Source organism: Rosa rugosa, chromosome 7 (assembly GCF_958449725.1).
Source record: "Rosa rugosa chromosome 7, drRosRugo1.1, whole genome shotgun sequence".
Lineage (NCBI taxonomy): Eukaryota > Viridiplantae > Streptophyta > Magnoliopsida > Rosales > Rosaceae > Rosa > Rosa rugosa.
Window position 1 is genome coordinate 19,457,695 of NC_084826.1, and position 72,089 is coordinate 19,529,783.

The 72,089-nt window shown below is 38.2% G+C and overlaps 4 protein-coding genes and 2 pseudogenes across 6 annotated transcripts; 3 read left to right on the forward strand and 3 right to left on the reverse strand.

Moving 5' to 3' along the window:
* Positions 1-16,615: 16,615 nt before the first annotated feature.
* LOC133722985 (wall-associated receptor kinase 5-like) lies at positions 16,616-18,726 on the reverse strand (annotated as a pseudogene).
* Positions 18,727-21,605: 2,879 nt separating this feature from the next.
* Positions 21,606-23,644, reverse strand: LOC133723806 (uncharacterized). Of its 2 annotated transcripts, none has more exons than XM_062150672.1 (2): positions 22,252-23,644; positions 21,606-21,931 (listed from the first exon to the last, which is right to left on the reverse strand). In XM_062150672.1, exons 1-2 carry the CDS (start codon positions 23,276-23,278, stop codon positions 21,807-21,809), a joined length of 1,152 nt encoding a protein of 383 aa, XP_062006656.1. In that variant the 5' UTR covers positions 23,279-23,644; the 3' UTR covers positions 21,606-21,806. The 2 variants fall into 2 exon arrangements, with proteins under 2 accessions (XP_062006656.1, XP_062006655.1); XM_062150671.1 differs by having other exon boundaries at positions 22,243-23,644.
* An 808-nt stretch (positions 23,645-24,452) lies between these two features.
* On the reverse strand, positions 24,453-25,418 carry LOC133722986 (wall-associated receptor kinase 5-like). Its single transcript, XM_062149824.1, has one exon. The coding sequence runs from the start codon at positions 25,416-25,418 to the stop codon at positions 24,453-24,455; it is 966 nt and encodes a 321-aa protein (XP_062005808.1).
* Positions 25,419-34,602: 9,184 nt separating this feature from the next.
* Positions 34,603-38,719, forward strand: LOC133721209 (iron-sulfur cluster co-chaperone protein HscB homolog). 2 transcript variants are annotated; one of them, XM_062147757.1, is made up of 8 exons: positions 34,603-35,050; positions 35,323-35,419; positions 35,536-35,625; positions 36,667-36,732; positions 37,336-37,404; positions 37,748-37,887; positions 38,219-38,263; positions 38,368-38,719. In XM_062147757.1, the coding sequence occupies exons 1-6, from the start codon at positions 34,722-34,724 to the stop codon at positions 37,883-37,885; spliced, it is 789 nt and encodes a 262-aa protein (XP_062003741.1). In that variant the 5' UTR covers positions 34,603-34,721; the 3' UTR covers positions 37,886-37,887; positions 38,219-38,263; positions 38,368-38,719. The 2 variants fall into 2 exon arrangements, 1 of the variants encoding a protein (XP_062003741.1); XR_009852105.1 differs by having other exon boundaries at positions 34,605-35,050; positions 38,179-38,263.
* Positions 38,720-40,892: 2,173 nt separating this feature from the next.
* Positions 40,893-49,763, forward strand: LOC133722987 (uncharacterized; annotated as a pseudogene).
* Positions 49,764-60,752: 10,989 nt separating this feature from the next.
* On the forward strand, positions 60,753-63,866 carry LOC133723541 (protein STRUBBELIG-RECEPTOR FAMILY 2-like). Its single transcript, XM_062150388.1, has 11 exons — positions 60,753-60,903; positions 61,015-61,141; positions 62,077-62,215; positions 62,309-62,380; positions 62,473-62,538; positions 62,619-62,690; positions 62,794-62,865; positions 63,088-63,159; positions 63,246-63,311; positions 63,397-63,462; positions 63,545-63,866. The coding sequence occupies exons 2-11, from the start codon at positions 61,045-61,047 to the stop codon at positions 63,618-63,620; spliced, it is 798 nt and encodes a 265-aa protein (XP_062006372.1). The 5' UTR covers positions 60,753-60,903; positions 61,015-61,044; the 3' UTR covers positions 63,621-63,866.
* The last annotated feature ends 8,223 nt before the right edge of the window (positions 63,867-72,089 follow it).

A 72,089-nucleotide genomic window follows, 5' to 3' on the forward strand; every position in this document is an offset into this window, starting at 1 on the left:
TGGTACCTTAACTCCTCTTTGTGGAAGTTACAACTCATCTTGTGTTTGTGTTAGGCATTGCATCACTAAAATGTCTTAACAAAATATTGGTACTTATACAAACTATGCAACCAAAGATACTTGAGTTGAGTTCATTGTATACTTAATTAAGATACCTGAGTGCAATCCCTTAGTGGTAACATTAAGTAATCAGTCATATTAAGTAGCTACAAACTTAGTTTCTACAGAGTTTCCTCAAACTATAAATTGAAGTCTTTAGGGAATTAATTTTAAGTCCTTATAAATAATAAATTTAAGTTTGCAGATTCACAGGTTCCTCAACCGATTCTGCACATTAGGCAGTGAATTGCAAAATGGTACCAAATTGATTACCACCAAATTGACCCATAAACAAAACTCAATAAGGAAATCTATCGTTCAAGGGGGAAATCCCGCTAAGGAGCAAGTATCTCATCGAGGAGCGGAAATCTCGCTAAGGAGCAAATTTCTCTTCGAGGAGGAGAAATCTTCTTGTTCCAACTTAACCCTAAAGGAAAAAAAAGGAAAAAAAAAAAAATAGAAAGGCTAAGGGCTAAACAAGTTACCAATTTGTTAAATATTTTGAACCATTGGATATATTACTAATCCAATGGTCCAAAATATTTAACAAAATGAGGGTATGGCAAACACCAAGGTATCCAAGAATTCTCCGTTTGGGCGACTGGGTAAAGAGCACTGAATTAAAAGAGGAGTTCCTAATTCTTTTAGTCAATTTGGCAAATATCTAAACCACTTATATATGTGTTATTGGAAATTTGTAGGATTGATGTTTCAAGTGTGGAGGTAAAACTTTTATTCTATATAATACATGCTCCCGTTTAGATGTAGTCGTACACAAGGTTTTAAATATCTGCGATATTTCCGATATCTCTTTTTTTCGACGGATCGATATATCTAGGGGGATAAATATCTTATCTTTTACCGTTTATGTGAAATTTCTCCGACATCGTCAAATATCCCCGATATATTAGATATTTGCGATATATCCGCGATAAAGTGAAGAAATATCTGTAAAATTTGAGGTAAAAATAAAAAAAAAAACTCAGTAATTCTCTAAATGAAAATTTGTGTGAAGAGAGATCTCCTAAAGGCAAATCTGAGTGAGGAGAAATCCCCTCAAGGTGAATCTAGGTGAGTAGAAAATCTCATCAAGGCGAATCTAGGTGAGGAAAAAAATCTCCTCAAGGCGAATCTAGGTGAGGAGAAATACCCTCAAGGCGATTTTGGGTGAGAAGTAATTCTCTAAAAGTCTAAATGCAAATCTGTGTGAGGACAGATTTGGTACTGTGTAGTCTGTGACTATGTCTGTAACTCTGTATGTAGTTTGTAACTCTGTAGTTGAATAATAGAAAGAAGATAAAGCCATAAAGGTTCAATTATTCATGAATGGATGTGTAACTATCATGTTCATCACTACAATTCGCACTATATGGGTCATATGTTTTGGCCTGATTATTGCATTTTCGTAGACCAGCGAGCAGCTTTTCAACCGTCTAGAGTCTCTTTTTGGATGTAGATGAAGTTGGCATTCATATGTATTTATATGTAGTTCTAAATTTCAAATAAATTGATTTTTTTTCAAAAACGACATTTTGTTACCCTGTATCCCCCCGATATATCTCCGATATCTCCATTTTTCAAAGTACCGATACATATGAAAATACCGATATTTAAAACCTTCGTCGTACATCTGTTTTCAATGCCTTGGTTGGGTAGATTCAATGAAAACAGATGCTCAAATCTAGAAGGAAGCAAGGAAGTGGTGATTAGAAAAAATATCCCTGATTCTCTGATTTGTTTCAACATGTGAATTATGGTGCCAAAGTCCCAACAGGTTCTGATGAGCGAGAGTATTTTTTTTATTTATTATTATTATTATTTATTTTATTTTTTTTGAGAAAATGAGCGGGAGTAATTTAGTTTTATGGCCTGGTGGAATGGTATCATGGATTTGGAAAATTAGGAATCTCATAGTTCATGGAGAATCCTATCATCAACCTTATTCATCTAGCTAGAGAAGGGCATAATCAAGAAATTCTCAGTGAGACCTAAGACTCGTCATGCAAGTGTTTCGAGCCTTCCATCTGGAAGGCCAGTTGATAACTAACTCTACTGAAAATGAAATATTGATGGGGCTTGTGACATGAAGAATGATGTAAGGGGGCTGTTGTACGACAGAGATTCACGAAGGACTTCTCATGGGATGAGCAATGATGAAACCAGTTTTGGTTTTGATTTCGGCAAAGGCTACTGAAGCTATAGTCTTGATGAATGGACGTCAATATGCAGTTAGTGGCAGCTTTATTCATCGTAGTCAGAGCAAGTTCACCCGTTGAGGTCAGTGAGTCAATACTATTCACTGCTTTTTGCCTTTTATTTCCACCATCTAGATCACCGGGACAGATACTGTTCACAAAATGTCACCGAATGTCAGTTGGCAGGTCACGGAATTGACCTAGAAAGTGACCCATAGTGACCTAGTGACCTAGATGGTGAAAATGAAAGGCAAAAATCAGTGAATAGTATTGACCCACTGACCTCAACGGATAAACTTGCAGTGAATAGTATTGACCCACTAATGAATCTGTCAAAAGTTCTGCTGCCTATAATTGTAGTGAGATTGGAAATCTTGTTGTTGCCGAGTCAAATCTACGTGTCTATCTGTTGGTCGATGAGTCCTAATTAAAGTCCAATGAACTTCGAAGAACTTAATTACAAACCCCAAAAATTTATTGGGGCCTCATTATTACAATTTGTCCAATAACAAGCAAAAGTTCCATACCTCAATCACAAAATTTAGGACTCATCAACTAGAACCGGTTTGAGTCACAACAGATCAATTACTCATAAATCCCTGTCTTTTGAATTTAAGCTCCAGCGTGTGTGGACTCTGCTTTCTCTGCTGTGGGCCTGTGGCACTTATCGGAAAGGCTCTTGCCTCTTTGAATTTAAGCTCCTGTTAGTCGTGTGGACTCTTCTTTCTTTGCTGTGGGCCTGTGGCACTTATAGAGAAGGCTCTTGTCTCCAGCTAGCTGTCTCACTATTGTTGGCAAATATCAGAAGGAGTAGTCTGCAAATCTTAAACAGAAATGTGTTTTCCATGTGAATACTGTACAAGATTTTTGTATATATCTGATGTTGCACCAATTATTTGAACTCATAAGTTGCACTTAAATTTTTTCGTTGGAAAATAGCAGTTGGATATATATCAAAACGAAATCTGAGGCGTTAGGATAATTGCTTACGTAAGGATTTAATCTGTTGGATTTGCGCGGGGCCCAGTTCAATGGTGAGAGCAGTCTAAGCTTTAAGCTTTATCACCTCTCCAAAAAATAAAATTAAAATTAAAATTAAAATTAAAATTAAATAAATAAAAATAACAATAAGATCTTTTAGCTCTCTCCCTATTTCTCTTCCACGTGTCAGTTTAAATATAATTATCTATTATTTTCAAATGAGAGATATACTTGTCCATGTTCGAAAAGTCGTACGCTGGCCGGTGGGTGGGAAGTCTTTCTTAATTTCTCTTCCACGTGGTCGATTGGATCTATTCTTCAAAAAGGAGAGAATCAATAGATATACTTGTCATGTTCTAAAAGTCGCGCACTAGACTATAGGGATGGGCCTAGCACGGAATTAAGTGGGCACTTAGATTTTTTTTTTTAATAATTTTATTATATATGTGGTGAACCACATTTAGACTTTATAAGTCACAAAATATCAAACAAGAATGTTATCTCAAACATTGCAAGCAAACCATAAATCAACCACCAATCACTTCAGATAAGGGTGAATGTGTGATTATATGAAGTTGGGAATTTGAATAGGACTGTGCTTTATTATCTATTTAGTATCGGGTCCGAATCATGGGACACTATATTTTACACATCTTGTGAGCCATTAGATCTGAAAACATTCAATGGTTTGGATTTGTTGTTTGAATGATGTCAACACAACATCAAGAGATGTGAAAAATAACATGGCATTATATATTTTCAATCAAAATATTTATAATTAGATTAAACTTTTCTTTATTAAAAAATCAAAATTTGAGGAATTCCATTTCTTATCAGAATTGTACAAGATTAAAAGAAGGTAAAAAAAATAAAAAATAAAAAATAACTTGACCTAATAAAAAAGAGGGCGCTCCACGCGCTAAAAACCTAGAGAACGCCGCTATCTGCCTCTGTTCCTGTTCGGCTGCGCCGCGGCGTTGGTGATGGCTTCTGGCCTAGCCGGCGCACGATGTGTGCAGCCGGACGGGTCTCATGTTTCGAGGGCGTGTCTCAAGCCCGAGAGCTAAGATCGGGAGGTGGTTTTCTTCTTCGTTTTCGGTTGAAGGGAGTGACGGCATCGTGGCGGTGGGCTGGGATTGGAGTGAGATCGGAGTGTGAACGGGTCAGATTGGCGTTTGGTGGCTGTCAGTGGTTGGCAAGTTGGGTCCCATGGTCGGCTAGAGTAGATCGACGGCTTGTTGGGCTGTTTGGTGGTGGTGGTTGGACGCCGAATTCAGAGACAGATGGCGAGCTTCCCTTTTCCGGTTGGTGTTGGGTGGTGATTGTAATGTTTGGCGCGGCCCTCCGATGGTCGGAGGACGACGGTGACATGACGGTGGCCCGGTGCCAGTGGAGGGGAGGCAGGTTTGGTGGCGGCGCGATGCAGCAGCTTTCTTGGGTTGGGAGGAGTGGAAACGATCCACTTGCTGATTTGGTTATTTGGGTTTGGATTCTGCCTTTGGGCACGATTTGGGCTAGAGTTATGGGTTGGGTTCACATTGTGGGCCTTATCTCAGATTTTATTTTATTTATTGTTATTTATTTTGTTTGCTTAGTTTATTTTCGCTTATTGCGAGTAATAAGTACCTACACTTTTTGTGTAGAACTAGTCAGGCTTTGTGCCTGTGTATGCACTCAAAGTGCCTTGTCTGCTCTGGGTAGGAGACGAATTCCCTGCTTCGTCAAGTGGTCGCTACCGCCTAGTGGCAGGGTGAGACTAAGTGTCGCCGGATCTATTCTCTGGCGGCAACATAGGAGGAAAGCTGTGCTAAAGCTGGTACTTATGCTATGTTGTAATCGGGTTACATATCGAGTTATCTTTCCGCTGTGTCACTGCTATGTTAAAGCAAATGGAGTAGCTATTTGTGCACTCTTTGCTAGTTGGTGCTTGTTAGAATACAAGTCTCCTGTAGAGATTTCTGATATTATTTCGGAAAATACTCTAGATGCTTATTGTAATCAGGGGTTTAGGCTCAATGTCCCCCCCCTTGTATTCGACAGTTTCATTAATCAAGGCTTGAGGGCAGCCGCACCAGCCCTTTATTCAAAAAAAGAAGGTAAAAAAACAAAAAAATCTCATCCAACATCAACACTAACACTTAGATTGTATTCTATTGGACTTTGTCCTGGACTTATCAGGTTAAACTTCTCCATTAATTTTTCTACGACTCGTAGGCTAACAAATCACATCATCATTATCTACTGGAGCAATAATTGATGCAATAAGTGCTGATCACAAACTGTTGGCTCATATTCATGTAAATTGACATTTCTATGTAAATAACAGGAAAATATGTATGCATTAATTATATCTCTTCTTTTTCAAATCACATGTAAATTAACATTTCTATGTGAATCACAAGAAAATTTGTATGCATCATATCTCTTCTTTTTCAAATCATTAATCACCTTTGAATTGTTGTGCATCTGAGATTTGCAAATGTACAGACTATGGTAAACGAATTTGCACAGTTTTGATCATATGTACACTCAGAAAGGCCGGAAAACGTTCTTATAAAAAAGGCATCCTTTGGGGATCCTCTTCCTAGATTCTTTCTTTTTCACATTACACCATGAAAACAAGGATAATAGATTATTAGTATCTGTGCTACTAATTCGTAGTTCTGTAGTTATTTTCTTATATTCTCTCTCTCTCTCTCTCTCTCTCTCTCTATATATATATATATATATATATATATATATATATATATTAGTTTTTGATCTTACATGCTTTCCGTTCAAGCTTAATTAAGGTTGGGCTCACAACATTTCACTAAAGAATGGAGGACTATGCCACTAGACCAAGTGGTAATAGGCGAATTCCTCAAATTTTGATTTTTTTAATAAAGAAAAATTTAATCTAATTATAATATTTTGATTGAAAATATGTAATGCCATGTCATTTTTCACATCACTTGGTGTTGTATTGACATAATTAAACAATAAATCCAAACCATTGAATGTTTTTAAATCTAATGGCTCACATTCTCACAAGAGGTGTAAAAAACTGTATAAAATATAGTGTCGACCCATGATCCAGACCCTTTTGTATCAGTATAAATTTATCGACAACAGCATTTTTATAAAATTTTATTTAGTTAATTATAAGAGTTTTTAGACCCGTAACAATGCTTAGATTTAGTTAATTATAAGAATTTTTAGACCCGTAACAATGCTTAGATTTAATAAGATTTTTGAACCGGGGTTGTTTAACAGAACCGGCCCTGAATTTCACCCTGAAATCCGAAATTGCCCTATAGAGCCCAATTAATGTAAAATTCTACCGAAAATTCGGTAGAACTTCCCGCCGTGATGGACTACCCAAACATGCAAGAACAAACTAAACACTTCTAACAACACAAGTCTAACCTTAAACTTCTAGAGCCTACCTGCTCCCCATAATAAAAACCACATTCCAACTAAAATACCTATGGGTTACAGCACTTAAATCTCGATCATTAGAACACTAAATTGCGATACGAACTAAAAACGTTGAATATAAATATTTAAATCTAAATAAAAATCGATAAGATAGAAATATACACACAATCGTCAACCATAAAGATCTCAAATCATAATATACTAATCTCAAATCAATAACCATCACGGCCACTAGATCATCCCATCTCTCCTCGTGCCACAACAACATCAACCGTCAGTCCATCCCCTCTCTTCTGGTGCCTCAACATCAACAATGACCACCAGTGCATCCTTTCTCTTCTGGTGTCACAATTTTACCACTAGTTCATCCCCTCTCTCCTAGTGTTTCCAATCACATAGCATATCCAATCCAAACAATACCAAATTTATAAACATAATATATCTCAATCAATGTTCCTACCATCCATACTTCAATCCAAGAATCCAATAAATCACAACCAAAATTTAATCCAAGCCATTTATCTAAAATCACACCCAAGCTCAAATTCAAGACATTCTTCTGGAATCATTATTTCAAATAACATCCAAATCTAAAGTATATATAAAAAAAATTGTAAATCAATTATGAAATCACATCCAAAAAATTGCAAACCACAATCAACACTCAAATGGAAATAAATTAATGATTAGTTAAATTTTAGCTCTAACGAAGCTCGAAACCTTCATTTAATAGTTCATTGAAAATCTTGAAAATCCAAATTCACACCGAAATCGACTCAAACTTCTAGGGTTTTATCAACTCAGTGATTCTAACAACATAATGAAAAATCAACACAATTTTACAGTCGGATTAACAAGAATTCATATATGAATTTCCGGAACTTCGATAATCCCATCGATCCAAAAGTTCAACGTATATCTACCAAAATGTTTCCAAACGCTCGCATTAATTAGCTCTACCTAAAGGGTTTAACTAGGAAACCAGAAGAGGCTGCACGCGCCCCTACCCGCCGCCGAAAGTGGCTGTATGTAGACCCTATGCGCCACCACCTCTGACTCCGAATTGGTTCGCAGAACCTATTCCAAACGAATCTTTACAACAACCCTAACCATTCTTAAAACGACCACAAATCCAAATCGGCCAAAATTTACTTTGGAAATATCGGGAATATGAAATTTCAATCGTTCGATTTGTCCACCACAAATCGAATCAGTGAATGAGGTTTATACGGTTAGAATCAGGGCAAAGCCAGCTCCAAAACCCAGGTCATCTCGTTGTCTATGGTGGCGGGAAACTGGATTCCCAATCAGGTCACTTGTGCGGTCTGCTGAAGCCCTTTTTTTGGTCGATTTTCTCCACTCGCAGACTGTTAATGGAAAGGAAGGCTGGGAATGTCACCAACGTGGAGAGTCACTCCAAACGGCATCGATGCGGCGACTTAGAGTGGCCGGACTGCGGTAGACCCACTGGGTCAACGTTTCGGGTTGGGTCAGGGTTCCGAGTCACGAATCTCTATGTGTACAGCCAGAGAATGAAAGGGAAGTGCCTTAAAATGCTTGTGGTCCTTCTTTTTATGCTGATCACAGGGAAATATCAATTTTGCCCCTGTACTCCGAAAAATAATTCAATTTCCATAGACTGTAATTTACTCATACAGACTACGATTTTGGCGTGCTACGTGTCTATGGACTCCATTTAACGTCCTCTACAATTTTCAGGAATAAAATTTCTTCAAAAAGTAAGCCTCATAAAAAGTCAACTTTAGAGCCCCCTAAATTCCAAAATGAAAATAGAACTTACGGGAAATAACGTCATTATATTTAATTACTTCATTATTTTTCAAATTCTTAAATATCAATTAATTTATTTTCATTTTTATGTGATTACATGAGTAAAATACATAATAAAGCGTGTTTAATATGTGTACAAAACATGTATAAAGCGTATTCAAAAGTATATATATTTTTAGGAATACGAAATATGAATTTTTTTTTTTTTAAATATGTACATCAGAGTACTATTCAGGTATTATTCGCAAATTTATGATAGCTAAATTTATAAGCTGTTGATTTTTCTTATTCACACTTAAGATTATCAATTGTAGCAAGGGTAAACATGGGTCTTTCCCACAAAAGACTATGGTTCTAACTACTCAAAACAATGTCACAAAAGTGACCACAGTTCCTAGGGAACAGCAGTCGAAAACCTGATTAAAAACCTAATCTAAAAAACTCAGAAAAATACGAAAGTTTACAAGATGTACTAAACACACAGGGTGTCCAAAACACAAAATTTCAGAATTTTTGGAGTTGATTTACTTTATTAAATAAATGAAGGAAAATAGAGAATAGAAGGTAAAACGAAACTGAAACATATTTTAGAATGTGGAAATTATTCTATGCACCGACGGTGCAAGTGACCCAACCCTTATAAAATAATCTCAACCCTTGATATTTATTATCAACTTTATTTTTAATAAACAAAAAGTGTATTTAATGCAATCTAACCATTCATTTATGTTGGTGCAAGTGCACGGCGGTGCTCTGAATAATCTCTCTTTAGAATGGTTGATATCAAGATAATGAAACTAGCTAGGAAGAAAGTATCCACCCCCAACAATCACACACAACACACCTTGTCCAATTTACCACCAATTAACTTAGTTGAAGACACTCAGGTTGGCTCGGTACGCTTGAACACAACCTATTACCCTTTCTTACTTTGTACGCTAGGCAGGAAGTGCTCTACATCTAGACTATTCCCAAGAAATGCAACGAAAAGGTACGTTTATTAGATTACAAATGCAGAGATCATTAAGTTTGAAAAGAGTTTGAGCAATCACTAGGCATCTCAAATAACTTAGCGCCTTGCTAAGCCTAGGGTTTTGTTTTCTTGCTAGTGAAAACCACCAATTACTTCTCTAGATAATTTGAGGAATCCAACTATTGATCTAGACATCAAACCATCAAAGTATTAGAACCCTAGCATGCATACTAAGTAGGCCTCCAAAACACACAAACATATAATTCATCAATGAGAAACCGGTAAACAAAAGCTCAACTTCATTAATTGGAAAACAAATTGAATGTCAAAGCATGTTATGGATCATGTCTAGGGACTTCAACTGCCCCCTAACTACTGAAAAAAATTAGCTATACACAGTCGGAATCAACAACACAAAATAACGAAAAGGAGGATGAGAGAGAGAGAGAGAGAGAGGTGTTGCCTATTGATCTCCTTTTATATGCTTAGAGGTTGCCTTCATTTTTCTTATTGTGTAGGAAATCCAAAACCTAAAAGTATTAGGGTTCATGTGCTTAGGTGGGGTTTTCCTATTGGCTCTTGAACTTGATGACTCATTCCAACCATTCATATCGTGCCATTTGTCCATATCAAGTTGGAATATGAAGCACAAAATCGTCCTCGGGCTTCCCGGTGTGATTTAGGCTTCGAAACATAAATTTTCGTCCAACCTCAGATTCACGAGCAGCCTGACCTTCTTGTACTAAACATGCCATAACTTCTTCTAGAAAAATGATTTTGACGAGCTATAAAAAGATCTGGAAACTTGACATGAACTGGTCTCAGTGATCCGTCAAAATTGACTGATATGCACATGCAGATTTGCCGATTTTATCTTTCAATCCCTCTTTTGCTTCTTTTCTTCTTCTTTGCTCCAAGATACCTATAAAATAAATAAACAAAGTAAATAACTAGAAAATACACTAAACTAACAAAGAAAATATAGAGATTAATGTTATAAAAATCACATAATTATGCTCCTATCAAATACCCCCATACTTAGACTTTGCTAGTCCATAGCAAACAAAGTGTTTAGCTCCAGTTTTTCTTGAGCTGGTCAACAGTCTCTTTTCTTGAGCGGGCATGCCAGCACCGTTCGGGTGCGGTCGTCGGGGGTGTCCCTTGACCTGACTTCTTTTGAGCGACTGTAGACGAGGAGAGCACCAACCTCGTCGTGGGGGTCTTTTGTGCCTCGTGATGAGGACTTTTGCTTAGTTTCTTCAATATCACACAATCGATACTCGACGTTGTAGATCGAGTAGAGCGAAAATCATTGGGAAGTGGGGAGAACTTGCTAAAGCGTGACTTTAGCTTGGCTGGTTTGCGAGGGCGTTAACCTTGCTTAGCTGGTTCCGTAACCGTTGTGGTCGCGGTACTACAGTCGGCTCCCGAGGAGATTAGGACCGAAGCACGTTGACAGAGGGTTTAGTGGCACTGACAGTCGGCTCTTGAGAAGACTAAGACTGGAGTGTGATCACTGGGAAGAGAAGGAGAGGGGTTGCTCTTAGAGAGGGGTTGCTCTAGAGAGGCTTGGATAATCTTAGAGATTGTTGTTGATTTGTGTTGTGTTTTGTTACTTGTTGTAGCCTCTATATATAGGCTACCAAGCCATAGTGGTTGGCCTTAAACAAATCATGATGGGTTAGGTTTGAGCACTTAAACACTAATAGAATTGTTAGGTTTAAGCACTTAAAACACTAATGGAATGTTAGGTTTAAGCACTTAAACACTAATGGAATGTTAGGTTTAAGCACTTACTGCTCCAATTTTGCTGCAGCTATATCTCCACCAAGAACTCAAAATGGGTCTTCGACTTCTTCATATCAAATGATCCACAATGAGTGTAGATCATTGTGGAAAATTTTCAGAGCTTTCTTCCATGTGGATGGGCCGGAAATGCTGCTGGCCTCCTTACAGGTCCAGTTTTCCAGTTTTGCTTCTGCAGAAAATTGGACTGATTGTTTGAAGGCTTTTCACTCATAACTAGCTCTAGAACTCTTCATAAGAAATGATCCTTGGGATGTCTAGAATTAATATGGAAAGTTTTAGCTCATTTGGATTTCATTTGGTTAGTCTGCCGCCCCTCCTTCCTTGTTTAGCTCGGTTTCTCCTAGCCGAAGTAGGAAAATGTGCTAAAGTTGACTTTTCATTTCCATGCTTCCATCATTTCCTTTTCTTGCAGCTCGCATAATCTTCCATAGTAGGCTTTATTTAGCCTCTAAATAATATATTTCGAACTTGTCGACAATATATAGCTTGAGCCACTGACTTTGGCTCAATTTCTCCAAGACACGCCTTGTCAAGCCAAAATGCTCATTTTGGGTCCAAACACAAAGAATTAACTAGAACAAAAGACACGGACCTAACATCTTCCAAACATCTCAGAGAACTTATAATCTGACATGTATGATCAACAAGATTCAAGCAGTCATGAAATCAAATCCATAATCAGACTTAAGAGCTAATTTACTTTGATAACTATCAAAATATAATGCAAAGATAATCAAAACCAATGCAACAAAAGAAAACCTAACATCTTCATGTTTCAAACAAGCTTCAACTTACTTTCTCACAAAGATGCTCTCAATTTCTTTTCACTCATGATTTTCTGACTTTAGTGCACACAATCCTAAATATTGCTACGTGGGAGAGATGATATATATAAGGCAACAAAACGCTTACGTAGATAGTATGACAAGGAAGCCACGTGGCATTGGGAGGGAGGGGTCTAGGAGCATTGGACCGGAGAGTAGGATGAAGAAGAGGTGGGAGATTCCTGGTGAGGTGGTAGTGTTCCAGGGTGTGGAGGAGGATGGTGCTGCTGAAATGGGTGATGTGAGTGATGTGTTGCAGAAGATTAGGACTTTTCGAAGTGTTAATGACACGCCGAGGGGTCAGGGCTAGCCAAAAGGGTGGCGGATTTGGTTGGGATGAAGAAGTATTTTAGCAACAGTGATGAGTTCTGCCACGAATTGAGTTTTGCAGAAGAGGGAGATGGTGAAGAAGAATAAGTGGGATCATGGAGGATTTGGTAAGTACCAAACCCTGTAATTCAACTGGTAATTTTGGTTCTGAAATTTTAGTATTGGGGAGCCATAACTCTTGTTCTAGAGTAAGTATGCTTTTCTGTTTCTGTTGATGGGTTTTAAGGTGGAGATTTAGACTTGGCTGTGAAATGATGGAGAAGGCTTTTTTTTTCTATTGCTGCCTAGCAAGAATAAGATGTATTTGTTTCATTCTTCAATGAATATTAGTAATGGTCATAAGCATGAAACATTTTAATACTGCAATAAGGTGTTGGCTTCACTACCTAGTCTACTGCAGAAATAGTTTCACACTTATTACCATTGATATGATTAAGATGATTCAGTGGTTATTCATTGCTTGCCTAATCTTTCTGTACATCATTTGCTCATCTTGGATTTTTGATCATAAAAACACTGAATTTAAAGAGGAGTTCCTAATTCTTTTTGTCAATTTGGCCAAATATCTGGCCAAAAGGTTCTCTGAACAGGAGTCATTTAGTTTTGTAGATTGGTGGAACGGCATCATGGATTTGGAAAACTAGGAATCTCATAGTTCATGGAGAGTCCTGTCATCAACCTTATTCATCTAGCTGGAGAATGGCATAAAAAATTCTCGGTCATGCAAGTGTTTCGAGCCCTCCATCTGCTTGAAGCCAATTGATAACTCTACTGAAATTAATATTGATGGCACTTGTGCATGAAGAATGGTGTAAGGGGGCAGTTGTACTAGTGAGATTCACCAAGGATTTCTCATGGGAGCAATGATGAAATCGGTTTTGGTTGAAGTTGTAGCCTTGATGAATCTGTATAAAGTTCTGCTGCTAATTTTAGTGAGATTGGTAATCTTGTTGCTGAGTCAATTCTATGTGCCTATATTGCAGTAGATGAGTCCTAAATTTCAATGAACTTCCAAGAACTTACAAACTCCAAATATTTGTATGGGCCTCATTGCAACTTGTCCAGTAACAAGCAAAAGTTTCAGATCCAATATATAACCTATTCTATATTAATGATTTCTATTTCTTTCTTATTTACATATTTTCAAGTCCAATATAGAAACGATTAAAAAAAATACTTTATTACATCAATATCAATAACATGTGCGTCTATACATATATGTGTGTGTGTGTGTGTATTTTGTCAAGTAATGATTCTCAGCTAATTCTTTTGTGACATTGATATTGATTTTACCAGTTGCGACTGCAAGTGTAGAGAGCATATTTTTTGTTATGAACATTGTGAAGACTCGTTTCCGAAATTGAATGGGAGACGAGTTTATGAATGATAGCTTGATTTCATATATTGAGAAATACATTTTTACTAGTATAGATGATGAGACTATCATGCAACGATTTCAAAAAATGATTTCAATGATATGCTCTGCTACTGTTCAGTGATATGATCTGCAATTTGGTTCAATGATATGATCGGCTACTGTTAATGATATGATCAGCTACTATTCAAATTGAATTGATCTGTCATTCATGGATTGACAGATCTAATTGCTCCTGCTCCTGATGTACTGCTACAGTTACTACTCCTGCTACTGCAAATGAAGCTGCTACTGAACCAAGGACACGTTTAGCAATAAAGAAGAAAAAGAAGTTTGACGAAGAGCTCTGAGATTCTCTATCTTAGCAATGTGTAAAATGAAGAGATTTTTTTTTTTTGAAGTAACATAAAGGGATTATTCTCAAGAAAAGAAAAGGTAACATAAAGGGATTATTCTCAGAAAAAAAAAAGTAACATAAAAAAAAGAAGTCAAAAGAAGTAGTTAAGGATAAAAAAGTAAATTAACTCATAACATGTGGCAAGTGGAGAGCAGATTGTCCTTATTTATAAGATTTAGTCCTTATAAAGGGATAAAAAGTCAAAAGAAGTAGTTAAGGGTAAAAAACTAAATTAACTCATGACATGTGGCAAGTGCAGAGCAGATTGTCCTTATTTGTAAGAATTAGTCCTTATATGTTTAATTCAATCTTTAAAAGATGTATTTGTTAAGTCATCTTTTGTGAATAACTTATATGTAATTTGTTACATTTAATTTGCGGGCTGGGCTTGGCGGGCTTTTACGGGCCTATGGGCCGGGCCGGGTTTCAAACCCCTAAACAGCTAAACCGAGCTTGGCCCTCTACTCACCAAGCTGGGCCTTTTGCGGGCTTTTATGCGGGTAAGGCCGCGCTTTTACCCGTCGGACTTGAGGGCCTCCATCGGCTTATTTGATCCGCGAGCTAAATGATGAGGCATACATACAGATTTGGCGTCCATTGTGGGACTTTCTTTGGAATTGTTGAACCACATTCCGAGATGGAATGCGATGGCTCCAGCCCCTCTTATGGTTGCACAACCGGCGGTGGCTATGGTGTCTGAGGTTGCACCAATTAGTAGAGTGAACCAAATTGCTGAGGCAATCCATACTAGGCCGAGCAAGAAAGCCAAAGTTTATGCGAATTCTTTGAAACTTTCTTGCTTGGAGATTGAGGAGGATTTTGGACTACCTAACAATAATGGGGTGATTAGGGTTTCTCCTAAGAAAAATAGGTAGGGAAGACCTAAAAGCTCGAAGAACAAGACCAAACCAAAGGTCCGAAGGTTCGCAGTAAGAGGGTGCTTTAGAAGCTTGAGTCTGAGAGCACTCTGGCATTGAAGAATGTGGAAGAAACTACTTGATATTTTTGCGTTGGCTGAAACTATTGTTTGCTTCAACATTCGAGGAGGTCAATGGTGAGGTGGTTGTGGATATTGAGGTTCCTCTTCTGTTGGAGATGGGGCCTACCTTGACTCAAGAATGAGATATGTCACTAAGCTAGAGTACCCACAGCATTCGTGCCTTTTGATTGATTCCCGTGGTTGTTTGTAGGGCAGTTTTGGTTGAGCTTCATGATCTTTAAAAATGTTGAATTGTTTAGGTAATGATTCTTTTGTTAGCCCCACTGGGGTGTGTCTATACGTGTAAGTTCGCTGATCAATGGAATGAGTTGACTTTTTCTAAAAGAAAGAAAAAAAAAATCTCTACCAGACTAGTTACTGCATATGTAGATTGGAGCTCTCTTTGATTCAGACAGCGTGCACCAGCTTCATAAATATCTACCTAGCCAATCATCTGTAAACAATATTGTATGAACACTCTCCATATGTTTTTGTTTTAGATTTATTTAAACACCCATGGTATGGTTGCTGCAATCTTTTCAATTGTTTACATATCAAAAATTCAAAATAGGTAGTTCCAACTACTCCGTGGAATGTTGAGGATAATTATTAACCACTTTTTTTTTTGTACCGCCTACATTCCACCCATTCCACTCATTCTATTTTATGGCAGCTGATTTAACAGAAAGCCCAATCTATCACATAATTTCATTAAAGAATTAAATACTGTTTACTCCCTATACTTATAGGGTTTCATCGTTCCAGTCCCTGACCTTCGAATTTTGACCTAAGAAGTCCTTGAACTCTAAATTTCCTCCTAATTGGTCCCTGCCGTCAAAATTTTCTGTTAAAGTTGCTGAAATGTCTATTATACCATCACTTTTTTTTTTAATTTATTTTTTTTCTCTCTTTTATTTCTTTTTTTCATTTCACCTCTTGAAGGTCAGTGGATTGGAACCATCTTGATGAGGAGATGAACAGAAGGAGGCGAGAGAGCCGGAAGAAGAAGAGGTAAAAAGAAAAAAAAATAATAAAAAAAGAGAGGAAGAGAATTTTTTTTTTTTTTTTTTTAAGTAATTGAGGGTATAATAGACTTTTTAGGACAAGATAACGAAGTTTTTGACGGATACTTGACGGCAAGGACCAATTGGGAGGAAATTGGAAGTTCAGGGACTTTTTAGATGAAATTCGAATGTCAGGGACTGAAACGATGAAACCTTATAAGTATAGAGAGTAAGCAGTATTTAACCCTTCATTAAATGATGTGGCTGTACCACATCAGGCATCAGCCGCCACATAAAATGTGATGCATGTGGTATCCAAAAATATGGTTCATTGGATCACCTATTAGTCAATGTTTGACATGCACTATAATAATTACTAAAGAAAAGAAAACTGAAATTACAATTAATCCAGACAAGCATTTTTCAGGAAGAAAAAAAAATAATATATACATTACTTTACCACACATTCTTCTTATCAAATTGAACCAAACAACTGGTTTAGAGCCAAATTACAACACTAGGACTATCAACGTGCATACTCTTAGATATCTTGCAAGGCACTGCAAACACGACAATTGAAAGAAAAAGCCAATTATCAATCAACTATCTTCCAGCATCATCAGGCCTTAACACTTGGGCTTGATTTTGCATGCTCTGGTCGTACTCAATACTGGTTGTAATGGAACCAACATCGCCTTCACCCTTAACATCGACAACATAAGCGTTTGAAGGTGATGCGAGCAAGTAGTCAGTTTCTTTAGGAGAAGAATCAGGCTTTCCACCCCCTGAATGCTTTGGCAAAATTTGCAGTCCTTCTAGCTCCCTTGCTACTTCCCTCATAGTTGGCCTTTCTCTCCCTTTCATGCTTAGACATCTTTTGGCCAGATCGGCAACTTTTTCAACAGTCTCAAAATGTCCGTCCTTAACTACTTCCTCATCAAGTATGTGCTTCAATAGACCATCTTCCACTGCACAAACAAAGACGTTTGCTAGGCTCCGCTCCGCTTCTGGCTTGTCTAAAGAAAGTGCCCTTCTGCTTGTTAGTAGCTCCACAAGTACAACACCAAAACTATAGACGTCACTCTTTTCTGTGAGTGTGTTTGATTGAAGATATTCAGGGTCCAAGTATCCCATTGTTCCTTGCACTAAAGTTGACAGTTGATCTTGATCTTCAGGAACCAATTTTGAAGCTCCAAAGTCCGATACTTTGGCCGTGAATTTCTCGTCCAGTAGTATATTAGTTGCTTTCACATCTCGGTGCACGATTTGCATTGATGTGGAGTAGTGCAAGTACGCAAGTGATTCTGCTGTTTCTGCTGCAATCTTCAATCGCAATCCTAATGAAAGTGGGCCTTTTCCATTTCTTTTATGAACGTGGTCATAAAGAGTGCCATTGCTAACGTACTCATAAACTAGTAAAGGCATTTCTGTCTCTAAACAGCAACCTAAAAGCTTCACCACATTTCTATGGTTTATTTGAGAAAGAACAACCACCTCATTAACAAACTGATCAGTCTGGGACTTGGCCATGATTTTGGACTTCTTTATGGCTACCACTTTATTATCCGCAAGTACTCCTTTGTAAACTGTTCCATAAGCTCCTTCTCCAAGGATATTATCTCTGTGGTAATTGTTTGTGGCCTGCTTGAGTTCTGCCGAGGTAAAGATCCTGGCTGCTGTCTCGACAGATCCCTTGTGACTAGCTAGCCAGTTTTTCTCGTAACTTCTCGCCACCATTTTCTTTGAAGTACATTTCTTTCAGTTGTTTGAACTTCCTTCTCTTCATTCCACAATATAACCAAAAAATTCCAACCAGTAAGACAAACATGCTTATACTTATACCTGCACATATACAGTTGAAAAGTCACAACCAAATTTGATGAGCGTCCGCAATTAAACGAACTTCACGCTCACTGCAGAGGAGCCAAATCCTCTTGTTTTAGTCTACTTTTAGTTTTTTTTGAATATCACATATGATCGAATAGTCTGTTACGCTTATATATCTATGGTCATGTATAACTGAGGATGCATACTAATATACAGTAAATAGCTAAAGCTAGCTAGAGCATACCTAATGAAACTTTCAAGACAGTGCTCTTTCCTTTGCCTCCTTCCACGCAAGTGGTCTTGTTTCCATTTAATCTGTACCCACTATCACATGTACAAGTGTGAGTTCCGGGTAAATTTATGCACTTTCCTTTGTTGCATGGGTTCGGATCTAGCAGGCACTCATTAATATCTGGAAAGAAAGCAACCAATAAATTAGGTGATAAATTGATAGAGTAGGGTTATAAATGTAGCAAAATCCCATTTCTGAGTTTTAATTAATTCAATTAATAATTTAAATTAATATCTCTGCTGCGGACAACTAATATAAATATGGATGTATATATCAATATATGTAAGTGTAGAAATTTATCACCTTGGCAACCATCTGAGAGGTATGGGTTCCCATCGTAGCCTGTCGTGCACCGGCAAGTGTAACAGTCAAAGATAACAAGATTGAGAGAATAATTTGTATTGAGATTTAACAGAAAGATTGAATTCATATCTTTCTCATACAAGCTCTTACTCAGAAGAGGTAAATATATACATGGTGTATACTATTCTAATAGTGGAGGTAATAGACACAGATCCGGAAATTAGGCAGGTAAGTCACTTTTACTTTTCCTTTTACTTTTCCATGTTTTGTGGTTTCCATGTTTCCCTCACGCCAACACTCCCCCTCAAGTTGGTGCATACACGTCAACCATGCCCAACTTGCTTAGTGAGTCATAAAACACCTTCCTGGAAACTCCTTTGGTAAGTATATCTGCAAGTTGCTCTTCAGTTGGAACAAAAGGAAAGCGAATAATTTTGGCATCTAGCTTCTCCTTTATAAAGTGACGATCAACCTCCACATGTTTAGTACGATCATGTTGTACTGGATTCTGTGATATGTCAATGGCTGCCTTGTTGTCACAATACAACTGCATAGTACTTTTGAGTTTGAAACCCATATCATGTAACAGATTTCTCAGCCACAGCAATTCACAGACTCCGTGAGCCATAGCTCTATACTCGGCCTCAGCACTAGATCGTGCCACAACTTTCTGTTTCTTACTCTTCCATGTAACCAAATTACCTCCCACAAAGGTAAAGTAACCTGATGTTGACCTCCTGTCTGTAATATTTCCAGCCCAATCTGCATCTATAAAGCCACAGGCCTCAAGGATGTTGTTGTGTTTAGAGAACAAAACTCCCATTCCTGGAGCTGACTTCAGGTCTTTAAAATTCTCATAACTGCATCCATGTGACTCTCACTTGGGTTATGCATGAACTGACTCACTACACTCACTGCATATGCAACATCTGGTCTAGTATGAGCCAAATAAATCAAGCGGCCAACTAACCTCTGATAGCGAGCTCGATCAGTAGGTACCTTATCTGGATACTCAGCTAAGCAATGATTCTGCTCAATAGGAGTATTAATAGGTCTACAATCCAACAAACCTGTTTCTGTTAGCAAGTCAAGAACGTACTTCCTCTGGCACAGGTAGATCCCTTCTCTCCCCCTGGCTACCTCAATTCCTAAGAAGTACTTAAGTTCACCCAAGTCCTTCATCTCAAACTCAGAGGCTAGCTGTCTCTGCAGTCTATCCATCTCAACAGTATCATTGCCGGTGATTACCATATCATCCACATAAATAATTAGAGCTGTTATCTTCCCTTGTTGATGCTTGAGGAACAAGGTATGATCTGAGTTGCTCTGTTTGTAACCAACCTTCCGCATGAATTGTGAAAATCTCCCAAACCAAGCACGAGGCGATTGTTTGAGACCATACAAAGACTTTCTCAATTTGCATACAAAATCACCAGGAGAAGCAACTACATACCCAGGTGGAAGGCTCATGTACACTTCCTCGGCTAACTCTCCATGAAGAAATGCATTCTTAACATCAAACTGTCGGAGTGGCCAGTTTAAACTAGCAGCAAACGAGAGCAGGACCCGAATAGTGTTCATCTTGGCAACAGGAGCAAACGTTTCATCGTAGTCTATACCATACGTCTGAGTAAACCCCTTTGCTACAAGGCGTGCTTTGTACCGGTTTACTGATCCATCTGCATTATGTTTCACAGTAAACACCCAACGACAACCGACAGCCTTCTTGCTTTCTGGTGACGGCACAAGTTGCCAAGTATTGTTCTTCTGCAATGCCTCCATCTCTTCCTCCATTGCCTTCCTCCACTTTGGATCCCCCAATGCATCCTGCACTCTGTTAGGTACTGATACAGCAGATATTTGATTCACAAATGATTCATATGACTTAGACAACCTCCTAGTGGACATGTAATTAGCTACTGGGTATTTTGATTTGGCAGTAAGAGAAGGTTCATATCTTTTGGCTGATTGACCTCGAGTGGTTCTATTTGGTAACACATATTGCTCAACATTAGACTCACTATTGCTAGTACTAGTGGATGGACATACCTCAAATGGGTGATCTTCAGTACCAGGGAGTTGTGGGTCAGGGGTAGAAGTAATGGTAGGAGCTTCTGCTTCTGGAGGTGGTGATGAGCTGTCGCTTTCAATTGGATTCGTCAAAATACCTCCTGCCTGTGCGACCTCTTCTCCGCTTCCTGATTCCTCCCCCTCTCCATGATACAGCTTTCCGCTTCCTGATTCTTCCCCCTCTCCATGATACAGCTCTTCAAAATATGAATTCTCCCCCTGAAGAGCTGTATCTGAGGAGGAAAAATAACTCATGTCCTCAAAGAAAGTAACATCCATAGTGACATAGTATTTTCTGGTTGGTGGATGATAACACACTTATACCCTTTCTGATAACCTCCGTAGCCCACAAACACACACTTAAGCGCTCGGGCATCCAACTTAGACCGCTGGTTTTTAGGAATATGGACAAACGCAACACAACAGAAGACACGAGCTGGAAGGTTATGAAATGAAGGTAAGGAGACATGAGATGCAAGAGCCTCAAATGGAATTCTTCCCTGAAGGACACTAGATGGGAGACGATTGATAAGATGGGAGGAAGCATGTACAGCATCGCCCCAAAGATACTTAGGCATATGAGCACTAAAGAGAAGGGCACGAGCCATATCAAGTAAATGACGATTTTTCCTTTCAGACACTCCATTTTGTTCTGGTGTTTGTGGACATGTGGTTTGGTGAACAATCCCATGGGTTTTAAAAAACTCTTGGAAAACATGATTAACATATTCCCCCCCATTGTCAGAACGAACGACTTTAATGGTGCTATGGTATTGTGTTTGAACAAGAGTACGAAAAGTTTGAAAAGCTGGAAAGACTTCATCTTTGGTTTTAAGAAGAGCAACCCATGACAATCTCGTACAATCATCAATAAATAACACAAAATATCTCATACCGAACACAGTGGGTTCTCGAGAAGATCCCCAAACATCAGAGTGAATCAACTCAAAAGGAATAACACTTTTATTAGAAACACTAGGAGAATAAGTTGCACGATGACTCTTGGCCAAAACGCATGTTTCACAATGTAAAACAGACTCATCCACACCAATAAACAGAGTAGGCATGGTTTTTCTCATAAGACTAAAAGATGGATGCCCTAAACGGCGATGCCACAACCAAATTTCACTTAGCTTATCAGAATTCGAAGTCAAAGCGGCGCGGGACTGTGCTCCTGGTTTCTCCCCTGCGTATGTCTGATCTAGATGGAACAACCTGCCCCTCAGATACCCCTGACCGATTAACTCCCTGGTGAGAAGATCCTGAAAAATCACATACATAGGATAAAAGGTTACGGAACATTTAGACTCAGTATTCAACTGTGGAACAGATATCAAGTGATGAGACAAGTCAGGCACGTATAACACATTATGAAGTTCTAAAGTGGGAGTAATACGCACTCTCCCTGACCCTAACACAGGAAAAGCCTCACCATTGGCATTTGTGACATAGGACACTGAAGGGGAAGACAATTCAGTAAAATATGATTTATCATAAGTCATATGATCGGAGGCACCAGAATCAATAATCCATGTATCAGAACCAACAAAGTTAGAAACCTTTAAAGCCATACCAATCTTACCCCGACCAGCTATAGAAGCTGTAGGAGTAGCCCCACCTGCTGCATGATGATCCTGTCCAGCCACTCCATAGAAATCTGGTTCTTGGACCAATTGAACAGCAGCTGCTTTTGCCTTAGGATGATAACCTTGCTTTTTAGGTTTGAGGTGCGGGTTCAGTTTCCAGCAAGTCTCTCGAACATGCCCAACATCATTGCAATAAGTGCATTGTGGACGAGGGCGATTAGGAAAGCCTGGTGGAGGTCCTTGCTGATAAAGTGGGACTGATCTCTGTTGTTGGAGAAATGGTGCTGGTGATTTTGCTTGAATGGCTAGGCTAGACACTTCAACCCGTGCATGTTTGATACTGTCCTGTTGAGACTCATCCTTGCGGATGTATGTAAAAGCTGTGTTTAGACTAGGAGGGTCTGTCATTCTGAGCAATTCTCCTTTGGCATTGCTATGCTTATCATCAAGCCCCCTCAAGAATACATGAACTCTTTCAAGTTCTTTCTCCTTCTGGTACCACACAAGATCTTCCTGATTCTTGATCTTGCAAGGACGCTTTTGATCAATTTCAGCCCATACATTCTTCAGCTTGGTGAAATACACAGCTATTGATTGCCTATTCTGTTGCATACCTGCAGCTTTGCACATTAATTCATGAACCTGAATAAAATCAGACTCATTTGTATATAGATCCTCCAATGTCTTCCATATTGCTTCAGCAGTCTCACACCCTTCCACCAATTGTAGCACATCATCAGTCATGGCTTTGAATAAGATTGCCATCACAGATCCATCATCATCCTCCCACTTAGTATAGCCATCCAAATCCTCCTCACTAGGAGGTTTGGTTGTTCCAGTCACATGCCCCATCTTGTGTATACCACGAAGCTGGACAGACATAATCTTCTTCCACGTTCGAAAGTTGGTACCATTGAGTTTCGGACCCCCAAAAGAACCTCCGTCTGAACTTCGGACAGAAACTTCAACTTTCTGGACCTCATTGATCTTAGAACTCTGACCTTCTTTTTCATCACCACCCATTGCAATAATATAGAAGGAATATCACACAATCACTGAGTATGCAGCGGAACAGATCGTGCAATAATAATACTCTTTTTTTTTTTTTTTTTTTTTTGAGAGGGTTAAAAAACTGAACCTCAGAACAGACTCCACAAAGTGGAGTTCTGGTCCACGGGAAAACTGAAGGCCGAGTCTGGTGAGAGGAGAAAGCCGATCTGAAGGAGAAGAAACTGGAAGAGGAGCGACGCCGGACTGAGTCGACTGAAGAGGAGCGACGCCGGACTGAGTCGACTGAAGGGATTCGACGATCTGAGGTAGACGACGGCGGACGAAATCGATCTGATGTCGGAGGCAGACGACGGCGGTCTGGGACACAAGACGAGGCCGGTCTGGACTGAAAGTCTGGGAGAAGAGCGCCGGCGATCTGCGGACCGACCTGGGACGGATCGATCTGTCTGCTGCTGAAGACGAAGTCGAGCGAGCGAACCGGAGAAGATGCCGGGAACTGGGCTGCGACGCCGGGAATCTGGGCTGCGACGCCGGAATCTGGGCTGCCGGAATCAGGAGGTGATGCAGGCGGTGAACGCTGGGCGTAGATGCGTTCAGGTCTGCTGGAGGGCGCAGGGATGAGGCTGGCCGGCTGTGGGCTGCGCGTTAGCAAGCTTCAACAGCGGTTGGTGGTCCGGTGTTGGAATCTGCAAAGGAATCTCGTCTGGTTTGGGTCGAAAAGTCGAAGTTGACGTTGCTGCTGGGATGCAATCGTCGGGCTCGGTACAGTGTGGTGATTGATGAGAACAAGATGTGGGTCTGATGGTTGATGTTTCAACTGTTTTCGCCTGTAGGAAGAACTAGCGCAACTGGAATAGATCTTGATGTCGATTTGATGTGGAATGTAAGTTGATGGGCTGAATTTCAGACCAAACGCTGACTGATAATTGTCGAAGTCTAAGAAGAAGATGGTCAGATCGTTCTTGAACGGACAAGAGACAAAGTCCTCTCGGATCTTAGCTCTGATACCAAGTCAAAGATAACAAGATTGAGAGAATAATTTGTATTGAGATTTAACAGAAAGATTGAATTCATATCTTTCTCATACAAGCTCTTACTCAGAAGAGGTAAATATATACATGGTGTATACTATTCTAATAGTGGAGGTAATAGACACAGATCCGGAAATTAGGCAGGTAAGTCACTTTTACTTTTCCACTTTTACTTTTCCTTTTACTTTTCCATGTTTTGTGGTTTCCATGTTTCCCTCACGCCAACAGTAACCTCCAGATGAAGTACCATTGATCGTATGATCGACACATTCGCTATGTTCCTTGCATGAATAAGTCTCTGTCTTCTTCTTTGCTACATCACATGTCTCATCCCCAATTGCCCAATTAACAACCACCGGAAGCTGCCTCCTTTTGTTGTTCAGTTCTTCAAAACTTATGTTCCCAGAGAATGTGAAGTTGCCATCTTGCACAATGAAGCCATAGCTGCACAGATAGTCTGGCTCTAGGTTCCAGTGGTTCCACCATCTGAAGGCGCTATCAAGTGTATACAATTCCACCGACATGTTTTGCAGTGCACTAGGGATGGCATTTAGGCCACACCCGAAACCATTGCAAGAATTGGTGGGAAGTGCTGTGCCGAGAGCATCTAGACACAGGCTCACGGTGTACCCGCCTTTGTAGCTTTCTTCTGGATCTGGGACTTTGCTTTGGTAACCTTGATACACTGCTACACTGTTACACCCCACTGCGAAGAACTTGTTCTTGTGAGAGATGGTGTATGGAGGTGGCAGCTCGAGCGTGCTGTTGGTGGACATATCCATCTCGTAAAAACCGAGTGTGCTATAACACTCTCTGGCTACGTCTTGTATTACTTGCAACTCACCCTCACCATGGGAAAAGTTCGTAATACGTACGGGAAAGGTGAATGTACTGTTGGAGAACTTTGGTGACGGGGGTGTGGTGAGCTGGTCACAAGTGATGTTGAAGTCTGGTCGGAGGTAACAGTCGGCACCAACGCCAAATGGATATGAAATTGGGACATCACCGCAGCGCTCTGGGCAATTCGGCTTGACTTGAGGAGTCTGGGTTTGAGCTGCTGCTAGTACAACCAAAAAAGAGAGATGCATAATCTGCAACCTCCCAGCTGATAATAAGGCCATTGCACCACTACTATAACTTGTAGTTAGACCAGTTAGTAGTACAAGTATTTGTGTGTGATGTTTTCGATAAGAAAAGCAAGTGTTAGCCTACACTATTTATAGGGCTTCGGCTTCCATCAATCAACGGGTTAAAGCTTATCGTAGAAATTTCGTGAGGGGAAAACTATGTCGTCCTTTATGCTTATCTGTCTCTTCCAATAATGATGTTCCTGTGTCCACATATTGATCGACGTTTTTTTTATTATTTAAGGTTGGTAGCTAGAACAATGGAACATGTTGGGAATGCAGTGATAGTCAATTAGCTCCAGTAATTGTAATTGTAATACTTAATTAGCTCCAGTGATAGTCTTTTTCTATTTTTGTAGCTAAACTAAGTCTTTTTTACTTCTTTGATTCCAGCTGCACACGCCAGCTATATAAGTTAACCACCTGGCGCTTCACAATGGAACACTTTATATTGAACCAATAGTCTTGGGGGAGAAAGATTAATGGGTTTTTTCTTGAGAACTGTTTACACAAACAGCCAAGGGGAAGGTTGTTGCAGTTGGTCCCATTTCCTTTGCCATTATACTTCTAGCTTCTTTGATAATTTGAACCTACGTACGGGGCGGGGCGTACGTACGTATACTAAACTAATTATTATGAGAATGTAGAGGAAAAGCTCTCTCTCTCTCTCTCTCTCTCATTTTTTTTTTCCAACTCATCCAAATTGGCAATGCAGTCCTTAAACTAGCTATTTAAAATAATTGGATTAACTCAAATTATGATCTGCTTTCTTGTGGCATGGGAAAAACTGCTAAAATGCTGGTTCGCGTAAAGCGCCATGCTAGCTTCCCAGCAACTAATTTAGCAAATGGAATTATCTCGGCTGCTGATACCTTAGAAAATTCCCAACCTGGCCGATGCCAATTCGGATTTTTTTTTTCTTTTTGTACCTCGTAGGCAGCGTTAATGGCTTTGCAAAAATGATATATGTGTTAAGATGTAGAACACGTGTCAACCATCTGTAGAGTTGTTAGTGATATTAGTTACATAAGAGTTGGTATATATGAGAGTTGTAATCCAACTCTGTATGGTTGGTTAGTCATTGTACGTAAAATTACCTAGAGAAAAATCAAATATCAGTTCATCGTCTTCTTCCTTGGATTTCTTTCGTTCTTAGATTTCCTGCTAGCTTTCTTCTACCTTTTGCTGTTTAATCATGAATTTTAGCAATATGATATTTACAACGAAAGTGCCATCAGTAAGGGATCGCAGAATGAGAAATATAGTCCTCAAGTACTCTTTGTCTACTGCAAGGCAGTTTTCTTATTCATCAATGATTGGAATGTATAAGAACAACGGTCGACTAATGAGACTGCAATCAAACAGGCAATTACGAATGTCTTATTCCAGAATGAAACTGAAAGAAGTGTTTCTTCCAATTTTTTGTTTTGTTGAAACTGCATCTCGACCTCTCCACGGGGGATCTCGCGGTTGCACCTCACATTGTCGAAATTGTACTTACTTCCCCGTGTGATGCTGACAATAGAAACTAGAATCAAATGGAACTGATGAGAAAGAGAAAATCAAAGACGAGATGGACTCATCATTTCTTTTATGTGATGCTCTACATTTTTATGTTTGTATCGCTAAAGATAAAATAAAATATAAATTAAGTCAATATATAGTATGATTTTAGAGCATTAATTCCTCTTCTCAAAGTATATTTCCTCAATCTTACTAAACTCATGCACGTAGCAAAAATAAAAACCTACTGCCCAGAAAATTTTTATTAGATAAAAACATATCGACAAATTTCTTATCTTAATACACATACTTTTTTGGTTTTGTATGAATGAAGAATAGCAGTTCAAATGATAAAAAATAAAAAATAATAAAAAATAAAAAGCACCAAAACCACGCTTTATACAATCATATCATTATTGATAAAACAATTTAGATATCCAACGAAAAACCAAATAGCATTCGGTAGAGAAGCCGAAACTCTTCTAAACTCTTTTGTATAGCCTCAGATTTCCAATGTACATAGAACAACACTCTACACGTACTCTTAGTATATATACTCACTCTAACATTGTAATTAATGATAATGATAAAAATCCGTAGTTGATAATCATAATTATAAAAGTAAAAATTTGCTTGCAAGTGAAAATCAAATACTACATATCTGGCTCATAAAATTAAACGGAAACAAGGGATACAAAGATTGCAAATCCTTAAAATCATGATACCCAAAAAAATAACGAGTTTAAGAAACTAACCTCATTATAGGGTCATCATCAGGGTACTTGCTCGTTAGACATCTCGTTAAACATGTATGTGCATTCAATATTGATTTTTCATATGTATGACTTGAAAATTCGTCATACATGCGGCGGTATGTGAGACTATGAAGTATATCCACATTAAAAAATCAATAGAGTATATAAAAATTTAGGCCTTTCCGACTATTGTTAATTAATTTTGATTGTAAAGCTTAATTACTTTAGATAAAGAGATGAAACAAATAAAAAAAAGGCCAAAAAAGAAAAAAAGGCAAAAGCTTGAAAAAGACTTTGATAAAATAGACTACAGAAAGTTCCTGGGCCAAAAGGGACTCTATTGACGAAGACCTAACGTTGTACGGCCATAATTGAGTCGTCTTTTCCCATTATATACTCTCTGTTAGGACTTCTTGTACTGGTGACAAACAAGTTATCGTACGTTATCCTACTCTGCTATTTATCTCCCCATAAATTAATTCTTCCAACATTTTCGGGCTCGGGTTTCACCAAGACTTAGCAGCAATGTTTACTTGTAGTCAATTGTTCAGTAATGTACGTACTGGATCCAATAAACTAGTACAGTTGGGAAATTAAGTTGATTAATTACTTAAGCTAAGCTGCGCGCTAACATGCTGTAGGTAACTGAAGGCTTAGCTTCTGGTAATTGAGTCCTGTATAAAACGACATGATCCTTCTTCTGCAATCCCAGTCTTAATTTAGTCAGCATTAATGTCAGAAATATCTCTTTACAGCGTTTTCTCTCTTTTTGCTTCGTCTTCTACCTTGTAAGAAGCATTACTCATAGTTGAAGAAGGCAATACTATGGAAGCTGAGCTAGTTAAAGATGAAAGAGAGTAATTGAACCCACAAAAGCTGTAAAAAGAGACTTGGTTTGAAATAGTGACAATGCTCGAATAATTAAGAAAAAAGTTCTGGGCCAAGAGGGAATCTCCAGCTAGTGCATCGTATTATGGTTGTTAATTTCTTGATGATTGAGGGACATTCATCGACCACCCTTTCCAGAAGTCGTCTTCTAGTTATCGTCTCAGGTCTTGCGCCTTTCGTTCAAGAACTTGCATTAGTGGGTGACGAAGACCTTATCATAATGCAAAACCCTATCATTCATCTTTAGTCACTTACTCAATTATTAGTCGTTCTCCCAATATTTTAATTGTCTGCATGGCTATCGTTTTCCATTAATCAACACATATTAATGACTTTATCAAAGTTGTACGTTTGAATTTTTCTGGTCATCTTTTTCTGTGTATTATTGATTAACTTTATCGTATGTACGTGATATTATTAGCTAGTGAAGTCAGCATTGTTACTCTATCAAAGCTAGCTATCTTGAACGAGATTTTTATTTATTATTTTTTTTTTTTTTGGTGTTCGCGTGGACTCATGAGGACTAAAATGGCAGAAGACAACTGTAGTCTGTAGAGCCGATCTGATTTTTTTTTTCTTCGATTGAAATGGCCGATCTGACTTATATACTCGGATTTTTCTTGCTCTTTGAATATGCTTTTTCTTTCACGTCATTCTCGTTAATTTTGGAGATGTGAAACCGCCGGGTCCCAGCTTTCTCCAACTAATCTGCCCCTCTCCAATCTTTTTATTGATATTTTGAGTGAAATTATTAGAATCTAACTATCCAAAATGTTATCTTGCTAAATTTGTTATAAGACATAAGGTTTTTTTTTTTTTGTTTGCCAAAAGATTCCAAAAATTTAATGGGATTTCTCTCTAGTGTCTGCTTTTAGGAGTTCTATAAGACATAAAGTCATTTTGCTAGGGCTTTACAACATTTGAATGTGGCTAGGGCTGTAAATAGGCTCGATACAGCGCTAGTTTGACTCGTTTTTAATTCGTTCGATTCATGTTTGTAAGATAAATGAGTCAACTTTGAGCTCAACATTAAACCAATAAGAAAAGTTGCATTGAGTTTTTCATAACAAGAAGTTTAAAGGTTCTTAATTTGAACATGAACATACATGGAATTGTTTTGAAACACACATATTGCTTAGTCCATTTTAATGTGAAAATGAAAATAGATTGTATACAAATTTGTTGAAGGCTACAAGAATTCACTTTTCTATTCTCCACCATCACTGAACAATTAAACACAACACAACTCTGGCTCAGTATAACACAATAATCTAAATTTTAACAACTAATCTTGAGCAATCTGCCAAAACCCATATATGAGAAATATGAACTCAAAAATTCCATGTCACTTCATTCATGGAAGCATATAAGGAAGGATGTATTCTGAACAATAGTATATATATAACTTGATGAAATTGCATGGAAACTATATCAAAAGTCACAAAGATGATAAAAATAAAAAAATTATACAGAGAGCTAGCTAGGTAGCTTTATTTTTGCAAGGTTTTGCAAACATTAGAAATAGTGAAATTATCCAAGTTTAGTGGCAACTTAGGATTTATTACACTTTTCCTCAACCATTCTTGTCATACAAAGTGTGAATTTAAGTGAGGAAGAAGATGAAGAAGGAAGAAAAACTTAGAGAGAAAAACGAAGAAGAATAAAGCTACAATTGTATTGATGTTGTTTCTGTTTTTACAGGCTAACTAACTCTCTGTATTTATCCTAAACTAACTTCAGTTGGCTAATTACATTTTTACCCTTAACACCCCCCCCCCCCCCTAAAGCTAATGGGAGGCCATCTGACATCAGATTGCAACAGATGAAAGAGTTGCCTGGTACAGGATCTAAGCTCTTTAGATTACGTTGTAAAGTATCACAATCAGTATTAGGATTTTCATCGATCATCTTTATTGCTCGATTCAATTTTTGCATGACCTTCATCTTTCTGAGGAAAATCATCCATTGAACCTTGATTACATCTCTTACCAGCCTGCAATGAAGAGAAAGTTGGAATGTGAGTCAGAAGATTGGGGAACAAAAATATGAAGAATTTCTGATCAATGCATCAAACAGAAATTATAGATTCTTCATTTTCTTAACTCTTAAAATAGTAAAATACAAATCATAATATCAAAATCAACTAACAAAAAATAAAAAGTCAAAAAGATATTCCAAAATTAGTTACAACTGGATAAAAACAAACCCTTGGCAGCTCACCCAACCCAAATTCTCCCTACCAATTCTTGTCTGCTGCTCCAAGTTGCAAAATTCACAAACAAACAACCACCTGCATATAAAAAAAAAAAAAAAGGCATCAGAGAACAACCAAATCAGGAATGGAATGAAAAAAGGCTCCATACTCACTACCCATGCCTCCGACTGAAGGCAAGGCCAACCGGAACCCAAGCATGCAAGCAAGAAACTCAAAAAAATTAAAAATAAAATAAAGCGAATTGAAAACCAATTACCTAGAGCAAGAAGAAGCAATTAATACCTTTTGATGACCTTCTTACTTCCTCCTCTCGAATTTCCTGTTTCCCTCCGCTCTCTCTTTTTGCGGAGCAAAGAAGCAGACAGGTGTCTCTCTCTACCTCAATTTTTTACCCATGCTTTTTGCATTTACGTTCTTGACCCTCCTTGCTATCTTCCACCTCAGTCAAACCATGGGCAATATATTTGCTTTTAAGCCACGTTTGGTTTGCGGAAAGTAAGCATCATGTTCCTTTTCTGTGTTTGGGATGCAAAAGGAAAGGAAATAATTTCCTGAAGGAAGGGAAAATGAGGGGGAAAGTGATTCCTTCCAAACCAAAAAAAAATTACTTCCCCCCTCTTTCCTTGCATTTATTACTCACAACATATTATTTTATTACATTATTTACAAACTTTTTAACAACTTTTCTAATAACTTTCTTTACGTTACCAAACATCGGAATGGAAAGTTGTTAGAAAATTTCATTTCTCTTCCCATGAGAAAGACAAAGGAATTACTTTCATTTCCGTGAACCAAACGAGGTCATAGTAGTATATATATATATATATATATATATATATATATATATATATATATATATATATGCAAACTAACTAGTCCTTTTTTTCCTTTTAGAGTGTAAGAGATAATAATATTAAAGTATCTTTTTGTTGATACCTAAAAAATCAATATGCGTGCCCAATAGATATTCGAGGCCCAATACAAAAATATAGATGACATAATACACAAAACTACAAATTTGGGCTTTAATAGCTTAAAGCCCATGCTACTAAGAACTCTCGATCTTGTAATTTACTTTGGATTATGCCTTATTAAATGTCATGCCACGCACGTGGACCCAAGCCACAATCATGCTCTTAGGGGGGCTTACAAGATTGAGTGTAGTGTGAAAGGTTATGGAAGTACATGAGGTCCGTTCTTGATTTTCGGTTGTTGGTGGTTTTGGACTTGGGATCAAAATTCAGGTCTGACAATCTAAATCTTTACATGGGTATGCAAAGATGAGAGAATCCAAACCCATAAGCTTAAACACAATTATCTACCTAATAGTCTTTCCAACAACACAAACGTCAATACTTCTTTTACCCTGCAGTAGTTATCTTATTCTATAATCTATACTAACATCAGACGTCAAGCAAAGTCCCTTGTTATGTGTCTCCACTAATCTAGTTTAAAACAAGATTATCCAAAAGAAGGTTGCATCCTTTTCCATAAAGAAATACTCTAGTTGATATCAGTATCAGTATGAATCCAACATCACTGCAGTAGAGATATACACTATGCAGACATGATTCCATGCTTTAAGCCTTGTGGCAAGGAGCTAGGCGCGACACGCAAACCTAGTCTTGTTCTTAGTGATATAGTTTTCACCTTAGCACTGTAATTTTACTCAAGTTCCTGTAGTTTTCCACTTTCCCTCTAGCCTATAAATTAAGGTTTCTTGTTCCTGCAATAGGACAACCCCCAGGGGATACAACTCAATAACCTCCAAGCAACATACCTCAGAGCCTCTAAACAATACATCCCACAAGCAACAGGCCAAGCATTCCCAACCTCCAATCCAAAATCAGTTTCAAGCTCTAAATAACCTTAAACCCATCAACCACCACCCAAAAATATGTTCCTTCCTTACCGCAGTAGATTATACTATAGCAAACCTCTAACTGCAACAAGCATCTCATCTTCTGCAATTCATGCACTTCTAGCTCCCATGCCACATGCCTTCTTACAAGCATTTTCATGTACTTTTGTTCATCTATCAGACTATCAAAGCTATATGAAGTTTTTGCCTACATATCACAAGAAACATGCCACCGCAGTAGGTCAATATTACTGCGGGGGAGCTTAGGGGAAGACGCTACAAAGCTTCTTGAAACTTTGGACTCAGTTCCCGAACTCATAAGGGATAAATAGAGGAGATCAAGCCAATCAAGCAATCCTAGCAGCCTCTATACAAATCCACCCAACACTTTTGAATTTTTGTTTTTTGTTCTCTGTCAATGTGATTTATCTTTGTGCATGTTGTGCAAATATTGAGTTTTTTTTTTTTTTTTTGGCTTCTGTTTTTTTTCCTCTTTGTGTTGTTCATGTTTTGTTAATAAATTTAGACCAATAAAATTATGAATTTGACTCATGGATGAGTTGTAACTTATCGGAAAGGCATAAAATCATAAATCTGCTATCAGTCTATCACATATTAACCACAACCACTGATGAGAATGGAGGAGGATTTAGAACACCAACGTGCAAGTGCACCAACATGAATCGATGATTGGATTATATCAAATATACTTTTTTGGTTATTAAAAAAAAGGGTTGATAATAAGTTGTTTGAGAGTGAGGATATCTCGGTTTCCTACGCATTTTTCGGAGAGGAAGTTTTGTTTTCAAAGAAGAGAAAACCATTTCTATTTCCATGTTCTGTCCGGCGGCAAGTCTTCGGGACATTGTCGTCTGACAGGTAGCTAGGTAGTATTTCTCAATCCGGCCAGCAGTGGAGTTTAGGCCAGGACGAGGATAAGCGTTGGTGGAAGTATACTAGTCTGGATAGAGGAACAGTCTGCAATCGCCAATCTCAAGGAAGCCTGGGGGAGGCCGGGATGGTCACTAGAGGAGGAGCTCCGGCAGCATCCCGAAATCAAAGGCGATCCGGCAACAGTTGCTGATGGTTCGTGGATCTGGCAATGGTGCTCCGTCTACGGTCGAGGTTCAATGGCTTGGCTCTTGGCTCTTGCCTCGATCTAGCAATGGTTCCTGCCTTGCTCTGCTCGGGAGGATTGATTGCTTCCACGACCTCAATGCGATCCGGTTCATTGGCAAGGTGATTTGTTGGTTGCGGTACCGCCATTCTGTCTGGGAAAGGCTGTCAATCATGGGCAACTTGGATCGTGGGCCTGTCATGGGTCATGGGCATGTCTTCAGTCTTTGGGCCTCTACCGGTGAGCTTATATTATGTTTTATGTAGTTTTAATAATCTATTTCAAGTTTAGGTGCATTTTATTTATAATAAATCCCTGCCAACTCTTGGTAAGGTCATGTGGGCTTTGTACCAGACTGCATACTCAGTATGCCTTCTTTGCCCTATCGAGGGGGTAGATCATGGATTGGGTGCAACCTCCTAGTAACAGGATGAAACGTCATGTTGGCGGATTTATTTCTGGTCGTCAGCATGTTGGGAAAGCTACTTTATTAGTTTTATGGCATTGGTTTAACTTTCCGATATGTCACCATTATTATAAAGCAAATGGAGTAGTCAATATGACACTCTTTGCTATTTTTGGTGTATGTTCGAATACATTGTAGTAGTGGAGACTTCTATTATCATTCACGATGTTTTCATCTATTTCATCAATGAAGGCCTGAGAGCGGTCACACCAGCTCTTATTTCAAACAAGAAAAAAAAATGTTGATTTTAAATATCAAAAGTTGAGATCATCTTATAAGTATTAGATCACTTACATTGTCGGTTGCATAGAAAAATTTCCATAAATGAAAGAAAATATGAACACCCTTCGCCCGAGTTTCTAAAGCAAATATGAGCCTACTGTTTTTGTCCTTCGCCTCGGTCAAACTTCTCTAAATTGGCATTGTAGCTTAAACCCTGCTTAAAACCAAAGCCCATTAAAACCGTCCTCAAATTAGAGAGGAGCTCCAACAATGTCGAAGAAGAAGCTACTGACTCCTCTCTCCTCTCTTCTCCTCCTCCGACGAACCCTAACTTCCACCCCTCATTTCTCAATCCCACACTTCCAATCCCGCACCAATTTCTCCCCCAATATCGAAAAGCTCCGCCCCCTTTTCCCGCTCCCCGGATTTGATTTTCCCGGCAAATCTTTCATCTCCTCCCAATTTGGGGACAAACCCAATTCCCCCCACTGCTGGAACTGCAGCGCTGCCGCTCAAACGACGCCGTTTCTGCTCTGCTCCTCCTGTCGGTGCATCCAACCCGTCGATCACTCCGTCGATTACTTTCAGATATTTGGACTGTAAGTCATTCCAGAAATTTAGATGCTTATCATTGTTTCGCTACATCAAATTGTCTTTCTTTCTTTGAATTTGTGGTTTCTATCTGTTTTGGTTTCTGAGAAATAGTGGAAATTTTGAAACTTGGCTAGTCATCTTTGTGAGGCTATAAGAAAAACAAAGCTCATGCATTGCTGGTTCCATATTGTTTGATAAAGAATGAAGAATTGAAGCTGTTGTGCTTATTGTTACTGTTCCCTTTTTTTTGGTTTGAAAAAAAAAAAAAAAATTTCAGGGAGAGGAAGTATGATAGTGTGGAGGAACATCTGGAGGGAAAATATAAGGATTGGCAGAAAAAGTTGCACCCTGATCTTGTTCATTCAAAATCAGAGGTATTTCCTGAGATTTCTTCAATAGTTTAATATATTGGAAAGAGATGAAAGAAATATTCAGGCATTCAGCTATTATAAGGTGAATTTGATTTGGTTATTGTTTATTACGTTAACAGAAGGAGAGAGAGTACGCTGCTGAACAGTCTGCTCGGGTGATTGATGCATACCGCACGCTTAGCAAGCCCTTGGCGAGGGCAATATATATTGTAAGTGACCTTTTGAAGTTTTTTCTTGGCTATGAGATTTGTATTTGATGCTGTGGTCAGACTTGGTGAGTTTTATGGTAATTTTGTGTATTCAAATGAATGTTCTGAGAACCGGACAAGTATAACATCCGAAACTAAATTTATTGTTATATTTATTCGCCGTGTAATTACATTCGACCAAGATCCATTTCTTCTTTAGGTTATATCATAAAATGTTAGGAATTTATGATGCTAGATATATACTAAATACTTTCAGGGAGATAAAGGATTTATGACAATAAATAGATATGTTGTGTTTTTTCTAGCCAAGTATAGATTAATAGTACATTCCATATTGAAAAAAGAAGAAGTTTGTTTTCAATTAAGGGCTTTTGTTTTTTGCATGTGTCCTATGGTCGTTGTATTTGCACTTCACTACTGTTGTAATGGAAATCCTTATCCATAAAATTCTTGCATCCTCGTTCTGAACTCTTTGCGCCGAGTATAACTGAATTAGTAGGAAAGTGATGGGGAGCATTCATAATTGAAACTTAGTTGCTAACTACCACACCCAACCCCCTCTCCCTTGCTCAGGCTATCTCTACCCATGAATTGGTCTAGCTCTCCTCTGACGGAACACATTCCCCTCTAATAGGCATGTTGGCTCAATACATGTTATACGGCAGAAAGTTTGTAATATTTCTGGCAAAATGCCAAGATTCTAGCCTTCTCTACTAGTATCCACAGAACTTCACAATTTTTACCAATATGTCCAAAATTCCAAAAGGACACTGAGGAAGAATATTGCCCGACTTCTATAAAGATGTAATATATTGCCCGTCTTTCAACATTTTCATCACTTAGTCATTTTTGAACTGTGCATACTCAGATCTCATTGTTGCTAGCTTTTCAATTGCACTTTGGTTTCTGGGCCCCTTAATGAAAGACAAATGCAAGAAGATCATCTGGTCAATTTTTATTTTCCTTTTTAATGATGCTTAATGTCTGCTTTTCATTCTTTCCGCAAGTTTATGAAATTAAACTGCACTATATCTTTTTCAGCTGAAGCTTGAAGGTGTAGACATCGATGAAGAAGAGACACTTTCAGACTTAGATTTGTTAAGTGAGGTAATTTGCGAACTTTGAATTTTGCTGTATTTATGCAAATCTAGTCCTTTGTAGTTTGTTGAAAGATACTGGTAACTGGTTATATCTGCTTGTTACTGGGGCCTCAGAGAAACAGTGAATAAAAAAGATGGGACACATAATTTCATATTTTCGTATCTACACGTATGTTCCATGTATCTGCTTATTGCTCCATGTAGAGATCTTTAACATATTTGGAGTGCACATGATTTAGATGAATAGTATCTATCAGGTTCTCTCTCTGAATCTGTTAAATCATTTATAGTGAATTTATAACCAAGTCTGTAAAATCCAAGATAATTTAAGCATGTGATATTTGAGGTTACAATTTGGGATGTTGCAAGTGAGCATATTTTGATTGAGATGATTTGCCATGGAGGTGGTGTCTTAATTCATTATTCTCTTGATTCAGGACATAATCTTATGTAATTGGAGAAAGCATAGCTCCTGTAGATGTTTTGGAGGGTTGCTTTCATCTTATTTTCTGAAATGGATGGAAGTTATTGATATTTGAGTTTTCTGATATATTGGTCCCCCCACTAAGACTTCGGACTTCTGATTCCTTCTGACTTAATTTTTTTTCAGATTATGGAAGTAAGGGAAGCTGTTGAAGAGGCTCCCAACTCTCAGGCTTTAAATCAGATTCAGTCTCTGGTATGACCCAAGACTTTTTTAATACACGCATGAATACTTTGTACAGGAGTACATCAATTCTGTACGGCTATCACATTTGTGGCTTCTTCACTCGATGTAGAGCAATTCCTTACAGGAATAAGGGTCATCAGATTGTTTAGATTCTTAAGATTAACTATTGCATCTCGTCTAATGGCAGGAATGGTATTGTAACAGTTCTGTGTTTACTTCCTTCTGGGAAGGAAAGCCTGCTTGTTTACCTTAAGTCACCTGCTTAGTCAATTGAATATGTGTAATGAGGTCTTTAATGCCCTTTTATTATCTTAATTTATATCCAAACTGACCTGTGTTCTTGCTTATCCAGATGCAAGAGAAACTTAAGCAGTGGTCTAATTCTTTTGCCGAGGCATTTGAAAGCCGGAACTTTGAAGAAGCTGTGAAAGCTATCCGGCGAATGACTTACTATGAGCGTGTAAATGAAGAAATTGTAAAGAGGCAATGAAGGTAGTCTATACTATACTCTTTAACTAGGTCATCATTATAGACAGAATGGGTATACCACGATTCATATAGGGCAAAGTGTATTAACATTTCTATCTACCGAAAAATGCATTCAGGAAAAGGCTCTATACGGTTATGTTATCATCCTGTAATTTCAAGTAATATATCAGATTATAGAACTGTGGGTTTGTAAGCCTAGAAATTTAGTTTTAGTGAAGGCTGGATCTCTCATCTTTTACTTATTAGATTATTAACACATATTACTAGTGAGACTTACTATCGAGCAACTTTCAGGCTGGGGCGTGTGAGACTGATATGGTTCTTTTGCAAACAGAATTTAAATTCATGATAGGAAAGTACAAGCTCTAATGAAGAAAGTGTGAGTAGTTTATATTTCAGAAATGAATGTTCTGCTTTAATTATTTGCCCCTTTTCATCTGCATGAATGGTAGTTTGATCCTAGATTCTGTTCTCTATTTACAGGCAGGTTTTGATTGAAGACCTGGTTGAGATTGTTCTGGATCCTTTTGATACATAATAGATATTAGAGGAGCTGATATTCTAAATATTTTCATGATGGTTCAGACTTCAGAGATGGATTGTTTATGCTACAGTTGTATCTAGCAGGCGCTTGTAAGCCTAGGAGTTCATGACTGAATAAAAGATACATGATGGTGTCATTTGTTTACAAAATAATAAAGAATTTATTCTGGGTTTTACGTCAAACTCAAACTGTAAGGAGTCTTGTATTACTTATTGATCCCGCCACCAAAGTTTATCCTAGATGAGAAAATATTTTATCAGATCAATTTTATCTTCAAATTTAAGGACTCGAGTTCATGGATCCGCTCCATTTACAGGTCTACCTATACTTCTTGGGTTTCTAGAGTCTTAATGGCATTTTATATTCTTGTGTCACCGGAGATTTGATCTTACGGCTTTTGTGCATGAGCTTTCCATCTCCCCTACGTCACAATCACTGTACTCCTCTCAGGTTGCCACCTTTTCTATTCTGTTTATGGCGTCTCAAGTCTCAACCACCTTCTCCTCCTGATCACCCCAAATCACCTCCTTCTCCTAATGCCCCTCCCAACTTGCATCCTATACCGGAACCCTTTGGGGAAGGTTCAAAGTCATCATGCTCCATCATCTCCTCCAGATTATCATCAAACAAATCACAATCAGTCTCTATTCATGGTCCATCGGGGACAATATTCTATTCCATTTATTGCTCCTCCTCCAGTGGTGGAACTTCTTGATGATCCTTTTGAAGCAAATGTCGCTGATCAGGGAAGAAGATGCCTAGTAGGACAAGTCTTTGTAGAGCCGGTCTCAGTTAAGAGTGTCAGGTCTCGGTGCTTAGCCAGTTGGAAAGTCCTTCTTGGAAGCGTTCAGATTAATAATAGCTTTGGACCTGACTGGTTCAGGGCAATGTTTGATTATGAGGAGGATTCATTTCATTCATGTTCTTAACAACAAAGCCATCGTTTGTCCAAGGACAAATATTATATATATATATATTTTTCAATTTTCTAATAACTTTAAATGAAAAGCGATTTTTTTTTTAATTTTAATTTAAAAAATATATATATATCCGTCGTCATTATGTTCTTTCAAGTTGAAAATGTATTATTTAGTGTTTAGACAAATATACTTTTCAATTTTAACGGGTTTTAACAGGATATTTAACGACAGTGAGTGAGTTTACGATATTTTTAAAAAATCAGTAAGTTAAATGTTGTATAAGTTCAAACATAATGACTTTTTGATAGGCCTGGGCATTTTAGCCCAAAAGCCCGAAAGCCCGGATTGGACCGATCCGGACCGTTGGGTCCGGGCCGGGCTTTGAGAAAAAAAAAACACAAAAAAATAAAACCCGGACCGTTTGAGTTTTAACGGGCCGGTCCCGGGCCCTAGAATCCATAAACCTCAAAGGCCCGAAAAGCCCATTCAATTTTATCCCTATATTCTCTTTCAGTTTTATCCCCATACCTTTGATTTTTTCCCATTTTTTCCCCCAATCCCTTCTACTTTAGTTTCAAAAAACCTTAGAAGTTAGAACCTTAATTCTTAAATTTTCAGATTTCAATCTCCTTCGTCGAACCCAGCCTTCAATCCTCTTCATGTCTTTGTCGAAAATCTAATTTCCCAATCCTATCCTAAACCCCAAGCCTCGTTTCAGAATCAAACATCACAAAAAAATAAAGATCTCAGCCCTCCTTCAATATGAACCCCTTTCTCAGCCTAAACCCGATGAATCCTAAATCCCATACCCAGTTCATCAAATCCATCCCTCATCAAATCTTATACCCAGCCTATCTCAGACTCTCAGTGACCAATTGCCTTCATTTAGATAGAACCCCTCAACCCCAGCCCTCCGAATCTCCTCTATCCCAAATTCTCAATCCAAATCCAACCTCCCAATTCCAAATCGAAAAATCCCATGGAAACAGAAACTCCCACTTAGGGACTTAGATGGTGCCAGCTTCCGGCCATTCTGAGGGAGGTGAGGCATATATATCTCTTCATTCAGCAAAGAGAAAGCAAAGCAGGAGAAAGAAATTTTTTTCTGGAAATTTTCCAGTTCTACCACCTATATTCCAGTTCTAAGACTTTGAACCCAAAAAGCCCGAAGGACCGGCCCGTATACTTTCTGTCCGGGCCTTCTCGGTCCCTGATTATTGGAATTGTGATTTCGGCCCGACCCGATCATTCCGGTCCCGGTCCCGGTCCCGGTCCCTGCAAAATCCATGTCGGGCTGGGACCACACCCAGGCCTACTTTTTGACAACCAGCCAAATTTTGAAATTATCATTGCCCCTACTTTGAGTAATGGCAAATACTTAGGTGGGGGTTTCCCCACCACGTGTCCCTACGGCAGGCCAATCAGGAGGAAGAATTTTTTTTGTCTTTTCCGAAAATACTCCTGATTCTTAAATATACAATACTCAAAACACCCCCTTGCTGGGAGGTGATTGGTCTGCCGTAGGGACACGTGGTGCGGGTGCCCCACGCAAGTTTCTCTCTTGAGTAATTGTGTGGCTCTTCTTGCCCGACGTCTGCCTTGTCAGTCAGCTACGTATTCTAGCCGCCACCTCCGATGTGGAAGTGAGTCGTGGTTAATCTCCAGACAAGGAAATGAGTCATGACTCATGGTCAACCTGAAGCCCAAACTACAAGACTTCAGAGTTCAGACGCAAACTGCTAGTATAATTGTTAACAACAGAGACACTGAAAATGTAATATAATAAGGAAGCGTAAAATCCCACTAATTGAAATCCAATAATACCCCGAAAATGTTATTGAAATCTTTGCTTCTCTTCCTCCTCTTCCAATTTTGCACTTGCAGGGACACCATCAGATGGAATGAACAACAATTGAAGGATGTTGATGGTGAAGTTTTGGCGTCCAAGGAAAGCAACTTTGAGTTGGGTTTCTTCAGCCCCGGCGATTCTAGCCACCGGTACGTTGGTATTTGGTATTCTCAATCTAAAATATCTGCAAAAACAGTGGTGTGGATCGCAAACAGAGACAGCCCCATCAATGATACCTCTGGAGTTCTCACAATGAACAGGTATGGGGAATTAGCTCTTTATGCTTATAACATGGAGAACATTCCTGTATGGTCTACAAATGTATCACAGTCGGTCCAAAACACAGACACCTTATATAGATATGTCCAGCTTTTAGATACTGGAAACTTAGTTCTGTTCCGGGATGGTAAAAATGGAAGCTTGATTTTATGGCAAAGTTTTGATTATCCTACAGATACTGTAATCCCAGGTATGAAATCTGGGTTGAGTTGGAAAAAAGGGCTAGATTGGGTTTTAACATCTTGGAAGTCACAAGATGACCCTGGAAAGGGGGACTATGCCTTTAGGGTCGATCCGAATCACAATGCTACTCCCCAATATTTTGTCTACAAAGGTTTCACTAAGTATTGGCGAATGGATGCAGGGCCATGGCCTAATTTTTTTAGTAATGCCAACGAAATGTATATTACCCTGCCTTATAAGAGCAATGCTATTTCGATACTAAAGTTGAAGGATTCCGGGTTATTACAGCACCTAATATGGAATGATGCTGACCATCAATGGGTGGAAATGTGGTCTTCGCCGAAATACCCTTGTGACTGGTATGGACATTGTGGTGCCAACAGCAAATGTAGGCCTGACAATATTAATTTATTTGAGTGTGAGTGTATTCCAGGGTATGAGCCAAAATCTGTAGATGGTTGGAATCGGAGAGATGGAACAGATGGATGTGTGAGTAAACGAGTAAGAGTGTCCAAGTGTAGGAATGGAGAAGGGTTTGTGAAGGTGGCAAGGGTAAAAGATCCAGACACATCGAATGTAGCAAGGTTGAGAACAAGTATGAGTGCCAAAGAGTGTGAGCAGGAGTGCTTGAAAAATTGTTCTTGCACGGCGTATATGAGCATTACACTGGAAAGGGTTGCCAATTGCTTGACATGGTATGATGACTTGATGGACATGTTAGTTTACACAGGGGCCGGACGAGATCTATATGTTCGTGTGGATAAAATTTCATTAGGTACTACTTTGCTTGCCAATGGAAATTTCAATTACTAATTTTGAGAATTAAAAGAATCTGTCTAGTTTACATAACTGGTTTTGGTGTTCAAGTATGTAGGTTCTCTTTGTAAGCCTTTCTAATTTTCGTCTCACCCTTATATGCAGCTGAGGCCAGAAACTCACAAGGTTTCTTCAGGAGTGGCAAGGTCCTTATTCCAATACTAACGGCTCTGGTGGCACTACTACTAATCATTATGCTTGCCTTGTGGTTGCTTAAGAAAAAGAGGAAGACAAGAGGTATGAGAAGAACTCATCTATTATGAAATGATGAACTGTTTTAGTTACCTCAAACCCCGTAAACACATATCTGATCTGATTTTATAGTCATTTTGCTAATGTAGTTTTAATAGTGAAGATCAAATGATTGAGCGACTAACTTTTTGTCTTTTTCATTTGTTTGTTTGTTTTTTTTTTTGTTTCTGTTATTTTTTATTAATTTATGATGGCAAAGACTATTTGGATGCGGAGGAACTTGAGGAAAGTAAGAGACACCCGGAATTGCAATTTTTCGATCTTAACACACTAATAGCAGCCACAGACAACTTCTCTGATGCCAATAAACTTGGCCAAGGTGGTTTTGGCAGTGTTTATAAGGTAATTAACCCCATATCCAGGTAGCTTATTGTTTCTTAGTGTAGCTACTCCTCAAAAGTTTTATCTGTGAAAGCTCTATATGAATATTGAACCATAACTTCAGGGCGAGTTACCAAACGAACAAAAAGTTGCTATAAAAAGATTGTCCAGAACTTCAGGACAGGGAATTGAAGAATTCAAAAACGAAGTTGCACTAATAGCCAGACTTCAACACAGGAATCTTGTGAAACTTTTAGGCTGCTGTATAAAGAGAGAAGAAAGGATATTGGTTCTGGAATACATGCCGAACAAAAGCTTGGACTCCTTTCTTTTTGGTATGTTATTAAGAAGAATCCTTTCTTTTTGAGTTTTTGGTATGTTATTAAGAAAACTTTGATTTGTTTATGCCTTATCTAAAATAAGTAGCCTCTAACCAACATATCCATCAATATAAGTTCCAAACTTCCAATTCCCTTGATGTAGATAACACAAGGAGGTCACTCTTAAATTGGGAAAAGCGTTTTGAAATTATCAATGGGGTTGCTCGTGGGGTTCTATATCTTCATCGGGACTCAAGATTGAGAGTTATCCACAGGGATCTGAAAACCAGTAATGTCCTTTTAGATGCCGACTTAGACCCAAAAATTTCTGATTTCGGCATGGCAAGAATATTTCAAGGGGACCAACTCCTAGAGAAGACAAACAGAGTTGTCGGAACATAGTAAGAATCATAATAGCATTGGTACATTAATCGATTTAATTAGCAAACTGTCACTTTCATATTCATTTACTTGTCTTTGGTTAAAGATTGTAATATGTCATTTTGTTCATGTCCAGCGGCTACATGTCACCAGAATATGCAGTATTTGGGAGATTTTCTACGAAATCGGATGTGTTTAGTTTTGGGATCATACTATTGGAGATTGTTAGTGGCAAGAGAAACAATGGTTCTTATGAGATGCATTATTCCATAAACTTGATAGGACATGTAAGTAACACAAAGTTTGCTTATAATGTTTCCTTGATTTGGATTACATATTGGTACCTTTACCGAAACTTTGAACAACAGGTATGGCAACTTTGGGTAGAAGACAGAGTCTTGGAAATTGTGGATTCATCACTAGAGATTTATCAGCTTGATGAAGTCTTGAGATGCATTCAAGTGGGGCTTTTGTGCGTGCAAGAAGATTTGAAGGACCGACCAGCCATGTCAGCCGTCGTGTTCATGTTGAGTGGTGAAACATCTCTTCCATCTCCTAAGCAGCCTGCATTTGTCTTCAGAACAAGTTCCAGCATTGTTGATGATCCCTTCATTCCAAATGAATCATATTCTAGTAATAGTTTGACAATAACTAACATGGAAGCTCGATAATTATATGAAGTAGTGTTCACCTAATCACCAAAAATTTCATAGTCACCTACCATTTGAATTAAATTCTGTGGTTGAAATTAAAATATTTTAAAACACTTTCATTTAATCTCAATTTTTGAGTTTAAATCTAATAGGAGGTGATCATGAAATGAAATTTATGATCAACGGTGACTAAGTGAACATCATAATGATATGGAGCTCTTGTTTATTCTTAATTTACATAATTTCTTTTATGTTATCTACTTCACCACTGATTTAGGATACAAGCATATAAGAATTTATTGTATGTGCGGACTTTGAAATTAAATGAATATTTCATTCCTTTGTCAACAAAAATCCATACCATTTTTTTTTTTTTTTAAAGTTGGAGTTGTATTACACTCTGGCAATAGAAACTAATAAAAAAGAGATTTGTACAGATAATTGTGTAGTTATTTTTTCTTTCTTTTTGTTTTGAGGGGAGGAGATCATCCATCCCCAATTTTCCTATCCAAAACCTGTCCCACCAATCATATTCCGCCACATATTTATTTACTAACTGCAACATAACGCTGTTTACGTCCCTCAAAAATAATGTAAAAAAAATGCAAAAAGCTTAATTTTTTTCCTGAACTCTTTCTCTCTCTCCTCCTTCCTCATCAAAATCCAGAAACTGCTATCCAAATGGAGTTTCTTCTCAGCAAACCCATGCTAAATTTCCCAAACTCCTTTGACTAAATCCAAAATTTTGATTTTGAATTGTGTATTCTATCTTTTAGCTTAGTTGGAGAAAGAGTGTTAAATTAACATTTGACTTCGGTGACTATAGGAAATTGGATACAAAATACTTGCTTTGAAAATATGAGATCAGAATCCTGGAAGCTGCAATTCAATCTCTTCTTTTTTCTTCAATTTGCTCAAAGTTTTAATGAAACATGTATGTCATGGATGGTGGCTCTGTGTGTGGGGACCGGGAAGAAGAGGTATGAGTATGTGTCAAAATATATTATTTTTCTTTAATATAATATATATAAATATAAATATATATATATATATATATATATATATATATATATATATATATATATATATGCTGTTAGTAAAGTTAACAGAGTTAAAGAAAAAATAGGGGTGGGCATTTTGTACCGAAAATGCGGTTACCGACCCGAACCGCACCGAACTAAAACGGTTTCGTTTTATGATCACACCGCACCGAACCGTATAAAAGCGGTTCGGTTGCGGTTTCGGGTCATAAACCGCCCGGTTTAAACTGACCCACACCGAATTTATTTTAATTACATTTTATTTATTTATTATTTCTCTATTGATGGAAATGTTGGTTTTCAATATATAAGAAATCCATTTTTGATTAGGTTTTCAGGTTGTAATAAGTTGCTATGTTTGCTTGATCATTGATATATACATATATATATATATATACATATATATATATATATATATATATATATGTGTGTGTGTGTGTGTGTGTGTGTGTGTAATAAGTTGCTATGGTCTTTCTGCAAGTTGTTTGATATTTGGGTGACATTTGCCGATTTGTGTGGACTCTAAAATTTATTTATGCCTTATTGAAATTGTTAGGTAAAAATAAGCCTGATTTTGGCATTCTCTTTCTAGTTGAAATTAATAAATCATTCTAAACCGAAACCGACCCGCACCGCACCAAAAAATGGTGTAACCGAAATAATCGGTTCAGCCCTTTTGTAATGCGGTTGCGGTTTGATATATAGGCCAACCGAAAAAAACGGTTTGGGCCTAGAACCGAACCGCACCGCGCCCACCCCTAAGAAAAATAGTACCCATACATGTGTCTATCTACGATACAATCTTTCAACGCATGCGTTGAATCTTGGACAAATTGGATGGTTTCTATATGTGAAACTAAAAATCATCATTTCATGTCACCATCGATGACACAAGTCAAGTCAAAGCTTCAGTTGAATTAGATGAGAATGCGTGTAAAGTGAAGTAGAAGAATTGTCTAGAACAGCTCAAATAGAGAGAATCCCACCCTACTCACATACAAAAACGGCGTATGAAAAAGGACCTCTGGTCATTTTTTATATTCACACATAGCCAGATTGCAAATGCCCTGAAAATGCTGTTGAAATCTCTGCTTCTCTTCCTCCTCTTCCAAGTTTGCACTTCCAGGGACACCTTGAGATCGAACGAAGTACTGAAGGATGATGATGGTGGACTTCTGGTGTCCAAAGAAAGCAGCTTTGAGTTGGGTTTCTTCAGTCCTGGAAATTCTAGCAACCGCTATGTTGGGATTTGGTATTCTCAATCTAAAGTATCTGAAAAAACAGTGGTGTGGATCGCAAACAGAGACAACCCCATCAATGACACCTCTGGAGTTTTCACCATAAACAGGTATGGAGAGCTAGTCCTTTATGCTTATAACATGGAGACCAGTCCTATATGGTCTGCAGATGTGTCTCATTCAGTCAAAAACACCAGCACCTTATCTGCATATGTACAGCTTTTGGATACAGGAAACTTAGTTATGTTCCAGAATGATAGAGACGGAATCTTTGTATGGCAAAGTTTTGATTATCCTACAGATACTTTAATCCCTGGTATGAAAGTTGGGATGAATCGGAAAACTGGGCTAGAATGGGTTTTAACATCTTGGAAGTCACAAGATGACCCTGAAACTGGGGACTATACCTTTAGGCTTCATAATTGGAGCCACATTGTCACGCCCCAGTATTTTATTTATAAAGGTTTGTCTAAGTATTGGCGAGGTGATACAGAGCCTTGGCCTAATTCGATCCGAAATGCAGAGGAAATGTCTTTTTTCCTTACCTATAACACCAATAAACTTACAATAATGAAGTTGATGTTTTCTGGGCTACATCAGCATTTGGTATGGAGTGATGCTGACCATCAATGGAAGGAGTTGTGGTCTTCACCGAAATACAGGTGTGACTGGTATGGACATTGTGGTGCCAACAGCAAATGTAGCCTTGACAGTGGTAATCTGTTCGAGTGTGAGTGTCTACCGGGGTATGAACCAAAATCTATAAATGGTTGGAATGGGAGAGATGGGTCAGATGGATGTGTGAGTAAACGAGTCAAAGTGTCAAAGTGTAGAAATGGAGAAGGGTTTGTGAAGGTGGAAAGGGTGAAAGATCCAGACGCATCGAGAGCAGCATTGTTGAAAACAGGTATGACTACCAAAGAGTGTGAGCAGGACTGCCTAAGAAATTGTTCTTGCACGGCATATATGACCAAAAAGGTTGAAGGGGTTATTAATTGCTTAACATGGTATGATGACTTGATGGACATTTTGGTTTACACAGAGGCCGGACGAGATCTGTATGTTCGTGTGGATAAAATTGAGTTAGGTACTATATTTTTTGCCAACGAAAGTTTCAAATATTTTGTGATCGAGTTCTCTTTACTGGACTAGGTTTTGTGTCCATGTAAGTTCCCTTTGTTCTGCTTTTCTGATCTTGAGTCTCCCTCTTACATGTAGCTGAGAATGCCGCAAACTCACAAGGATTCTTCAGGAGGGGCATGCTTATTGTTCCAATACTGTTTGCTCTGCTGGCCCTAGTACTAATAAATGTGCTTGCCTGTTGGTTGCTTAAGAAAAAAGGGAAGACAAAAGGTATGAGAAGCACTCATCTGCTCTGAAATGATGAACTGTGTTAAATATCCCAAAGATGATAACACCTTTCTGGCTTGTAAATCATATCAAAATACTTCACTTGAACATGTTCTGTTTCATAGTCATTTTGTTAATGCAGTTAGAACAGAGAGGATGAAATGATACAGAAATAAGTTATTTTTTCTTTATCTAATTATGTATTAATGTTTTTGTGATGGCAAGTCTTTGTGGAGGTGGATGAACTTGAGGAAAGCAAGAGACACCCGGAATTGCAGTTTTTCGATCTGAACACACTAGTAGCAGCCACAGATAATTTCTCTGATGTTAATAAACTTGGCGAAGGTGGTTTTGGTGGTGTTTATAAGGTAAGCCCAAAATTTAGATGTCCTAAACAGCAGAAGTTACCTTTTTTCGGTTTCTTGAGGGTCTGATGGCTTTCTTTACTATCCTACTATGTTATTAACGGTATTGATGCTCCTCAAAAGTGATGACTATGAAAGCTTAATTTTAGTATTGAATTATATTTCAGGGTGAGTTACCAAATGGACAGAAGGTTGCTGTAAAAAGGCTGTCTAGCAGCTCAGGACAAGGGGTTGGTGAATTCAAAAATGAAGTTGAACTGATAGCAGGACTTCAACACAGGAATCTTGTGAAGCTTTTAGGTTGCTGTATAAAGGGAGGAGAAAGGATGCTAGTCCTCGAATATATGCCGAACAAAAGCTTGGACTCATTTCTTTTTGGTATTTCTATTTTCTAAAGGAAATTTTCACTTGTTTTTGGAGCTTTGTATCTACATGTTCCTAAACATTTACACTAGTTCAATTCATTTGATACAGATGACACAAGAAGGTCCTTCTTAGATTGGGGAAGGCGTTTTGAAATTATCAATGGGGTTGCTCGTGGGCTTTTGTATCTTCACCAAGACTCGAGATTAAGGATTATTCATAGGGATCTAAAAACCAGCAATATTCTTCTAGATGATGAGATGACCCCAAAAATCTCAGATTTCGGCATGGCAAGAATATTCCATGGGGACCAACTTTAGGATAACACAAAGAAAGTTGTTGGAACATAGTAAGAACCCTACTTACACTAGCACATTTATGAAATAAATCACCAAATTGTCACATTCATAATCATTGGCTGTAACATTTTCTTTTGTTCATATGCAGTGGCTACATGTCACCAGAGTATGCAGTGTTTGGGAGATTCTCTACGAAATTGGATGTGTTCAGTTTTGGGATTATACTATTGGAGATTGTTAGTGGCAAGAGAAACAATGGTTCTTATGAGGAGAATTACTCCATGAACCTGATAGGACATGTAAGTAACAAAATTTGCTTCCGATAGACCCTTTGTTACCTTCTTATTCATCCCCCTTTCTCAGATGATAGTTTGAACTATAGGTTTGGCATGTGTGGAAAGAAGGAATAGCCTTAGATATTGTGGATTCATCGCTACAATCATATAAGCATGATGAAGTCTTGAGATGCATTCAAGTTGGACTGTTGTGCGTGCAAGAAGATTCCAAGGACCGGCCAGCCATGTCATCCGTTGTGTTCATGTTGAGTGGTGAGGCATCTCTTCCATCTCCTAAGCAGCCTGCATTTGTCTTCAGAAGAAATTCCAGCAGTGCTGCTGATTCAAAAGAATTGCATTCTATTAACGACTTAACAATAACTATTGTGGGAGCTCGATAATGAGGCAAACTCTTTTTTTATCCCTAATTTACAATTTTACACCATTTTTCTTTATATTGTGTTACACTCAGACAACAAGCATTAATTCAAGAAAGTAATCAAAAAGAGGCTTATGCACACGACCCTTTCTGGTGTATTCGTACTCCGTTGCGATTGCTGTTGGGGATTTGACAAAGGCTAACAGAGATATTTTAATATTCTTACTATCTTGGTTAAGACTGTGAAGTGAGAAATTTTGTTTACACATGCCTAATTACTTCATAGTTCGTACACACCCCTAAAGTATTTTTGTCTGACTTTTCCCTCTAAGTTCCTGCTATGCCTCTGTATTTTATTAGCCACACCAAGGCGCTCTTGAACTCAACCCAGCAACCAAGATATTTGGCTGCACAAGAGGATTACAAACTAACAATTATACATGTATACAGTGATTTTTATCACCACTAGGGTAAAAACTTTCTTGCACCGGACAGAATGATACTCAACTTTCAAAAGTGATCAAAGAGGTACCTAGACTTATAAAAATTGATCAATTTCATACATACGCAGTGGCGGAGCTAGAAATTGATCTCTACTGGGGCACTCGAAAGTTTTTAAAAAAATAAAATTGAAACTTAGAATATATTAAAATTTTAATAAAAATAAAAAATTAGAAATATCAATATTTTTATTTTTAAATTACATATTTTCAATTACATGAAAGGATAGTGTTAATGTTTTTGTGTTGAGAAGCTAGAATGGCACTAATGTTATAAAAAGGAAGAAATAAAAAAAAGGTTGACATATTGTGGTTGGTGCCAACACTTAAACTTGAGACCAGACTCAAGTTCTTAAATACCTCCACCACTGCATCACAAAAGTTGTTCGTGTAACTATGACACCAGAAACATATATAAAGAAGATCTGACTAGGGCACGGGACCCACTGTGCTCAAACGTGGCTCCGCCTCTGTACATACTCCCATTTTCCGTCACATCTCCGTTAAAGCTAAGAGTATATACAACATTTCACTCAATTTTTAGTTAGAAATGACAATATTATCCTCTAATTCTTTCTATTTCTCTTTTTTTGTTCTCCTTTTTCCTCGTTCTTTTGCAATATGTGAGCTTTCTGTAATTGGAATTTAAAAATTTTGTAGAATTAGAATCCGAAATTGAATATAGAGATGCACATATGCAAAATAAAGCCCAGCAATTGAAGTCATTTGTGGTCAGAGGGCCATCAACCATCCATAACCCAATCTTCTTCTTCTACTGTAGTCTCTCACCCCACTTGCATTGAAATTTTCATAACCAAGCTCACTTTCTTGTACATCAACATCACTATAATCATCTTCAATTTGCATAAACGAATCTTGCTCAAGATGCTTGACATGTACTTCTTCTCTTGAAATAGGCTCCACTTGGTCAAAGAAAGATTCATGCTCATAAATGGTGAAGGGTGGTTCTTGTGCAAGACTAGCCTCAAGTTGGTCATTGGAATGTATAAGCATCTCTTGAGAAGCTTGCAATCGAGCTTGGGAGGCCTGCAATAGAGCTTGAGAGGCTTGCAATTGAGCTAGTATTTCTTCAAGGGAAGGCTTCCTAGACTCATATGCTTGCTCATGAGGATATGCTTCGGGAACCGTGGTTTCTTTTGAAATCCTAGCTTGGGAGGCTTGCAATTGAGCTAGTAGTCCTTCAACGAATTCCTTCCTAGGCTCATAAGCTTGATAACCTCCACCATATAAACTTTCTTGCTCATATCCCCATGGGTCTTCCCATCCATAGTTCCACCGATCCATAGCTCAATGTGATAAGAAATATGCACCTATAAGTTCCCACAAGTAAGATTAGTAACCAAAAAAAAAAAAAATTGAAAATATAAAATTAGAGAGTAAGCAAACAAAACAAACATTTTTTTTTTTTTTTTAAATAAAGAAACAAAAATATGCTAATGTGACCTAAAGAACCGATTCACCAAGGGATTAAGGCTATTAAACCCTAATCCCCGGCAACGGCGCCATTGACTTGACTCATAAACTCTCGCAAGCGTACGAATCGTTGTCAAGTAAGGGAAGTATTTGGACCTTAGTTTATCGTACCACAGGGATTAGTGGCTAACCCACAATCCTTGGGTAGTCGGTACTATAGTCACTAAGCAAACAAAAGAAAAATAAGATAAAATAAAAAGGCTAATCTAAGGCACCAAGCCTTAGCAATGCTCGGCTTTAGTTTTCACCAAAGCCTAATCAAAACTAAGAGCCTAGTGGTGGATATGCACAAATGAGTCGAAAATTGTAGAGAGTTTTGAATTGTGAATTAACTAAATTAAACGCAACCGAAAAGTAAACTAAACAACTAATTAACGAACTAGAAAATTAAATTTGGGTTTTCAAATTAATGGGAACATGGGAGTGTCGGGTAATTCACACTAACTATCTTGCAAATATCAATGTCAATTTCACAAATGCATGCATTTCCTATGTGTCGAGTCCCGTATCTAGTACCGGTTAAGGCTACTAAACCAATTATCCTTTCGGTGTATCGATTATGCCGGTTAGGGCCACAATCAACTCTCTAATTTGGGCATTACGCCGGTTAAGGCCGCAATATCCAAAATTAAAGGCCTAGAGTGCAAGATAATAGAGACCCAAGCAAGCTTAGCTACAATTAAGCTAGCTAATGGTCACCACACTTAAATCCTAGATGCAACAAGACCAATAAGTTGTCAATTTATCAATCTACTCATCACAATTGCCCACAACATAATTTCAAAGGGTGACAAAGTCTAGAAACATGCTTCTAAGGACTAATAAATTCGGATTTAAAGCATACACAATGGAAATTGCATTTATTAAAATTAAAGCATCAATATTTATACAAGATGAGTTAGGGCTTCTCAATCCTAACTCTCAAAATTGAACTACTCACTATCCATACAAGAATCCATCAACAAAAGTATATAAAAATTATGAAATAGATAATAAGGAAGAGAGGGGAGAGTTAGCTTGGTCACTTCTAGCTATGAGCTAGTATGAACCAAGCAATTTCTTCACCCAACTACCCAAAATAGAGATGTGGTACTCTTGATGATGATTCTTTGAAGCTTGAGTGAGAATTCCTCCAAATACCCAAAAGAAAACTAAACAAAATAAGAAAAATGGAAGGGATCGAAGGAGGGAGAGGGCAGCAGCCCTCCCCAAGGTTGCTGTGCGGCGCTGTAGCTTGATGTCGTCCAGGGAGAAAAGGATGATTAAATATATGGATGGCTGCCTTGGTATCGTGAGGGTGAGAAGAGGATAAGGAACACGTGGCTGCCGTGTGTTGGTCTCAGAAGAAAGAGGAAATGATCTGCTGTGATGGCGCGTGAGAGAAAACAGAACGAGAGATGGCTAGCTGCACGTGGGTTTAATTAAAGAATGAGCCAAGTCTGTGTAACCTTAATTAACCCCCCCCCCCCTGATGCCACGTGTCAATATTTGACTGGTTTGATTAATTAACCAAACAATTCAAGTGAAACGTGCAGCCATTGACTTTGTGTAATTAATCTAGTGTCATGTCCTTCCTTAATTAACCAAGAAGTTAATTAAGACGAGTCATGGGCCCACTTTGATCACCTTGTAAGAAGTTTCGCACAAATTCTCATCGTTCCAATCTCTTGTTAACGTCTAAGTGTGGGGATTGATCGACTACTCGTCAAAAACTCTAAATTGTCCTTTTTTGTGCTATTTTCTTTCGATATCTGTACAATAAATAAAATTGGATTAATTACATTATAATTGGCTCAAAGATTAGCTTATTTCTAGTGTTTTAGATACAATTACATGCATAGAAATGCATGTAATCAGTTATAACACAAACTTTATAGCAGATATATTGAATCAATAATCTAAATTTTTGTCTATTGGCTTGTTTGTTTAGGTTCTTATTTTGGCAAGGACAAATCATTGGAGTTCATGCAGCTCTGCATCTATTTAAGGTTGATATAACATACCTAATGACAAGTATAGTAGTTACGGTATATTTTTAATTTCATTTTGTAGTTGATTCTCCTTTGATCGGATATTAGCTTGTATACATATTGTAATAGTGTACTTTGGTGACTAATATATTCCTTTCCGCGCTTTTAAGAATGCTTGAGATATATTTTTTTTGGATGATTTTCAACATTTAAGGACCCTGTTTATGTGTCCTTGTTGGCAAAGGATGACACTTTGTTTCCATTTTCAGGACACAAAAATTGTGTCCTAGTAAGGTAAAGAGGACACATTCTTCTTAATACGAAAACACATTTTACGTGTCCTCTATTAGATACAAGGACACTTACTTTGGATTTTAAGGACACAGTTTAGGTGTCCTAGTAAGGTAAAGAGGACACATTTTTCTTGATATGAGAACACAGTTTATGTGTCCTCTATTGGATATGAGGACACTTTTTTTTTTCTTTAAGGACACAGTTTTAGTGTCCTTGTAGGGAAAAGAGGACTCTTTTCTAGTGTCCTTGTATATGACTTACAATGACTGCTGGATAGAGGACTCTTTTTTAGAGTGTCTTTAAATGTATTAGAGGACTCTTTTCCAGTGTCCTTAAATCATGTTTTTGTAGTAGTGTCGGTCCTTAGTTAGTTGGTCGTATGGAACAATATGTTAACTACAGAAGTTTACTAAAAATCCAAAATAATTTGTTTCCGCGGCTGATGTCAAGCTACTAAAACTTACTATACGTACGATTATCTTATGTATCACTTAGGCATATATGTTGTGTGTAAATATTTATGTATATCTAAAATTCAATTCGAATAGTCGAATACTTAAAGAAATTAAAAGGGGTAATCAAACAAGGGTCTGGTTCCTGAGACACTCTATTTTACACATAATTTTACACTTCTCTTTAGCCATTAGATTTAAGAGAGAGACTTGCGTGGGGTAGCCGCACAGCCACGTGGTGCGGCTGACCAATCAACCCCCAGCATAGGGGTCTTTTGGGTATTGCACTTTTAAAAAGCAGGAGCAGTTTCAGAATAAGAAAAAATAATTTTTTTGTCTGATTGGCTTGTCCTATATCCACGTGGTGGGGAAGCCCCTACCTAAGAATTTCTCTAGATTTAAATGCTTTGAATGGTCTTGATTGAGGGTAAAGCTATGGTATGTTAACATTTCTCATACATTAACTATTTTTACCACTTTAAGGACTCATGTTACCACTTTGAGGACTAATATTACTATTTTGAGGACTCATGTGGTAACTAAGAAAATTTACCACTTTAAGGACTCATGTTACCACTTTGAGGACTAATATTACTATTTTAAGGACTCATTTTACCACTTTTAAGGCAATTGTATGCATGTCATACGTTAACACATTGTAGGATTTTCCCTTGATTACTTTCAAGTATGATGTGGCAAATGATGTGGAAACAATTATATTTTCTTAAAAGAAACAACAAAAAACTTAAATTAAAATAATTTTATACAGAAAATGAAATCAAATTAGAAGATGAATGTCATCTTCTTCTTCTTCTTCTTCTTCTTCACACAAAAAGAAAAATAGGCACAACCTCTCTCTCCCTCCAAGTCTCCAACTGTATATTCTCCAAGTCAATAATTATGTAATTGTTAAATATATTTAGATCGCGGAACCAGTAAGATTGTGTAGATTGAGAAATAGAAAAACCACTCAATCTTCTTCATCTAGATCTATATTGAATGATAGGTTGTGATTTTGGCCTAAAAGAAAGAAGAGAGGTATGCAAACAATTGAAGACCCAAGAAGAAGAGAGATCTAAAAACTTGAAGTACAATTACTAATACTAACTTGATGGAATAAAAGGGGATTATGGGATGATGGATTTTTACAACACAAACTGCAGTAAGACAAAATGATTTGGGTGAGAAGATATTTTGTAGCAAATCGTGTGAAACCTAAATGAAATGAAATCAATAAGGTATCATTCAAAAAAATAAAAAAGTTGATTGTTCAACTCAAGGAAAAGGTGAGATGGTGCTGAAAAAAGAGCAGCAAGGTCTCTCAATCTCTCATATTTTCCAAAAGAAGAAGAAACTATTTTTTGGTTTTTGATTTTCCTTATAATATTGGTTTAATTGGAGTTTATCTATTTTTTCTGTGAAAAAAATATTTATATAATTATTTCCATGTCATTTACCACATCATGTTTATAATGAATCAAGACTATTGAAAGTACTTAAATCTAATGGCTAAAAAGAAATGTAAAAATATGTCTAAAATAAAGTGTCTCTTGATCCGGACCCATCAAACGAATGACTAAGATGATGCCATATAACACAGAATACCAATATATTAGGTGCACCGTAAAATTCTCGAGGAATAGCCAGGTAGAATAGAAAATCAGGCCTGGAACACTCATGTCAAGGGCTCAAGCAAGAGAAACCAGGGGCAGAGGGAGGCAGGGGCCCAGTGGGTCCCGTGCCCCACTCAGCTTTTCAGAAAAAAATTAATATATATATATATATATATATAATATTAATATTATATTAATATGAGGTTTATATTATATATTTTTATATTATTTTTTCAATTTATCTCTATCCATCATCTTAAGTTCTTCAGGTGCTCTTCTTTCTTTCTATTTTTTTTTTGGATGGGCTTTGATGGGATTGTTTGAGGTCCCACGTTTGACTTTCTATTGATATATATATATATGTGTGTGTGTGTGTGTGTATATATATATATATATATACAGCGGTTCTCCACTGCGGACGTCCGCAGTTTTTCGATCCGTACGGATTTTCAGTTTTGATCCACTTTTCGATCACATTTTCACATCTTAACTGTTCAGTTTTTAGGTCCTAATGTATAGATCACCTCTGCAAAATTTCAGCAAATTTGGTGATCATTAAGGCATTCAAAACTGCAAATTACAACAATATATACGAACGGTTCCGGTTCGACAGATTTGGTTCGTTCGTGTAAATTGCAGTTTTGAATGCCTTAACGATCACCAAATTGGATGAAATTTTGCAGAGGTGATCTATACATTAGGATCTAAAAACTGAACGGTTAAGATGTGAATGTGTGATCCAAAAGTGGGGAAAAACACAAAATATGTACGTTTTTGCTTAGGTGCGGATATCCGCACCTGAGCAAGATTATATATATATATATATATATATATATACAGATCCTATCCAGAGCGGAGCTCCGCTTTGAAAATTTACGTGTGAAGTTCAAGTTTTGGGTCACTTTTCGGTCGCATATCCACATCTCGATCGTTCAGTTTTTAGGTACTAGTGTATAGATCGTCTCTGCAAATTTTCAGCCAAAATGATGATCGTTAAGGCATTGATAATTGCCTTAAAGCTAGTACGGTTCAGGTTGACAGATTCAGTCCGTCCATTGGTTTAAGCGAGTTAGATACTTTAACGATCATCATTTTGGCTAAAAACTTGCAGAAACGATCTATACAGTAGTACCTAAAAACTGAACGGTCGAGATGTGGATATGCGACCGAAAAGTGATCCAAAACTCGAACTTCACACGTTAATTTCAAAGCGGAGCTCCGCTCTGGATAAGATCTGTATATATATATATATATATATATATATATTATCCGAATCATGCTCTTCTTCCTTTTGGTTTTTCTGAGTTCGATACTTTCTTTGTGTAGAGAGCAGAATGAAGGAATGTTTAGGTTTTATTTGATTTGGGCTGGATAGCCCTTGTTGCCCCTCTTTTGCCTTTGGGCTTTAATGATTTCTCTTTATAACCAAAAAAAAATCTGTTTGACATCAATATATAATAAAACTTTGTTACGTTTAATGATTTCTATTTCCTAGTTACTTACAGATTTCTAAGTCCAATAGAAAAATAATTAAAAAAAATACTTTATTACATTACTAACATGTATATATATATCTCATCAAGTAATGATTCTAAATCAATTCTTTTGTGAAGAATATTGTTGTAGTCACTTTTTTTGTGAAGACTCGTTTGCGCAGTCGAATGGGCGACGAGTTCATGAATGATTGCTTAATTTCATATATTGATAAAGACATTTTTACTAGTATAGATGATGAGACTATCATGCAACGATTTCAAAATATAAAATCTCGTCAAGGACAATTACCATTGTAATAGATAGAAATTATATTTGAAGATTTTATATGTTTTTTCATTTATATATATATATATATATATATATATTTTTTTTTTTTTTTTTTTTTGTGCCCCAGTATTCCAGTAAGTCTAAATTCCTGGCTCCGCCACTGAGAGAAACCCCAGCCTTCAAGTTCCCAAATAAGACTCCAATTGGCTCAAAGAAATGTGCTTTCACTGCTTTGCTTCTAGTCTGAAGCGAAATCTTTATTTCGATTGCATCCATAAAACAAATTAACAACACCTCAATCCCAGTCCTTAAGTAAACAGCAGTAAGCAGAGGTAAGTTTCTTCCTTTTTTTTTTTTTTGTGTGCTCGGCTTTCTTACGTTTCTCTACTGACATCTCCTATTTGTTGGTGGATTCTAGTTTTGTTTGGTTTCTAAGCCATTAATTAGTTATGAAATAGCGAAAAGATAAAATCTTCAGACTTGAATACTCAAAAAACTTGAACTTGTGAAATCTCACCAAGACAGAAACATGTAAGACAAGGATTCGGCAAATGCGAAATACAGGATTGATGATACTAGTATGTTTATCAAGTTGCATAAAGTTGTAACTTTCAAATTTGATTCTTAAAAAAAAATATATATATATATATATATATATATATATATATATATATATATATAATTGGTTATGGAATTTCACGAGCAGAAACAAACAAGGATACGACAGATATGGAATATGAAATCTACTGAGCATTACTACTCGATGCGTCTACTTGCTCTGAGTCTGCCTTTTTCCACACTCCATTCTCATCACATAACTCGAAAATAGGTTTGGGACATTCGAATATCTCCAAGTAACTCAAGTTCGGAGGCAAAACATGCAGTTTGCCTCAATCCATCTGCATCTCATCCAACAACTTCAGATGCACCATATGGACAGTTGTCCATAAACATAAAAAAATTCTTATAAAAATACCAAAAAATAGAGTGATTTCTCCAGTTTTTTTTTTCTTTTCTTCTTCTATATATTACACGTTAAGCCTTTGTTTTTTGTATATATTGACTTTTTACTAATACTAAAAGGGGCCGTGACCACTTACCCAATTTTAGACTAAAAATTGTCCACTTGCTCCACTAAGAATTTTTTAACCCCATTTACCCGATCTAACATATATTGACAGTATTGCCCTCATACTCTCTCTTTCTATCTCTCTCACCTCAGCACTCTCACCATGAATCCAATCCGATCCTTCTCCTCTTCTCCCTTCAGGCCACCCTCTCCCACGCCACCACAGCCTACCCTTCCATTCCGGGCACCACCCCCGTCAACGTCTCCTCCGGCGCCACCGCCACCAACCTGATCCCCCCTCGCCGCGAAGTCCACGGAAACGGCCGAATCTTCGACATCAGCCACCGCTATAGCAGAAACCGACGATAGGGACTCATTCACCCCCGATCTCCTCCCCGACATGCCGGTGTTTGACTCGGCCAGTTCATCTGGCTCGGAGATGAAGCTCCCCACCCACACGGGGACCCACATCGACGCCCCCGGCCACATCTTCGATCACTACTTCGATGCCGGCTTCGACGTCGATTCTCTCGACTTGGATGTCCGCCATCAGAGACGATCTCAACCACTCCTGCACCAGCCTCACAATTGGAGCACTGCATCTGGACTCCGATCCACTTACACAATCTCCTCAACCACTCCTACACCGGCCTCACACTCTAGAGGGTGCCCATAGTTTTTTTTTTTTTTTTGAGTTCCAAATATGGGGAAGGAAAAAAAAAAGTGAACTTATACAATTGAACATATAAATTGATCAATTGTGTATGTACTGTATTAATTTGGTTTTGGGAGTTTATGCATTTCACTTGAGGACAATAATAAGATTATTGGGAGACAATAATAATATTATTGGGGGGCAATAAGATGGGCACATTTTTGTAGCATGTTGAAATGAATTTTCTGTTTTTACACTTAGTAATTTTTGAGTGGTAGTGGTCTAGGTTACGGAAGTCGATCATTGTAGATAGTTTTATTTGTTTTGTTTTTATTTTAAGTAGATTAGGAACCAAATTTCAAAACCTCCATTTTATTCTTTTATTTGTTAATTACCTTTTTGTGTAGGTGTACCTTACAATCCCCGGACTGAACGATCCCTGCTTATCCTATACTGACAAATACATTTTGCAGGGTTAAATTGTGAGGCTATATTAGCCGCATCACACAGGAGCACAGCAAGGTGGATGATGACTTCTCTCTCTAAGTGAGAAAGAAGGAGAGGGCAAAAAAGTCTCAAAAATAAATAAAAAGAATAAAAAAAGAATTAATTGGGTATTAGGGAAATAATCTCTTAGAGCGTTTTGGGTAAATGGAGTTAAAAAAACTGTTAGTGGAGTAAGTGGGCAATTTTTAAGCTGAAATTGAGTAAATGATCATTTCCCCAACCCATACTAAAATAAAAATATATTACCGAGAAATGTGAAAGACTAAAAAGTCGCTTCCTCTCCAGCATTGACTACCCATTTGCCAAAGGAGCTTGTGGGCCAAGACTCATTTAGCCTATATCGACCCCAGTCGCATCAACAACAATAGGGCTTCTTCAGATAATGAGAGAGCCACTGAACCGCAGGACCTGTAATCCTGTAAACCCAAAGCAAAGCGTTTCCATTCCACACCACTCCTAACCCGGTAATCTCCTTTCACACTCTTTTCTTTCTTCTTGGTGCTAGCGATTCACCAACACATGTAACCTTGTTCAAAACGCACATGGGCCAGGTCGGGTTCTATTAAGGCCCACAGCCCGTCTGCATTGGTAACAACCTGGAGAAGCGGCACGTGTGTATGAGGAAACGTGAAAACGGTGTCACACCGGCTAGCAAATCCGATTCTCATGCTCGTTTAAACAGTAGTCACAGTACCAGTCTCCCTGGCATTCTTCAACCACCGGAGCACACACTATTTCAAACCCTCTGTCTCTCTCTCTCTTTCGTCTATTGCTTTCACCAACAGGAACAATCTCAAACCCTAGAGCTTCCCTCGTCGTAAATTCGACCTGGCTTTCACCGATCTCCGTTCTGCTTGGTTTCGATTTTTTTTATGTATGCTTTTAGTTACTACTTCATCTCTAATTCTCCGAAACCAAAACAGAGTTTTCCTACGTTCTGGCTTAATTCTCTGTTTCTCTGACGATTTCTCTTCGTTCTCAACAGACATTATTTATATTTCCTGATTTTCAAGAAATGGAGAAGCTGTATCGGTGCGTGTACTTGATAGCGATTTTCGTCGCGGCTGTTCTGGTGGCGTCCTCAGCCGAGATGTTTACTGATCCGAATGACCGTAACTTCTCGAATCTTTCGTTTTCTTCTTGATTTTCTCGGAGTTTCTTCGTTGGATTTTTTTTATTTTATCTATTTCGTTCGTTATCCCCTATTTAATCACTGAAATTACAGAAATAAAGTAGATCGGAATCTTCAAATTTCCGATGCCGGAGAAAAAGAGAAACATAGTTTTTTTGAAGCGAAAAATTAGAGTTTTGCTTTTTAAGTACTTTTCTGTTTAATTTTCTCAGTAGCCTAAAAGAAAGTTCACGGAAAATTCTGTGCTCTTCGGGAAGAAAAATTTGGCGGGAAAATAACCGAATCGATGATCGAGTCGAGACTCGGGGTCGCCTCTGACCCCGTATCCGCGCTGGATATTTCGTGGTCAGTTAGTTGTGGTCAGTTAGTTGTACGACACAACAAGTTGTTTCTGGGAAACGACCTATCGTATTTTCGTAGTGTACAGTAGAATGAGTGTTCTGGGTTTATTTGGAAAGTAGCATCTTACACCGACCAGAAAGGAAAAGTAGCTTTCATTTCATCACTCTTCAATTTTAGGTTCATTTATTCGTATTCGATCATATAATTTAAAGATCAAAGGGATAGACACATAACCAATCTGAAGAATTGGACAACGAAGATGCTCCTATTTTCTAGAGACATGGTTTTCATTATCAAGCCAAGGAAGTCTTTCAAATATTATTTGTTACTTGTGAGATTCCAATTTGATAGGCATTCTTTGAAAAGTGAGACAAATGATCTCCTTGGTGAAGTTAAAATGCTCAAGTGTAATGTGTGTGTTTGGCCTTATATGCACACCACCTGTTTGATGAAAGCTCCAGGCGACTGAAAAAAAGTGCAAGTTGTTTAATAGTTGTATTGCTGTTGTAGTATATACCATTGGTTACTATATCAGTCGGATCATATTGATTTTGTATATTGCTCCCTTATCAGTCGCAGCTCTTCATGATCTCTACAAGACCCTCAACCAACTGCCACAGCTGACGGGTTGGAGATTGGATGGTGGGGATCCCTGTGATGATGATGAAGACTGGATAGGAGTGGCATGCTTTGGCCCTGCTGTTGCATATCTGTAATGCACATATCACCATCATTGATTATTTACCATACTTGAAGTATTAGTGCTTTTGTACGAAGAACTAACTTGCGCTTTAATCTTTTGCAGGGCACTTAACGGTCTAAATCTGACTGGCTATATCAGTCCTAAAATCGGAGATATGTACTATTTGCAGCTGCTGTAAGTGGTTCTACTGTTTTTTTTTTTTTTTCAACTTACTATAGTTGTGCAAGCATACCTGTTCCTGAATCTTTTCATCTTTCTTCTTCCAGGGATATTAGTTCCAATACCATTGGTGGTGAAATTCCACATGTCTTACCCCCCAATGCCACTCATATGTAAGTAATATGCCTCATTCATGCAACTGTGTAATTTACGTATTTATAGGTTTGGTAACTCTGGTATCTGGTGTCTACAGAAATATGGCAGACAACTATTTGAGCCACAATATTCCCCCATGCTTACATGGCATGAAAAGTCTCCGACATTTGTGAGTTGCTTATTCCCTCACTGCTAATTTTTCTGGTTTTCATTACTGTGTTTTCAGTCATAATCTCATTGTACTCAATACCATTATTTTCTTTTTAATGCAGGAATCTAAGCCACAATTTGTTATCTGGACCTATTGGTAATGTTTTTACCGGCCTACAGAATTTAAGAGAAATGTAAGCTTATTTCACGTAGTTAATTTATGTTGTACTTAAGTGACATGAAATAAGTAGTGGCTGGGGAATGAATTTGTCAAAATGTTGCTATAGAGTAGTTTTGCTGAGAATTTTTTCTCTTGCCACTGGTTGAAAGTGAGATCTAGTTGAGATACGTAATAACAAGTTTGGAAGATGGTCAGAAACAGCAATATGAAATGTCTTTCTTGTGATTTTTTTCAGGGATTTGTCATATAATAACTTTACTGGAGATCTTCCAAGTTCATTTGAATCCCTCACAAATCTCACTGGACTGTGAGTTTTCATTTTGTTCTAGTCAACTTGCTATACTTTAGCGCGTGGCATATCAAATTTATATGTTCATTTTGGTGTATCTGCAGGTACTTGCAGAATAACCGATTCACTGGATCAGTTTCTTACCTAGCTGAACTTCCCCTAATTGATCTGTAGGTTTCTACTTGCATGCTCTTTGCAGCGTTTTGCATTTTCATTGATCCGTTGTTTTGATTTCTTGGCGCTTTCTATTATCAGGAATATCGAATGCAATTATTTCAGTGGTATCATCCCCAGACATTTTCAGTCCATACCAAATTTATGGTAAGTGATCAACTGTGGTTACCTCTCCTTTGCCCGCAATTCAAATAAAGAAGTAGACATCAAAATGTTGATTTCCTTCCAGGATCGGGGGAAATAGTCTTTATCTTCCAGGGCACAACTATCTACCCCCCTCTGGAAAAGCAGGCAAGTGTCATTGAACAGAACATCCACCCCCCTCCAGCAACTCGGTCAAGTGCCATGGAGAAGAGCAACCTCTGTACCAAATTAGGTGGACACAAGAAGAGGAGGCTTGGGCCTGGAGGAATAGGTTTTAAATGGGGGCAATAGGCCCATCTAGTATTCGCTAATTATGTTTTGCTTCAGGCAAGTAAAATGTTGAATTCAGATAATTTCTTACGGAGACTTTCAATTGTTAAAGTTCAATATTAAAGATTAAACAATCATGGTAAGTGCTTTTAGGGAAAAATCCATAAGCAACTAATAAAAACTTTGAGTTCTACAACATTGTATGAAAATCAAGTTAAGCATGTAAAATTTACTGGTTTTATCATGTATGGTTAATTTATGAAGAAAACTTCAAGTTTCTTAAATGATATTATCGAAACTACAAGTTCTATATATGTATGACTAGTGGTTCATTAGGTACCTACATTTTATACACATTTTCGCACTAGAATTTTAGATGAGTAACAAAATTTCTTTTTGTTAAACAAATTAATTAAGGCCCTTTTAGGCCCATTATGGCCCTATTTGGAAGGCCGGCCAGACCCGGTCCTAGTGGTTCGGGCCTTTCGGGCAGGTAAGGCTTATCATATTTAAGCCCTGGCCCGACCCTACCTCGCCTTAAATTTTGTTGACTTTTGACTAGGTCCGGCCCGGCCCGATCCTAAGCCCTAAAATTTAGGGTAGGGCCGGTCTTAGCTCGGCCCATGATGACCCCTAACCCATAATAGTAGAGTTGTCAGAGTGCCTTATTTGACATGCACGTTGACTTGGTTCAAACCCCAGCAGAATCAAATCCTTTTTCTTTTTAATTGGTTCTACACTTCTACTACACCAAAAAAGGAGTGGGCCTGATAGTGAGGCCTACGCAAGGTTCTAAAAAACGCTCGGCGCTAGTCGGGCGGTGACCCGGGGACTAGGCGGTTTTTTATTTTTTTATTTTTAATTATATTTATGACATATAGTTATATATAATTAAAAATAGGGTTTTTGTCCATTTACACCATTTTTAGAGATTTTTTTCTCACTTACCCCATTAAATTTTTTTAATTCCCTCTTACCCAAAACACTCTAAGGAGGTCTTCCCTAATACCCCATTAAGATTTTTTTTTTGTTTTTTAATTTTTTTAAATACCATTTTACCCTCACCCATTTGTTACTTAGAGAGAGAGAGAGAAAAAAAAATGGAAGAGAGAGAATCCATGGGAGACTTCGCCGGAGCCCCGTCACCGGTCGCCGGAGTTCGGTCACCGGCCGCCGGATTCCGGTCACCAGCCGCCGGATTCCGGCCCCCTAATAGAGGGGCAATAGAGGTCTATTGCCCCCCAATAGACGACTACCAACCATGTATTGCCCCCCAATAGACGACTATCAGCCATGTATTGCCCCCCAATAGACGTCTATTGCCCCGCAATAGAACTTTCGGTAGCCGGAATAGGAACTAATCTTCCTAAAATTAGACAAATAAAACTTTGATTAAAGAAAAAAAATGAAGAAATTATATCAATTTTAAAACGTCTATTACCTCCCAATAGACGTCTATTGCCCCCCAATAGACGTTTCGATTACCGAAATGAGAACTAATTTTTCTAAAATTACACAAATATAACTTTAATTAAAGAAAAAAGAAGAGGAGATTACATTAATTTAAAACATCTATTGCCCCGCAATAGACGTCTATTGCCCCCCAATAGACGTCTATTGGCCCTCAATAAAACCTTTTTTCCTTTCTTTTTTCTTTTTTTCTGGGCCTCTGCCACATTTTACCACAAAAAGAAAAAAAAAATTGATTAGGGCACCCAGAAAATGATCCGGGCACCCACGCTGCACCTTTCTTCGCCAGTTTTCGCCGGTTGCAGACCTGTTGCCGGTTGCAGGTCCTCGATTGTTGTTTTGATCCCAGTCAGTAGATCGAAACCGGAGCACGAAGATGTCTGAATGTCAAATCAGGCCCTCGATTGCAGATCCGTTGCTCGCCTCAGTTGCTGTTGCCGGTTGCAGGCCTCGATTGCTGTTGTGAGGAGACTGACGAGATGGAGATCAAGACGTGTGTTGGATCGTCGGAATCTGCAAGAGAGAGAGAGGCGTCGTGCAGGAGAGAGAGCGGAGAGAGACGATGATTCAGATCGGCTTGGCTACCGGAGTCGAAGAAACGACGACGTGAACAGCACCGTCGCTTTCCGATGGATCAGCGTCGGAAAATGCCGCGAATCCTCTACCTCCGCCTCTGGATCAACGCGCGGAAACGCCGCCGCCGTGGAAATCCATCGAAGTCGTGTTAGGGGGGAGAGAGAGAGAGAGAGACAAGCTCCGGCGAAGGGATGGAATAGAGAGAGAATGGCAGTGGCTGCAATTTCTTAATTGAGTTGAGGGCACAATGGTCATTTGATGTCAAATTGTGTAGATAGGAATAAAAATCTGTTGCTGGGGTAAATGGGATAACTTTGGCTCATTTTGGGGCTTTTGGTCAAGGACCCTTAAAAATATTTAACGTCGAACAATTATTTAAAATTAATCAAAATAATTAAAATAGAGAAAAGGGTATTTAAGAAATTAACAATCAGATAGTACTAATTATCCCACATTCAGAACCTCCCATCTCCTATTAGACCTAAGCCAAAAACGCAAACTTCAACATATCAGTTGTCGTAAGTCTCAACTAGCTTAACTATTTCATTATCTCTGTGGAAAGCTCAGTTCTTTGCAGTGCGCTCTTTCAATATTCAATCTCAATGCCTTCGCTCTAAATCCAAAACCCAAAACCCCATATCACAATTAAAGAAAAACCCAATCCATATTTTGTTTCTCTCATCACAAAGTTTCAATCTTTGCAGTGCTCTTTGAAATTTCAATCACCCAGAAACAAACTCAAAACGCAATTCGTTATTTCTCTGTTTCTATGTTACCCAATTCACCATATTTCAATTGTTCTATGTGGGTGTTTCTAGAAATCAAGCTTGAAATCCAAATATGGCGAACGTGGAGCAAATCATTTCAGATTCATGACACATCATGGCTGACCTCAATGTTCTCGTTCTCCTCCTTCAAAGACATCCCAAACATCTGCGCCGACAAACCACCGCATCCCGCAGCCGCCACCAAGAAAGCATCCATAATCTTCAGCCGCGTTCGAGTCGCTAACTCACTCATCCGCGCCTAGACCCTCCTTGACGATGCAACTCGAGCCGTCGTATATCGAGAAAACCCTAGCACCCAGATCTAAACGCCTAGCCGCCTAGACCGCCTAGGCGGCCGCCGAGGAGCCAAACGCCTACCACTCTCTCCTAGCCTATAATTGGAACGATGACCCGACGCCCAGCGCCTAGGCCGTTTTTTAGAACATTGGGCCTACGAGGCTTGGTCTACTGGCTCGTGACTCGGGCTTTCATGCGCGAGTCAAAGGGTATGTGACTTGGGCTTTTAAGTGAGGTCTGCTGGGTTGCTAGGTCCCGCGGAGAGAGAGTGGGCCTGCTGGGCTCAGCCTGGTCTGTTAAGGGATGAACAGTTATCACTCAATCTTTTTCGATAACTCTAATTGGATACAACCAGGTAAGATAGGGTGAGGTTTCGGTCTGCTAAGGGATGAACAATTATCACTCAATCTTTTTCGGTAACTCTAGTTGGATATAACCAGGTAAGATAGCGTGAGGTTTCGATAGAGCGAGGCTCACTTCATACCAACCTCATTCTGAATAGTGTCAATATTTTCCGAAACTTATCTAGACATCGCATCCAACTGGATGAGCTTAGTTGGAGAGGATTCATAACTAGTGCCATAGCGACATATGACGAGCCTCTGTGCTAGCTTCGCAGCTTGGGGCTGAACTTCTGGGTCGGGTTTGTTGTTCCTAATTTGGGCTTGGTTTGAGTTTCTAGCTCAGCCTCATTTAATATTCACCATTATAACATAAACAAATTCAATATATGTTATTAAATCATAACAGAAATAACTTAATACAAAAATAATTGTTAATAAAACCGAAATAAATTAAATTACAATGGAAACAATTTAATTGTCACTGACATAACGTATATACATTAAAATTGGTTTTTATTGAACCAATGAATTTCAGTAGCCCAGCAGTTACGTGCAAAATTAATTCATTGCATCGTTAAATGCTTCTGCCATAATGCATCATTACATACCCATAATTATCGATATAAAATATAAGGGTTAAATACTGTTTACTCCATGAATTTTTACAAAAAAAAACATTTAAGTCCCTCGCCTTTTAATTTCACACGTTTACTCTTCGTACTCTCAATTTTGGACCAATAGGTCCATTCCGTTACTCTCTGTCAAAAAACCCCGTTAACTAGATGACGTGGCAATCCCTACCCCATTAAAATGTCTATTATACCCTCAGTTCATCTTTTTTCTTTTTCTTAATTTTTTCTTCTTCTTTTTTTCTTTTTTCTTTTTCTGTTTATCTCTTCTTCTTCCACCAGTAACACGCAAACCCAATAGACATCGACCTCGGCACCTCTCTCTCCTTCTTCACAGACTCAATCTTCCTCACTTCCTCACTCTCTTCTTAAAACCCCATCTTCCATTTCTCTTCCTTTCTCTTGCTACAGGTTTTGCGAGGAGATCCTAGCCCTAGATTGGGTGGACGACGATGTTGGGTTGCGGTGAGAAATAGCTGCATATCTGCAACCAAAATTGTTGCAGAGACGAAATTGAAATTGATGCAGAGACGGAGGATGCACACCACCCTTCACGGACTCCTCCAATGCCGCTCTGGATCTATGCCTTAATCCCGACCGCCATCACCAACACCATTGCTCCTGCCTAAAACCCTTCTCCCCATCGTTGCAGATCTTCACGAGTGTTCTCGATCTAGGTTTCAAGAAAAATGAGTCTCTCTTGTGAGAAACATGTCTGATTTGTGAAAACTTTGATCTTTTCTACTATGTGGGTTTGGTTTTTAGTGTTTGTTTGGTTTTTGCTATGTGGGTTTTCAGTGGGGAGGTTTGTGGTGGAGTTCAACGACGGAGGTGTAGAAGTGGACGAAATCGACGGCTGAGGTGTAAAAGTGGAGTAAATCGACGGCGGACGTGGAGGTGGAGAAGGGGACTATGGGGATTGGATAGAGGAGAGAGAAGGGTTTGGGTGAGAGATTCCAGCCTTGGAGTTGTAGGGGGTTAGCTTCTTGGGGATAGCTCCAGGGAGGTGGAGGTGGAGAAGGGGACTATGGTGATTGAATAGAGGAGAGAGAAGGGTTTGGGTGAGAGATTCTAGCCTTGGAGTTGCGGGGTTTCAAAGAGGCCGCCGGCGTCGGATCGCATGGGGGAGAGGTAGCGGAGGGGCGAATCGGTGGTCCGATCGTCGAAGTTGATGGAGGAGGATTTCTGGGTTTCCATTTTGGTGCTCTTGGAAAAAGAAAAAAAAAAGAACAAAAAAAATAATTAAAAAAACAAATAGAGAGGAAGTCAGGGCTATAGTAGGTATTTTCTTCTAAAATGGGTCCCACAAAATTGAGTTAACATCAAAGGATTATCCACTTAACGGACAATTTAACGGCAGGTTAACGGATTGGACCTATTCGGTGAGAAATTGAGAGATGAAAGAGTAAACGTGTGAAATTAAAAGGTGAGGGACTGAAGCGTTTTTTTGGGTAAAAGTTCAAGGAGTAAACAATATTTAACCCAAAAGATAATGTAACTGAAAATTAATTGAAATATAACCGACACAATTTAATTTTGTAACCGGTATAACGTACATATTAAATTTGGTATAAATGACCAAATAAATATTATTTATGCAGCGGTTAAGTACCTAATGAATTGGGTTCAAATCCTGTTAATGCTTCTGCATTACATATCTTCTTATATAATTAAGTCAATTCTTGAGTGAATGGTTAAATTTTTGAAGTACCATATATGCCCTCACATAATATAAATATTAATAAATAAATAAATTATTTCTATATGAGGATAAGACAGTCAATAGAGTATATCATATTTGAAAAAATTGCAATACCTCCCATAAAAAAAGGAGAAGCTTCCTCAAAATTTGCTGTAACATTTTTCATTTAAAAAAATAAAAGCCAATTGACATGTGCGGAGCACATGTTAAGGGGCTAGTAGGTAATAAATTGGGCAATTACTTTTATAATTCAAATTTATAACTGACCTATTAATTGAATTATAGTGGTCATAATTCGAATTTGGTAACTGACATAATGTATACATTAAATTGGGTGTAGCTGACACAATAGTTTTTGGTAATGCAGCGGTTATAGGAGAAGTTACATATCTAAAACAAATTGGGTTCAAATCTCATTAAAAGCAATAGTAAATCTTTTGCATTTAAATTCTTCTGCAATCAGTGCCCAAGCAGGGGGGTATTTTGGGTATTTCACATTAAAAATCAGGGACAGTTTCAGAATAGGGATAAAAATTTATGAGATTTGATTGGATAGCCGCACTGCCACGTGGTGCGGCTACCCATACAAATTACCGGGCAGGTGTCTCACCTGCACTTCTAGGCAGGTGGGGTGGTGGCTGTCTCAAGTGCCCCTTGGCAGTGGCTACTGACAGCTCTGATGATTTCAGATACCCGGATAATTTCCCAAGAAACATGAATAGATGTTTATGTAGAATTCAAATAAATCAATGACATATAATTTTCTTGCTTCATGGGGAATTTCTCTACATGCAATCAACATTTATATGACATGTATGAACAATGAACGATTCTAGATTGCCAACTATGAGAAGATCCTCAACAGCAAGGCTATTCGCGCCCTAGGAAATGATCCACAATGGTCGAGCTTTTTGTGTTGACAACGTGTTGTAAAAAAAAGTGAAAGAATTACAGTGAGAGAGAGATTGGACGCAGAGAATGGAGTGTATATTATATTATTATTGAATAGAGAACTCTTTCTTGGATAGGATTAGAAATTAAATTACAATAATATCTCTAATTGGCTAATTACAAGAATGCCCACTGAATAATAACTATTTACAGCATATATTTCTTTTTCAATCATTCAAACTATTTAGTATTTTTTTTTTTTTTTTGAGAATTCAAACTATTTAGTATTCTACTATGTCAGAATTCAAAATTCTTATTACATCTAGTATCATCTCATGGATTAAAATGATTTTAGATGTGAAAAACATTTAGGTCATGATATCATCTTTACATGATTTTCCAGACATCGTTTTTAAACCGGCTGATCCTAGTTTGAAGTACATAGATTTCAACTAACTGCACAAATCTTGTTATGACGTCTGATTGATAGCACAAATGATAGATTTTTAATGAATTTGTTTAGTTTCTCTCATTACTGCATTTTAACTTAATCACTTTTATCTAGTTATAGATAGTCCTACGGATTCACGAGAAGAAAGACCACCCATACTGACTTTCACGCCACCCATTCTACTTCCAAGCTAGGCGAATAAATAAAGTTTATCATAGCAGAGTAGAGAAAACTAGAAGAAAGAGTATATAGGATAAATTAAGTTTCAAAATGAGATTCAAACTATGTACTGTGGCAGAGCTTCATTCAGCTACGAACAACTTTGCGGAAGAAAAGTTTCTGGGCAAAGAAAAGTTCCCTAGCCTGATGGCCAAGTATAAAAATGAATTTCATTGTAGAATAATTGTAGAGAATTAGAGTAATAGTCAATTATTTTAAATCTTATGAGAAATGTTTGACTGCAATTCCTTTGTTTTAGATTTTGGCTGTAAATAACATCAAGATGTCTGGACTCTCTTTCCATGAAGAAGAACAATTCCTGGACGTAGTTTGGACTGTTTCGCGTTTGAAGCACCCAAACATTGTACCACTTGTTGGCTATATATTGTGTGGAGCATGGACAAAATCTTCTTGTGTATGAATATGTCAGAAATTTATCCCTTGATGAGCCACTTCACAGCGATGCACACAAGCCTCCTCCGTCTCCAAATTGCTCTTGGTGTTGCTCAAGCTTTGGAGTAAGCACTCTATATTGTTGTCGGACAAGTTCATATTTTGCTTACTCTTTTAGATTTTATTGACTCTCTGCAAATGGCATTTTGCACGCAATAGACGTTGTCGTCTCTAGTTGCTCATAGCAACTTGAAGAGTGGCAATATCTTACTTGATGAAGATTTTGTTCCTCGTATCTGTGACTGCGGGCTTGCTATTTTGAGGCCACTGATCGACAAGCAATAGTCTTAAACCAAGGATCTTCTTGATTCTGAACATTCTGCCTTTGTTTATTACGTAGTTCAAGACCAAGGGAAGAGCAATCACTAGTGAAATGGGCTTCATTGCGGATTCATGACTATGAGAGTCTGGATGAGATGATCGATCCAGGCATTAAAAAGACATGTTCCTCAAAGCTTACTAAGCGGAGGGTGTACCCAATTTTGTGACGCACCACAACCACCTTGGTGTGAAGAACCTCATACATGAAGCTGAGCTCGTACTCTATCAACTGAAAAGCTC

Excerpts from the sequence above, each read along its gene's own strand:
- LOC133723806 (XM_062150671.1), bottom strand. The coding sequence starts at position 23,278 with ATGGGTGGTGATGAAAAAGAAGGTCAGAGTTCTAAGATCAATGAGGTC. Across the intron at positions 21,932-22,242 it reads AGCTGGTCGGGGTAAGATTG|GATCTTCTCACCAGGGAGTT; the intron begins GTATGGCTTTAA and ends GTGATTTTTCAG.
- LOC133722986 (XM_062149824.1), bottom strand. The coding sequence starts at position 25,418 with ATGGCCTTATTATCAGCTGGGAGGTTGCAGATTATGCATCTCTCTTTT.
- LOC133721209 (XM_062147757.1), top strand. The coding sequence starts at position 34,722 with ATGTCGAAGAAGAAGCTACTGACTCCTCTCTCCTCTCTTCTCCTCCTC. Across the intron at positions 35,420-35,535 it reads TTGTTCATTCAAAATCAGAG|AAGGAGAGAGAGTACGCTGC; the intron begins GTATTTCCTGAG and ends TTACGTTAACAG. Across the intron at positions 36,733-37,335 it reads ACTTAGATTTGTTAAGTGAG|ATTATGGAAGTAAGGGAAGC; the intron begins GTAATTTGCGAA and ends ATTTTTTTTCAG.
- LOC133723541 (XM_062150388.1), top strand. The coding sequence starts at position 61,045 with ATGGAGAAGCTGTATCGGTGCGTGTACTTGATAGCGATTTTCGTCGCG. Across the intron at positions 62,216-62,308 it reads GGCCCTGCTGTTGCATATCT|GGCACTTAACGGTCTAAATC; the intron begins GTAATGCACATA and ends AATCTTTTGCAG. Across the intron at positions 63,160-63,245 it reads CTCACAAATCTCACTGGACT|GTACTTGCAGAATAACCGAT; the intron begins GTGAGTTTTCAT and ends GTGTATCTGCAG.